At 46.3% G+C, this 70910-nt stretch overlaps 2 protein-coding genes and 1 non-coding gene across 4 annotated transcripts; 1 reads left to right on the forward strand and 2 right to left on the reverse strand.

The window, feature by feature from the left end:
- Positions 1-426: 426 nt before the first annotated feature.
- Positions 427-38502, reverse strand: GPA33 (glycoprotein A33). The gene is made up of 7 exons (XM_077156856.1): positions 37977-38502; positions 21842-21993; positions 17852-18068; positions 9119-9274; positions 3270-3389; positions 2432-2564; positions 427-1960 (listed from the first exon to the last, which is right to left on the reverse strand). Exons 1-7 carry the CDS (start codon positions 38017-38019, stop codon positions 1828-1830), a joined length of 954 nt encoding a protein of 317 aa, XP_077012971.1. The 5' UTR covers positions 38020-38502; the 3' UTR covers positions 427-1827.
- Positions 38503-40576: 2074 nt separating this feature from the next.
- STYXL2 (serine/threonine/tyrosine interacting like 2) lies at positions 40577-70292 on the forward strand. Of its 2 annotated transcripts, none has more exons than XM_077156855.1 (6): positions 40577-41042; positions 42069-42194; positions 54613-54707; positions 59027-59258; positions 61900-62117; positions 67010-70292. In XM_077156855.1, the coding sequence occupies exons 2-6, from the start codon at positions 42085-42087 to the stop codon at positions 69856-69858; spliced, it is 3504 nt and encodes a 1167-aa protein (XP_077012970.1). In that variant the 5' UTR covers positions 40577-41042; positions 42069-42084; the 3' UTR covers positions 69859-70292. The 2 variants fall into 2 exon arrangements, with proteins under 2 accessions (XP_077012970.1, XP_077012969.1); XM_077156854.1 differs by having other exon boundaries at positions 40577-41035.
- LOC143681908 (U6 spliceosomal RNA) lies at positions 57754-57857 on the reverse strand. The gene has a single exon (XR_013174953.1). It is a non-coding gene; the product is annotated as a U6 spliceosomal RNA (small nuclear RNA).
- Positions 70293-70910: the final 618 nt, after the last annotated feature.

Below are 70910 nucleotides of genomic sequence, written 5' to 3' on the forward strand. Positions count from 1 at the left end.
AGTATCAGGGCTGAGACTCCTTAGAAGGGCCATGCCCCTTTGGGAGAGGAAGAATTACAAATTCTCTTCCTCACCCTTCTTAGGAGGGGCACCATTTTGGGCATCACTTGTAAAAGCATCTCCATCATCTTCCTTGAGACACCAGAGCTGACACTCCAGTGCACCATGGCCTTCCTGCCTCTGGATATACCCGGAGGCACGGGGAATACACCGCCAACCCCAGGCAGGGCTCTGCCGCGTCCCAGGATCCACTACAGGCAATGTCTGGTGCGACTGTGCCCTCTACCAACGTCACCTGCAGGATTATGACCCTCATGCGCTCTCACGCAACTCCATCATCTCACCTCTCCCAGGAAGCAGAAGAGGCCTAAGACACGCAGCTCTAGGGGTTCAGCTGGACAAAGACCATGTCTAAAGAAAGCAGTAAGAATCTCCACAGAAAAGTTTATTATAACCGAAAGCATTTTCAATGAAGCATGGAATTTAAGAAAATATATATTTAAAATATATATTTTTTAAATCACAAGTGGATAAATATATAGAATTGCTTTTCTGATCATCCAGAAAAAGAACTGAATATCTATTTAATAGTAAACTGCCTTGGGGTGAGAGTAGCCACTGGGTGAGGAGCCCCAAGCAGCCATAACACTGCCTGAGCTCTTCCGGGTAGGAAAAAATGCTCTGAAAAGTGGAGAAAGGCTGTGGGCCAGGCAGCAAGACGGCCCTGCCAGCAAAACAGGACCAGCAGCAGAGCCAGGGGCAGGAGCCTTCAGGGAGAGGGGACAGCTGGGAGAACAGGACTGGGAGGCAGGATGGACATGTCGGTGATTCTGGCCAGAAGAGGAGCTTCCTTGCTGTGGCGACCCAGGCTACCCACAGTCCAGCTACTGGGTGGCACGGACACGTGCTCATTTTAAATCAACTCATATTTCATTCTCTCAACTGAAAAATTGGGTTTGGGCGGGAGTTGTCCACATGTCCACAATCGCAGCAGGGAGACCAGAGAGGGCAGGCAAAAGCTCTCAAAGCAGTTTCCCAAATTAAGCTTGACTAGATGCCCTCCGGGCGGCTGTCTGCTGGGATGGAAGCGCCCCTCGGAGGTAATGATGCTGTGGCTGGGGGCGGGACACAGACTGCTCCCATGTCTGTGGGGATCAGGAAAGCTGAGCCAAATAGCAGTAATTTGAGATGGGCCTTGGGGGACAGGTAGAATTTTGACAGGCAGAGAGGAAAGTGCGTGGGCATTCCAGGCAGAGGGGGGAGAACAAAAGCCCCACGAGGGGGGGGGGGTGTGATGTGAGCAGGGAGTCCTGGAGGAAGTGTCTGGAACATTCAGGAAGTTGTGGGAGTCTGGAAAGGGAGCTTGAGGCCATGCCACCTGCCAAAGCAAGGGGTCTGCACCTGAATTAGAGGGATGATAGGACGTCCTTCATGTACTCGTTCATTTGTTCAACAAAAACGTTTGCAGCGCAAACCATGTCTCAGGTGCCCCCTGGGCGCTGCGCCCCCTCTGGAGGCTGGCGTGGCGTCCACGGAGGGTTCCCGGGCACTGCCCGAGCTGCGGCTCCTCCCTCAGCTGCAGGACGTGGAGGCCGCCTGGTCCAGGCCAAGGGGACGCGCGTCTTCACAGCAGAAGGCAGCGGCCAGGCGCGGCCGTGAGCGAGATGCCTGGAGTTAGGGCAAGGCCGCCGGCAGCGGGCTCCGGAGAAGCAGTTTCCCCGTCAGTGTCCCGCAGCAGGAACGGGGAAACGGGGGGTGGGGAGGAGCAGGGAGGCCGGAGAAGGAACCCCTCAGCCTTCTCCACCCTGACCCCTCGGCGGGCCCCAGTCACCGGCCACGGTGGTCAGGGGACTCGCGGCCCGAGCTCTTCTCGTCGCGGGGTCTGCGGCCGCCGTCCTCGGCCCGGTCCGGGGAGAGCTCCCGCAGCTGCTCGGGCGGCGGTCGGTAGGCCTCCCGGTGCCTGCGGGGCAGCGAGCACGCGCGGGAAGGGTGCGCCCGCACTCCGGCCCCCACGCCCGCGGGGCCTACAGCCCTCGTGGGAGGAGCAGCCACCGGGCCCGCCACCCTCACCCCACCAGCTGCAAAGGGCCACGGCACTGAGTGGACAGCAAAGTGCCCCCAATCGTTCCACTGTTGAACAGAGGGCGTTAAGGGAACGGGCTGGCGGCCTGGACAAGCAAGGATGGGCCCCGGGACAGGGGCTCCACCCCACCCTTGGCCTGGGAGCAGACGCTGGAAAAACACAGGCCTTGGAGTCCAGTGTCAGGGTTGCACTGCAGGCTATATGACTTGGGTGAGTCAACAAATGGGCGTGAGAACGAGAACGCCTATTGCCCCCGGGGTGTCGCGAGTGGAAAAGGCTGTGAGAAGCAGGGATGCATCTCCTCCATCTGCTCAGGCCCTTGCCACCAGGCTACCCGCCCAGACTTACGGCCGCGCGTCCTCCTTGTCCTCATCCGCGTCGCTCCCCCGGCAGCAGCAGCAGTAGACGGCGATGCCAATGAGGATGAGCGCCGCAACCACGCCCCCCGCGATGCCCGCGTACAGGGCCACGTTCATGGAGGCTGCGAGAGGGCAGAGCAGCGACAGCACCTGAGCCGCCAGCCAAAGGCTCCTGATGTGACCCCTCCCCAGGCATCAGAGGAGGCATCAGAGGAGAGGGCCAGGGCTGGGGATGAGAAGCCACAGCAGCTGTGCCAGATGGTGGGAAGCTGTTCTCTCCCAGCCCGTGGAGCGGCAGCTGTGGCTTCCGTTAGCACTCTAGGGAAAGGCATGTCCTTGTAGGCTTGTGACCAGAGAAGATGGGGAACTACTCTTTCAGTAGGTACAGACAAGGACACCCAGACCGATGGCTTTGCCTCCCAGCACTCACTGGGCTGCTCTGGCCCAGAGAAATTTCCCTAGCATCAGCCATACCAGATTCCCTGAGCTGGTTGTGGGTGTCTCATTGTAAAAGGAGGGCCTCCAGGCACTGCCCTCATGCTCAGTGAATGGCCCTATGTGCAGGCAGAACTGAGCAGGTCTCCAGAGTCCAGCCTAGACTCTGCTTCCAAGGAACCAATGCAACTGGATGGATCTCGAGGTGAAGGGAGGCTGGGGCGGGAGCCATCCTGCATAGATCATCCCAGCCGCCCACCTTGCCTAGGGGACCCTAAAGGGGCTCCCAACCCACCTCCACACTGTCTCAACAGACTCTGTGGAATCCCAGCCAGTCATCTTTTGGCCTCTGCCCCCTTCCCTCCCTCCCATCCTACCCAAAGCGCTCTTACGAGGTCTGACGGCCAAAGTGATATTGCAGGACTTGGTCTCCAGCTTGTTGCTGGAGAAGCAGATGTAGTACCCCGACATGTCTGTGGAGATGTTCTTCAGGGAGAAGGTCTGTCCCGTGACTGGGAAAAAGAAAAAGGGTGAGAGAATGGGGACTGCAGACGAGCCCCAGGCCGGTGTCCAAGACAGGATAAAAGAGCAGTTGTGCCTCAGAGTCTGAGAGACCTGGATTTGAAAACCGGGGACCCCATTATCCAGCTGTATGACCGTAGGAAAGTCAGCTGATCTCCCAGAGCCTCAGTAAACTCCTTTGTAAAATGGAGTAATGAACTCTACCTCATAAGGTTATTGCAGGTGTTAAAGGAGATACTAGTTGTAAAGTTCTTAGCAGAACACTTGGAACTTCAGATTTTAGGCATGGATGTCATTTTTAAATCAAAGCCTGTGACAGGTGGGACCTTTGGGGAAAGTTAAAGAGTTATCTACGCCTATCACCATCAGTAGCACCTATTCAAACCCCTTCCTTCAACACACACATACACCACTACCCAAGGACACCAAAGAAGAGTACAAAAAGCTAGGATTCCTAGGTGGGTGTGAGTTCTACCACTGAGCCTCAGACTCCTCTGTAACACGGAGAAGTCATCCACCTCTAAGGCTGCAGACCCACAAGCCAGGCGGGGTGCACAAGCCTGAAGGGCTTGGAGTTCACTCGGGCACCCCGGGTTTGAAACCTGGTTCTGCCACTTACTAATTTTGTGGCTTTGGGCAAGTATATTAGCTTTATGCTTAGACATATTTTATATGTCTTACCCTCAAAGACCCTTCATCATAATGCTTTGTTTTGATTTAGAGACCCGCTGTCCTCCAGTTTAGGGGCAGAGCCAGTCTTGCTGTCAACTCTGCTGCCACCAAGTGGAGACAGCCTACACCGCAAAACGGGTCCTGTCACTGCCCTGATTAGACGTATCCTGGATACAGTCAGTTACAGATCTGTCCCTGGCCGTCGCTCCTGCTCTGTCTTTTGCCAGCTGTCGTTGGTGACACATGGACAAACCAAGCGAGCCGCAACTCCCTCCCCTTGCAAGATTGTACCTCGGTGTGATTTTTTGTTGTCTGGATATACTACTCAGTACACTTCATCAAATATTATGTCCTTTGATCCTTCCAACAACCTTGTGTGCTAGGTGGAACTAATATTTCAAGCTCTATTTTCACAGCGGTAACTCAAGAGTAGTTAAATGACTTGCCCAAGGTCATAAAGTTAAGAAATGTCAAAGCTGGAACCAAAGCCCAGTTTTAAGTCTAGAACTCCCTGGAGCAGTTGACAACTTTCAAAAAGAAACTTAGAGTATAAAAGCAATGGATGTTCATCAGAAAAAATTATATATGACATAAAATTATTTTAATTCAATTCAATCCAGAAAAATCTTTAAATGTTGATCACAGCTATAAATAAGATAAAGGAGGCCCTTGTCCTCTTGGAGTTTACAGTCTACAAGTGAAGACAGACATGAAACAATGTGGTTGCAAGGGTCATTAGAGTTCAAAACTGATAGTGCTAGCTGAGCTTATAGCAAGGGAATTTAATCAAGTCCAACGGGTCAAGAAAGGCCTCTATAGAGAGAAAAAAACAAAAATCATCCCTAATCTTACCACCCAGAAAAAGAAAGCACTTGATTTGGGGTGATTTTCTTCCAATCTTTTCATATATATTTTCATCAAACTCTTCCCATGAAACCCAGGGCACCGCTGCCTGGCTGCTCGCTCTCTGTATATTGCTCTCCCTTCCATTTTAGAATTCCATAAGTCAGTGTTTTTCTGGACAATCGTTTACATGTAATATTAATATATGTTACTGAAAAGGGGATGTACAATCAAAGCAAGTGTGGAACTCTTTGAGTTGGGCTTAAGTAAGTTTTAAATGGCAGAATTCTCAGAGCTTCTAACATTCTCATAGGTACTGTGAATCTCAAACAGGGCTTATCAACCTAGTCTCATTTTCTATGCTAATTGGACCACAAGATTTTTTTTTTAAAGAGGCATCTTAAAGGAACACACTTTGGGAAAATGCTGCTTTAACTCTACGACCCTATGCCCAGAGGACCTTCCACTTTTTCAGAATCCCACTACTTGAGAGGAAAATTAAGCAGATGGGTTAGGTTCACGTAGAACCTTGCTGAGAGAGCCAGGAAAGAAGACTTGGGATTGCCTCCAGAACCTTCTCAGGTATTACAGCCCAGCTTTGAGCTCTAGGCCTTGTTTTGGGGGCAGGGAGGACACGTGGTTGCCTAATCAAATGAATGAGACCATTCTTCTCCAGTTCCTGTAGCAAACAGTGGACACTAGAGGTTGCTCTAGGATGAACTGGTGCATATCTTGGGCCACAGGACCGGCTCAAATCTGGCTAAAATGAATGTTACTGCTGCAGTGGTGACACCTTGTGGTCAAGGAGGGGAACACACAAGACAGTCATCTGCAGCCCTACTTCCCTCCGCTCCAGCTTGGAAGAGATTTCCCTCCAGAGACGCCCTGACCTCCCTAAGACACTGTGTCGAAGTGACAAGATTTAACTTTTCCTTCCTTACACCTGATCCATGGCTCCTCATCAAACTCAAGCTGCCTCCTCTTTCTCGGAGTCCACACACACTTTCCAGCTACTCCAAACAGGGCCCATCCCCACCTTATAGAATCTTCTTCCCTAAGTGCTCCAGCCCCCAGAATTACCCAACCATCCTTTCCTGATATCCAAATTCCTATTGCTTCAGTGTATGAAACTTAACTGATCGGGACACAGTTTACAAGGTATGTTCAGAACTATCACATATGTCATCTCAAGTTATCTATCCTCTTCCCAGCCTGGTGATATTATCATCATCTCAGTTTTTCAGATGAGGATACTAAGGGTCAGAGAGGCTCAGTGACTTGTAACTAGAGAGTTGAAAGGTCAAGACTCAAATTCTTATTCAGTGACTCCAGATTATCTGTACTTTTCACTACTAGTTTACGATTACTAAATCAAAGGAAAAAAATCTCTAATATTAGAAATTCTGTCTTCAAATTATGAGGGTGAAGAAACTCACCTGTCCAAATCATCCACTGTGGACTGTTTCAAAAGTCAGAAACGTGTTTGGACTGACCTACAGAGGGAGAGTACCTTGACAGATTTTCTAGGGCTCATGAGGCAAGGTGGAGACAAAAGGCCTTGAGAAACCCACCCAGTGCCCACCAGAGGCAAAGTTTTGTTATTACCATTAACCACCATTCTTTCCTGCCACCTCACCGCCCTGTCCAAATTCTGACCCTCAGCAATCTTAACTTGAGGCAGGACAAAGCTTTTCCAAAGTAAATCTCTCTTGAATTCTTTTTTATGTCCTCAGGATTCATGCCCTTTTGGATCATTGAAGAATTAAGTCTTAGCTTCTAACAACAGAGGAGGCATTCCTGATGGAGAGAGGGCGTAACCAAGGTGCCCATTTGTGCCGCTCCTGCTGTGGAAGCCCAGGAAAGGCCCAGCTCCCTACGAAGTGCAGGCCCTCTGTGATCTCTCATCACTGCTTTCCGCACCCACTGTATCTCCCAGCTTTCCTGCAGGGGACCCTGCTCCTCAGTCTCACCAAATACTTGTGATTCCTGGGCTGCTCTCCATGCCCGGTCTACTGCTCCTTAAGGACCCAATTCAAATAACAGCTGATAACATCTCGCATTTATTGAGTGCTTACTACATACCAGGCACTGGTTTCAATGCTTTCCATGTGCTTTTATTAAACCCTCACAACAACCCTATAATGTAAATACTAGTACAGTATTATGCTCTTTTTTTTTAAACAGATGCAGACACTAAGGCACAGAGAATTTAAGTAACATGCCAAGAACCCACAGCTAACAAAGATTTGAGTCCGTGCCATGTTCTTAGCCTTCACGCTGTACTGCCAGCTCAAAGGCCCCTCCTCTGAGAAACCTTCCTTAATCTGCTCCAACATCCTCTTTATCATAACCTCACTGGGTATAAAATTATTGTAGCATTTACCGCCTTGTAACCTCCAGCTTTGGGTCCCTGCATATTAGCTTTGCTGGAAGGAAGTTCAGACACAATCAGTGTCCTTGGTGGACCATCTGTGACTACCGACAGAGTCACTGGGTATTCACAGGCCAGTGAGCGGCAGACCACAGAGTCCAAAGAAAGCTGCCAGTGGTTTTAACAAAAATTCCAGACACACTCAATAAAAATTTGTCAGTCCAAAATAAGTAAACAAAACTAAAAGCTTGTTGAAAGCCACATTACATCTTCTACTTTATAGTAGATCTAGTGGGTTTTATTAATTCTTTTCAATTTTTAGGAAATTCTTGTTTTGCCCCCAAATGAATGAAGGGAACTGACGGTGAACCCCATTTAACTGATTCCCCTACCTCCGAGTCCGTGCGTCTGTCTGGCGGAGCTTGCCCATAACGTGCCCTCACATCCCATCTTCCCGGAACAGCCATTTCCACCCACTGCCTCCACTTTTCCCCTCCCACTTCCTTTTCCATGGTGAACTGAAAGGCCTTCCAGAAGCATCCCATGGGTGCCCTCTAGACCCTGTCTTTCTTGATTTCCAGGAGCACTGGATGCAGATGGCCAGGTGGCCGGCAGGCTCCGGGGCCCTAGGGGTTTCTCCAAAAATTCCCACACTACTTGGCTCCAAGGTAATGACAGTAGGAGATTTATACGGCTCTTTTTGTTTCCTGCCTGAAAGGTCAAATACCAAGCTGCCCAGTGCAAAACCAGTCTCCTGGCAACCGCAGCCAAACCTCCCATCTCCTTCCCCAAGAATGTGGGTCCCTCACAGCAGAGGGCTGCATAACTGGGTGGGGCCATGGGGGGCGGCGGCATGCGTGGGGAGGAGGAGGGCCCTGGAATCTGAGCTGGCCTGGCCTGGGCAGGGAATAGGAGCAGGAAATTCCCTGCCCTCGGATGTAGCCACAGGACACACTCACAATCAAAACGGAAACCCCAATCAGTGCCTTGGACACAGCGGTTATCAATCTAGGCCTATTCAAGAGAACAGAGTTACAGAGAATCACCAAAACAACAGTGACATTTATTAAGTGCTTCCTATATTTTATGGACTGTGCTTTACAGGAAATGTTTTTATTTCTCACAATTTATGAGGTATTATTATTGTGGTGGTTAGGTTCAGGTGACAACTTGGCCAGATGATGGGGCCTAGTTCTGTTGCTGTGGATTTGAATCATTAGCTTGTGAAACTCATCTATGGCTGATGACACCTGCAGTCTCTAAGGCGAGCGCCTTCCACAATGAGTGATGCTTAATTTAATTCATGGGAAGCTTAAAGGAGAGAGCTCAACACGGCATAGCCCAAGCAGCTCAGCATACCTCATCTCAGCACCTGCAGCTCAGCCCAGGCCTTTAGAGATATGAAAGGAATCACCGGGGGGAAAGTTGTTAGAACCCAGAAGCCTGGAGAGAAGGCCAGCAGCGATTGCCCGGTGCCTTCCGGTGTAAGAAAGAACCTCAGATGGAAGTTAGCTGCCTTTCCTCTGAAGAACTACACATTTTTAATTAAATAAATCCCCTTTTATTAAAAGCCAGTCCATCTCTGGGATGTTGCCTTCTGGCAGCTTTGGCAGACTAGAACAATAATTATCAATCCCTTTCTACAAATAAGAAAAACTTGCTTAGAGATGGCCCAAGATCTCACTGTGGAAACTGTTGGGGTGGAGGAAGCAGCAGGGCAGTCTGCAGGGGGACGGACTGCACAGCCCCCAGGGTCTCCCAGGGCAGCCTTGGTTAGTCAGCTGCCCCTTGCTCCTGGATGTGGGGAGCCCCTGTCCCCCTTTCCCCCCTCACCTGGGAAGGCCAGAGGTCGCTCTTCATTCCGGATGTTGTAGCTTTTCCAGCTGTACTGAGGTGCCGGGGAGCCCTCCTTGGAACTGCAGGTCAGCTTTATGTCGCTTCCAATCACAGCCTCTCCCTCGATGGCACAGTCTGGCGTGGAGGGTGGCACTGTGCAGGGGAGGGGACAAAGAGAAGGCAGGCATCAGGTGGGACCTGAACACAGCCACCTCCCTCCAAAACACACACTGACACTGCTGTGTTTGCTCATAGGCAGAGAAATGGAGAGCTGAGTGGTGAGCTGTGAAGCTATAAGACTGATCCACCCCAAAATATCTCCCCAGTGGCCTATACCCAGAAGCAGCAGTCCACGGGAAGCATCGTGGACTGGCGATAGCTTCACCAGGCATGGTTGCAAGTGTGCCCAAGGTTTGGGGTCGTGGGATTTTGAAGACACTCTGACATCTCCATTATAAAAATGGGGATACTGAGGCCCAGAGAGGACACTTGCTCAAGGGTCCTGGCAGAGCTCACACTAGAACCTAGATCTTCTGACTCTAGAACCAGAGCTCTTGCCACCAACCCGGATTGGCTCCCTGCTATTGATTTATCTTTGCCCTTTTAGGTAAATCCTTCAATCCCACGGCCTCAGTGTTTCCATACATAAAAGGAGGGCACAACAAACCCTTCCTGTAGAGAGCCAGACAGTAAACCTTTAGGCTTTGCAGGCCACAAAGTCTCTGTGATTCTTTCTTCTGTTGCTGCTGCTGCTTTTTCAAATAACCCTCTTAGCTCATAGGACATACAAAAGCAGACTGTGGGCTGAAGTTTGCCTGCTGGGTTAAATGATCTCTAAAGCCCTCCAACTCCAACTTCTTAGGAATGCTGCCGTTGAGTTAAGCATTATCCCCTTCCCATGCTTTGCTGATAAAATGCACTTGCCAGAAGTGACTGGGCGACAGGAGGGACCCCAGATGTGCAGCAGGGCTGTGTGCCAGGTGGAGGGTAAGGATCAAAGGGATGGGAGGGGGCAGAGATAAGGAAAGGGAAACCCACAGAAAGGAAGTAACAGAAATCTACAGCTTACCCTCAGTTCACATTCTTAACCTGTTCTCCCAGAATTTCAGCCTTCTTAACTTTCCATTTCACAGAGTAGTTCATTCTACAAACCTTACTGAGCATGTGCTGTATGCCTGACGTTGCTGGGCACTGGGCTGGCATACTGAGAGAGACCTTATGTTCAAGGAATCCAGTGGAGGCAAAAGACAAGTCACTGGGCCGAGACCAGGTAGGAGGCAGGGCTGCTGGTGCAGGGAGGGCCCGTATGCGGGGCATTGGCCTACTCACAGCAGCAGCTGTGACCTGAATAAAGAGTGACAGTAAACGAGGCCAACGGTGCAAGGAGTAGCAAGGGAGTCAGGCAGAAAGCACAACATATGCAAAGGCTCAGAGGTGAGAGGAAGCATGGCATGTGCCTGAGTCTTCAGCTGATGTGCTTGGGGGGGTGGGGGTGGGACAGGGGAGGACACATCACGGGGAGGGTTATTTCTGAAATCCCTGTGTTGCAGGCCTGTCCCCTCCACTTCTTTATGTGCCCCCTTAAGTGGCTTGATTGCCCCAGTGACAGTGCTCCCCATGTTACACTCCAGACGCACAGGTGCATGCACAGTCACTGAACATCAAGAGTGAACAACAATCCCTGCTTGGCCCCACCTGGAAATGGCAGGTGGGAGCTGAAAGTGAGAAAAGGAGCTGCCCTATCCAGGATGCACTCTCTCCCCCAGACCAGCAGCCCACAGATTTTCCCATCAGAAACAGGTAGGCGGTTGTTGGATGTGGCTGAAATCTGCTGCCTCGGTGAGGGCCAGCGAGGTGTGGGGCCAGTATGGGGCAAACGAGAGGTATTCTCTATATGCAACTGCCGAGTGAACAGGCCTGCAACCAGAGGCCCAGAGTTCAGGCAAGACTGAAGCAGCCTAGGGAGGGACGCGCCTGCAAGCAAGCAGCCCCCCGACCCATCCTGCTGGCCCAGCAAGCAGACACCTGAGGGACAAAAGAAGGTGAACACGGCTTCCAGGAAGAGCCCCCTCGAGGACAGAGCTGGTGAGCCAGCCACGCTCGACCTCCCGACCTCTCTAGAGCTTCAAGAACTTCCCTCTTCCCCATTGAAACCATTCACCCTTCTCTCCCACCTATGGAGACAGAGTTTTCATTCCATATTAGAGAGCTGGCCTAAAATCTAAGTGCAACCTGAGGAGTCCCGCACCAACCCAAATTCAGGCTAAGTTAGTGCCTGACAGTCAAGCTTTCTAGGGCCAGGTTTCTCTGGGATATGGGATGAGAAGGGGAGGGAAGTGACTGTGGGGCCACTGAGCATCCAGGGAAGCATAAAAAAGCAAGCTATACACATCCAAAGATGTGGTTACCTTCTTCCACACATTTGTTAATTCACCCCAGAGCCAGGAAGCACACAAAGGCCCGCCACATACCCAAGGAACCGCTGTGAACTTGGCCGGCCCTTATGGAGGAATGCATTGGGTTCTTGGTCCCCAGACCTTTCACCTCAGCCCTGAAACTCCCTTTGCACCTCCCCCCACCCCAGGCACCGCCCCCCCCCCCCCCCCCCCCCCGCGGTTCAGATCCCTCTCTGAAGGTGTCTCTCCTCAGCCCCCCACCTTGATTCAGACACATCTAGTTACACTAGTTATTAAGCCCACAGCGGGGCTGTGAGAGTTCGGGGACTCTCAAAGTGCCCTGATTCTCATTGCCTCTTCTTACACACACACACACACACACACACACACACACACACACACACACACGCAGATGCTACCTGAGTATTTACTTAGGGAGGGGCAGGAAAGGTGGAGGTGGATGGGCTCTAAGGCTTTCCGATGTCTGCCCGGGATACTGTGCTCCCGCCCGCGGACACCAGGGGGCGCCAGAGGCCGGAGAGTCGCAGGATCCCTCCCGCGGCGCCCGCCTCCCGGCTGCCAGCTCGCTGCTCACCCGGCTTTACCTTGAGGTCACCCGGTCCGAGTGGGCCGGCCCCGTGTAATTAAAGCCCTTCTGCCTAAAAATAGCCCTGCTGCAAAGTCATTTGGAAAAAAAAAAACTTAAAGATTTCTATTGGATTTCTTAACATTTTGGGCAAAATAATTTTTGTAAGCAAAACGCTTTGGCCGGATTCCATAATCCCGGATTAAATTTGTGTTCCCCCTTCGGGTTAGCTGGCTCCTCTCTTACAATGCAACTGGCCCTGAGAGGGGCGGGGGATCGGGCTTTCCCACTGAAGTGGGATCCTCGCGCCGTCGCCCCAAGCCGCAGAAGAAATGGCAGCTATTTAAGGGATGCCAGAAGGAGGCAGAATCGGCCAGAGAAAGGCCGGGGAAGAGAGCAGCGGAGGGCTCAGCTGGGGGCCAACTGAGGCAAGGAGAGAGGGGGAAGAGGGCAGCAAGAGAAACAAGATAAACATCTCATACCCTTGGCTTGGTATTACTCTCCTGGGGTGTATTCCAAGGAACCAATGCAATTAAAAATTAAAACCTATGCACACAAAAATGTTGTTGCAGACTTATTAAAAAGAATGTTTATTTATATCATTGTTAACTGGAAATAGCTTTGACTGGAAACAGCCTGAGTGTCCAGTCCAGAGATAGGAAACTCGGCATCCACATGATATAGGGGTACGTAGCCTAAAGAACAAAAAATATTAAAAGGGCAGGGAAATGCCTGCCATGCAGAGTGAAAAAAGAAAAGTACCAACTCCTCAGACTACAAATTCAGTTATGTCCACAAATCAACATGTAGAGAGGCACTGGATGAAAAAAATGCTGGAGAAATGTTAAATGTAGGAAGGGAGTAGGGCATATGGTTGAATGTCATTCTTTTTTTAGTTTCTTATTTAAAATATATATTTTTAATATATATATTTAAATACTATAAAAATACATTTTACAAATACATTTCTAAATATTTTAATGTATACTTTAAATAAGAATATAAAGTATATATTTTTCTAAATAAGTGTTTTATTTGGCGGTCCAAAAGGTCTCTGTGCACCACACACAACAATTTGTTTGTGTTGAGACTGAGGGCTGCTCTTCCCCAGAACAGGAGAGCAGAGCTGAAATTGGGTTCATTTGAACAGGCTCCCGGGCATGCGAAATGCAGCCCTCTCCAGACAGCAGCCCCTGATTCAATGGCACAGAGTAGAAACAGGACTTCCAGCCCTGCCTGCCCTGCGGGGACTAAAACAAAGCTGTTAAAATGCCATGAAAGGACAAAGTGTAATGGTGACAGCCGTGCCCCTGAAAGGAGAGGGGGGCGGAACCGTTCCCAAAGCTTCAGGACCACGGGAACTCGCCACCGAAATCCTGAAGGAAGGAGCCTCACATTCGCAGGGCGACGGGGCTTCAGTCTCCCAGATGCCTGGTGACCTTGGGCGCAGAGGAGCAGTCATAAAATCCTCAATTACCCACGAGTCATGGAGCCAAGATGAGGGTGTTCTGAGATAACAGGGAACATCCAGGGCTGGCATTGTTCGGCCCCTCCAGTTTACTGTGCATATGGGTGCAGGACGGGCAGAAAATCAGCTAATGCCATGACAAGACAAAACATAATGCACAAGCTCACGTCTGCTGTGGGGTGAATGAGAAGGTCCATTCTAAAGCGAAGTAAATCTAAAAGAGTTCGGGGATCATCCCGAATTGGAATGATTGCTCCTTGGCAGCAGCAGGGTTAGCCGAAGGCACGCTCCAGGCTTTAATTTAGACGGAACTGTTCCCTTCCAGCCTGGACATTTTCTAGTGGTCATTTAACCCTATCAGCCTCAATGTTCTCTTAGTAGATGCAAGTATTTATCACTACCCACTTTTACAGATTTATTGCAAAGATTAAATGAGATAATTTGGATAAAGCACTTAATATGTGACTCATAGTCAACCCTCAGTAAATACAAGCTGTTGTGATTATTTATGATCTGCAAGAACTCTCAGACAGGCAAAGGTAATTTGGCAATTTACCTCCAATTAATATAGATCATCTGCTCAGCTTGCCACTGGCTCTGCTCCGGGAGGATGCAGAGAGAATAAAGGTTACATGGCTACCTGGGAGGAGCCGAGGGTTCAAGGGGGTGCCCTGCCCTCCCCCATAAGCAAAACAGCTCCTCATTCATCCTCGGGAGCTCTGGAATTCTATGATTAGAAATTCCTTGTTATTGAAGTCCATAAAATAAACTCTGATGTACCATTTTCCTAAATAGGAGGTCTGCATATTGTTTAAAAGTCATTCCTTTACAAATCAATATGTAAATTGACTGGAATTTCACGCAACCTTTTTTTTAGTTAGGCAAAGTGATTTTAAAGTTAACACGGCAGATTAAATATGTAAAAATGGCCCAAAACTTTTTGAAAAAAACTTAGGAAGGGAACATATTTTATAGTACCAGATATTAAAACCAACTATACAAACACTGATATCTCAAGGAAAAAAATAACAATAAATGTCAAAACTGACTATAAATATACTGTAATCAAAACCACATGATACTGGCATAGGAATAATCAAAACGATAAATGGAACAAAATAAGGAGTAGACAAGCACAGCCAAGTACATGCATGGACTGAAAATGTTGTAACGCTGGCATTCCAGTAAAAAATAATTGTTTCTTTGGTATAGTAAACAATGCTGATGGAATTGATCATCCATTTGGAAGAGAAAGTCTGAATCCTAGCATCCAATGCACAAAATAAATTCCAGACGAAATAAAGGTCTAAAGGTAATAAGTAAAACTTTTTGGACACATGAAAAGAACGTTAATTTCATTTTTATAATCCCAAGAGTGGTGGTAAGAGACCTTCTTGGGTAAGACAAGAAACACAGAATGCATAAAGGAAAACAGCAGATTTGACTATACAATAGGATATGGAATAGGACTTTTCCTGTTGTCTCAGAGTTTAAAACCTCCAAATTGAGGACAATAGCTGATAAGTCTCCTCAGTACTAAAGAGGGGCGTGGACAAGAACCCAGCAGGCCTTACTGAGAGCAAGTCTTCTGATTATCAATCAGCCACGCTCCTCCAGCCTATCTAAGACAAATCTAGAGACTCATTAGAGAGAAATTTCTTTGAAGGGGATTCTCAGGAATGGAGAGCCATGAGTGTCTCCCCTCCTCTCAGGGAAAGGAAGGAAGGTAGCTCCCCCTTCTCCCCTCAACCCCCACCCCATTTCAGACCAAGCCAGGGAGACACCAAGGCAATCTCATGTAGAAACGGGTTTTCTACCCTTGGGAGGCTGGCACTCCCGCTCTCTGGCTAAATTCTTGCCTGGTGGTAGAAACCCAGAGCATCTCTCAGGGTATCACTCCTAGAATGTGATGGTGAAAGGACTTGACAGATGTCCCTAAGTGTCTGGGGGGCCTACCCAAGGGCAGACCCTGGTACCTGTCCTTGGCCAGAGGAACCTGAATGCAAGAGGCTGGCTGGAGCAGCCTGGAAAGGCAGGGTGAGAGGAGAGTTCAGCCAGAAAAGGCCTGTCATCTTGGGTGCAGGCTTTGGCAGTGTGATGGTTAAGGTCACGTGCCAACTTGACCAAGTGATGGTGTCCAGTTTGGTCAAGCAAGCAATGGCCTGATAGTAACTTTGAGGCTCTTTTGTAGATTTAAATCATTAGTCGGTTGATTGCATGTATGGCTGATGACATCTACAATCAACAAGGGAGATTGCCTTCAGCAATGAGATAGTCTCATTTAATCAGCTGTAGGTTTTAAGGGGAGACCCGATAATCACTGCAGTCAGAGAGAGTTTCTATCTTTACTTCAGCCAGCCAGCTTCTCTTGGGGAATTCATGGAAAACCTTCATCAGGGTTCCCAACTTGCAGTCCACCCTAAGGAATTTAGGATGCCTGATCCTGGTGGTCACGTGAAACAATTTCTATAATAAATCTGATAGTATTTACATAAATATGTGTCAGTTCTGTTTCTTTGGAGAACCCTGACTAACACAAGCAGGGCAGGATGTGGGTTCAACTCATGTCGTACTGGGGACTCCGTGCCGGCATGCTGCCTGCTGGGCCAAAGGGGATGTGGAGTGGACCAGAGAGAGCCCAGAGAGCCCAGTGCAGCAGTGAAGGCGCAGAAGAGGATAGAGGATGTGAGATTTCAGCCACAGCACATGCCATCTATATCTGGAAAGGACGCAAGGTGAAGGGTCCTAGGTAGCTCTGAAAAATGCACTAATGTACCCCCATAGAAGAGCCAGTGGTGGGATGTCTGCTGTGATAGGGTTATGTGGTAGTTAAGAGAAAACCACAAATGGTCTAACTAGATGAACTAAACAGACAAATGGCCTGTTTTCCTTTAACCCTCTCTCCCTCAGCCATAACCTTAGAGAAGTAAGAAATAGGTGTGGGAGCAAGTGGATTAAGGAGAGTGAAGAAATAAATCCCTGCTCTCATTTCTGCCGGTCCCCAAGCTTTAATGGGTCAAAGCCCAAGCTAGGAAAGGTATTAAGCTTATTGGGTATTAAATTAAAATTGTATTTAGATTACACTGGATTGAACTTTCTTTCTTTTTTTTAGGAAAGTTGTGGGTTTACAGAACAATCATGCATAAAATACAGACTGAACGTTTTAATACCTGAAAGCAACCAGAAATTTATCAACTACTCCTGTGATGCTGCGGGAAGGTAGAGAAGGTAGAGCCAGCACAGTTTGCTTGAAGGCAGTGGAAGGAAAACAAAACAAAACACAGCCTATTTCCTGATTGCTATATGTGACCAAATTTTTATTATTCAATGAATTAGCTATAATTAAAGTAAATTAAAATTTTCTGTATGGCAAAGAACACTATAAATACGACCACAAGAAAATAAATTGGTAATACGTAGGACAAAGAGTTGATACTTTTAACATACAATGGGCTCCTAGAAATTAATAAGGAAAACTACTCAGTAGAAAACAAGCAAACTAGCCTCGAAACCATGAGCCAAAAATTCTCATTGTTTTAGCCAATCCACTGTATGGTGCTTGTTTAAGCAACTAGAAAACTAGGACACTGTCTGACTGTGCCTCAGTTGCTGCCTTTCTCAGAGCCTTGTCTGCAAAACAAGGATATTAAACTAGATGATCTTTCAGAAGATTCCCAAATTATAAATTACAATAATAAGCGCCATTTGTATGAAAAGAATGACCTTGGGTCATATTTCAAAGGCAGCAGAGCCTGATGAATGGTGTGTTTGTGGGGAGCAAGGGGTGGTACGAAAGGCAGCTTCAATAGGTAGCTTCATTTATGAGAAGGAAAAACAGTGCCTATAAGAGAGTCATGATTTGGCCCTTGAAGTATCAAATCAAGGCACAGTGAGAGCCTATACAACAGGGTTTAGGATTTCCTTTTTTTCTTCTCCTTAATAAGTTTGTAGGAAAGATAGAAGGGTGTGATGGGAAAAGCGCTGGACAGAGCATGGGACAGAACGGTCAAGGCTGAATCCCAGGGACTATGGCCAATGGGCCTTCTTCTCTGCTCTCAGGAGCTGTCTGCTATTCTCTGAGAATTCAGAAGAATTCTGAATTCCAAAGGGAGGAATGGGGCGTCTGCCCTGAGACAGACTGGATGAATGGGCGAGTCTTAGCTCCTCACCACCTAGTGCCACCTCAGGCTTTATCTCACCACCAGGGTGCTTCTCCTTGTCCTTCCACCCCTCTGCTCAGCCACCCTAGGAAAGAGGCAGACGGAGATGGAGACACTCACCGAGGACCAAGAGTCGGATGCGTGACCTGGAGATGCCACCCAGGTCCGACAGCAGGGTGACCGAGCACTCATAGGTGCCGTTGTCATTGACGGTCAGCTGGCTGATGGTGACGGAGGCGTCGGACTGCTCAGCATTGCTCGATATGCTGACGCGGGTCCTGTAAAGGTCGGTGTGGATGTAGTCTTTGTCCTGAAATGTCCAGGTGACCACTGTTTCCTGGAGAGAAGAAGAAATGCTGCTTGGACTTCACCTATGGCTTCACAGGGCTTCCAGCCTGTCCTGACCTCCTCACCCACATTTCCCAGAGCTTAGAGAAGCACTGACACACCCACCCCTCAGAACACACCAACAACCCTATACCTCCTGCTACCCATTGGAGGATGCCTTTTAATGTGTGTGTGTGGTTTTTTCCCCAGTGAAAATACTAAAAGACTAGGCCAGCTGTACAGTTCATACCACAGGAGCCTGTGTGGATAAATGGGGCTGACTCAGATCCCAGCATTTTCACCTCTTGTACCCTGTGGCATGTCTCTCACCAATCTCCTTTCAGTCCATTGTCTAGTTTCACTCATTAGTCAACTGATATTTATTATTTATAACCAACATGTATTATTATTAAGCGTCTATCTACTGTGTGCCAGACATTGTGTTAGGCACCCACCCTTGGCTTTATTTCCATAACTCTTGCCTTTGGAACTTATTATTCATCGATACACTCATTGTTTATCAAACAGCATGTGGTGGTGTTTAAGGTCACAGACTTTCGAGCCAGGGAGCCTCAGTTCAAATTCCAACTATCCCACTTACTAGTTGTACAGTCTGGGGCAAAATGCTTAATTTGTCTATGACCTCTCTTTGACTCTGTTTTCTCTTCTACAAAAAAGGAGTGAGGGATCCATCAGTCAATAAATAACTTTAGCATCCCTCTTAGCACCCACAAAGATGCCTGGCTTAGACTGAGACCTTTGGTCTGGTTTACCAAATACCAGATATGATGGTGAAAGAAGGTGTCCTTCGGTTTCTTCAAGCAAAAGGCAGTAGCTTCCCTCCCTTGGTTTTACCCCAGGGATACTGGGACCAGCCAGGACAGGTGCTGTGGCCCAGTCAGGGTCCTTTGGGTGATGGACACCAGGGCATGTCAGGCTGATGCTTGCTTTCCTTCCCCTCAGTCTGGCCACCTAAGGCTCGGATGTTCTGAGACCATACCTTCTCTCCTTCCAGGGAAGAAGCTAAATTCTTTCACTCAGAGTGGCTGGGGACTCAATATGTATCTCTGTTAGATATGTTTGTATTTAAAAAGGAGAGCTCGCTTTCAGAGACTTACGAATTAGATGCTCCACTTCTCTTACAATTAAAGAAAAGTGAATCTGACCAATAATGAGATTCCATTTTTCACTTATCAAATTGGCAAATGTCTGACAATTTGAGAATATTCTGTATTGGCATAGATTCGAAAAATAGATGCTCTCTCACTGTTCTGTTGTTGGTGAAAGTGTAGATTGGTGTGACATCTACATAAAGGCAATTTGACACTACTTATCAAAATAATTGACAACATTTATCAAAAGTCACGTATCCTTTGACCCAGCAGTTCCAATATTTTATCGTATGGGGATATATATTTATACATACATATTCAAAGACACACATATAAGGGTTTATTGTAGTATTTCAAATGTCCATCAGTAGTACCTATGGTACATTTATATAATGGGATGCTCCATGCAGCTGTTATAAAAAGAGAATGAGAGAGATATAAATGTACTGATGCAGAGAAAGAGCTCTGAGATTCATGGCTTAAGAGTGCAAAAGCCAAGTGCAGAATTAAGTGTATGTAGTATGTATAAACATACATATTCATATACATATACGTGTATATATAAATATGTATCTATGTTAGTACATGCTTGAAAATCCATGGAAGGCTACTAAGAGTGCCTTAGATGAGGGGATTAGGAGGCCGGAAGCCTAGGGGGTGAGGTTGACGCCTTTTCACTCTGTGCACTTTTGTACTGCTTGAATTTTTTGCCTTATGCATGGGTTACTTAGACAGCAAACACCACACAAATGCGACTGTAGGGGAAAAGGCACTCTCTTACATTGCTTGTGGGAGGACAAAATGTTTCCCTAGAGAAGGCAACTTGGTAATCTCTATAAAAATTAGAAAACCATTTGCTCTTTGTGGGAATGAATCCTATAGTGATAAATGCACAGGCAAAGTAACATATACAGGGTTAACCTTGGTATTCTTGATAATAAGAGAAGATTGGAGGCAAGCAAGTACCCATCATTAGAGGACTGATTGAATGGCAACAGTGCATCTAAAAAGAATGAAGAAATGCTTTCTTTACTGGTGTAGAGAGAGCTCCAGGACTTACAATAAATGAAAAATGCAAGGGGCCTAACAGTGCCTAGAATGTGCTACCTTTTGTGTAAAAAGAGGGAGAAATAGAATACACACACACACACACACACACACACACAAAATACTGTAGTATAGTAAAAAACTTGGCTGGTCTTTGTCCTCAGTTTCCAGGAAAGTGTTGAATCTTTGGAATTCCCTGTGATAGGAGTGCTTTCTGTTCTGGGTGGGCCCAGGACCACAACTCATTGTTCACACACTAATGAGATGGACAGGGTGGGACCAGCCACAATCTTAGGGTGGGGGCTGGCCCCACCTGGAAGACTAGCCATGTAATTAGGGGATGGGGGCTTCAGATCCTATCAGTCCCATCTCTCTGACCTCTGGGAGGAAAGGGGGTGCAGACTGAGCTCAACCACATGGTTACTGATTCCATCACTCATACCTATGTTATGAGACTCCCCTACGAACTTGAGACCCTCCAAAGCCAAGATGAGCTTCCACGACTGAGAAAATGCATTGCTGCTGTGCAGGAAGAGGGACACCTTCTGACTCCACAAGGAGAGGACACAGAAGTTTGTGGTTCACACCCCTCAGACCTCTCCCCATGAATCATTTCTTTTAGCTCTTCTTTGTGTATCCCCTTGCTATATTAAAACTAAAATTGCAAATATAGCACTTTCATCGAGTCCTGTGTCATTCTAGCAAATTGTTGAACCTGAGGGGGTAGTGGAAACAACCGAATTTGTAGTCAGTTGGTCAGAGGTGTGGGTGTCCTGGGCCCCCAAACTTGTGACTGGTGCCTGAAGGACAATCTTGTTAGAAGATTGTGCCCTTAACCTTAACCTCTGGGGTCTGGCCTGATTCCAGGTAGAGTCAGAATTGAATTAAGTTACTGCGGCATTTGCAGACGGTCAGAAGCAGTTGTAGAGGTTGCTCTTAAAGTATCTCATAACCTTCTCAAGCATGTATATATGTATATATAGTCACTTTTTTTTGTATTTGCATAAAGGATCACTGGAAGAATACACACACAAAAATCAAAGTTCATTATTTTAGCCTCAAGTGATATTCAAAATACTTAACTTTTATAGCAGAGATACCAATCAGAATAGACACTGGCCCAAAGCGACCAGTATCAAGGAAATGAGTCAGGGCTGGCAATGAGATTTTCCAATGTATACCTTGTAGGATATTTAACATTTGAACCATGGGATTAGATTATCAATTCAAAAAATAGACTAGAAAACAAAATCTCTGTATCCCTTAAAAGAACCCAAACAATTAAAAACAAACAAAAAAATATTACTCTTCCAAGTAGATTTGGCCTCAGGGAAAGAGATACCTAATCAAAAGGAATGACTGGCTCCAATGGTGCAACTTAGGACATTCGAGACTGGAAAACAGGAAGATAATTTTACGGCAGGTGACTGTCTCAAAATAAAGGTGTCATAACCCAGCCTTCCCTGGGTCCCTCCAGACCCACCCACCCGAGCCTGGATTTATTCTCTGGAACGTTTACTGAAAGCTTTTGTAGCCCATGCCTTCCAAGAGGTGTTAACAATTGCCAAGATGCCCCTTGGGGGACTGGCTGGCCTCGCCCCCATAAGCGGTGAATTCTCCTCACCGAGTGACTCCGTAGAAGCTTGTCCCACCGGATGAAGCCCTGCCGGTCGGTGGCGGCGGTGCGGTAGGTGCATGGGAGCGTGACACTCTCGCCCCGGGCAGCGCTGATGGTCTCAGGGGTTTCCACCGAGATGGCCCCGGCCCTTGCCCAGACTGGAAAGAAAGAGGGAGGGAGAGGGAGGGCGGGGTAACTGCTGCGGGTGCCTGCTCACAGTGGCCCTCGGAACTTCTCAGCACAAGGCCGGGATGCGCCCGCTCCTGCCACCGCGGCTAGACCCGCTTGCTCAGGAAGTGACACCCCAGCCGGTCCGCTCCCAGGCTGCGCAGCGCACAAGCCTGTGCCCCTGGGGGGCGAGCCCAGCTGTCAGCCGCTGCCCTACCTCCTACCAGCTGGGTGGACTTCCTCAGCCTCAGTTTCTCATCTGTAAAATGGGAACACGAATACTCCCAAAGTCGTTGAGAGACTTAAATGAGATACTATGTTGCTTTAGGTAGCGCCTGGTACACAGAACGTTATCAGTAAATAGTACCTGCCATCTTTCCTCTCCTGATGATCATTTATTCAGTTATGTAACAGGTATTTATGGAACACTTACTATCTGGTGAGAAATTCTAGGAATAACATTAAATCAAGGTAAAGAGATAGAGGGTATCCCGGGGGGGGTATTTTATATAAGGTTATCAGGACAGGCCTCTCCCATTAAGGGGACAGAGAACTGAAAAAGGTGAGAAAAAGAGTGTGGTCACACCGTTTCTCCCATCACGCAGAGTCTTCTGACAGTGTGACACTGACAGCCCTCCATCTAGAGGCAGGGGCCCATGTTTTCCTCCCCTCGAATCTCAGTGTCGCTTTCTGAGGCTAACTCAGAAAAGGCTATCTGCTGCTGCCCGGTCCCCTTGGGATGCTCTCCCTGGGGACCCAGCATTTTATGAGGAAGCTAAGAACCCACGTGGAAAGGCCACACGCGGGTGTCCCAGACACAGTCCCAGCAAAGCTCCCTTCCCACAGCCAGCACCAGCTTCTAGGCTTGGGGCAGGGAGTACAGCTGTCGGGCTCTCCCAGCTGACCCTAAAGGGAGCAGAGATGAGCAATCCCTGCTGAGCCCTGCCCTAACTGAAGATCTGTAGAGTATATATAATTGTTGTAAGCCATGAAGTTCTGAGGTGGTTTGCTATGCAGCTGCAGATCGTTAGAACAAAAGAGTCTTCTGGGCATCTTGTAGGGAGAACTCCCCAAGCACAGGCCCAGCAAGGGCAAGACCCTGAGACACGGTGGTACATCGGGCCCTTCCGAGAATTAGCAGGAAGCCAGTGTGGTGGGAGGGGAGTGAGTGAGGAGGAGGGAGAAGGCAGAGACGTCAAGGGGTCTCAGGTGACTTTGGGCCGTGGAAGCTCTATTTAGGACTTTGTATTTTACTCCGAATGAGCGGGAAGCCATTGAAGGGATTTAAACAGAGGTAACATGTGTGACAAACGTTTCTAAAAGATCGTCTGGCTGAAGTGAGGTGACTAGACAGGAGGTGGCGGGGGAAGAGGGTAGAGGCCGGGAGACTGTGCAGGAGGCGCTTTCGGTGTCCAGGTGAGCACCAATGGTGGCTTCGCCTCAGGTGGCGGCAGTGAAGGTAGTGGGCCGGACGTGTCCCATTTAGAATGTTTTTAGAAAGCAGAGTCAAAGAGATTTGAGTACAGATTAAATTTGGCAGGTTAGAGAAAAAGAGGAGTCAAGCATGAGCACAAGAATGTGGCCTGAGCAACTGGAAGGATGGACTTTTCATTTACCGGGATGAGGAAGGCTGGTGGATGGGCGGGTGTCAGGGAGGAGCTCGGGAGTTTGTGGGTTTGTGAGGTTTGTGATCCGGGTGGTGCTATTGGAAGAGGAGGTTACGAAAGCCTTGGGGAGGTCTGGGATAGAGATTGGCTCTAGATGGTTTGTAAGGCCAGTGGGTGGAGAGGGTCACCAGAGATGTTGCACACGGTTGGGGAAGACATTTGGGCGCTGAGCCCTGTGGCATGCCAGTGCTAGGGGGTGGGGAAGATGGGGAGGAACCAGAAGGCAGACAGGGAAGAACTGGCTGGGGAGATGGGAAGAGAACTGAGAGAAAGGCCAAGCGAGAAAAGTGTTTCCTGAAAGCAGAGAGGGTCAGCCACTCAAATTCCGCTGACCTGGCAGACCAGCGAGCTGAGGACTAAGAGGTGACCCCTGGGGGTAGCAGTGCGGATGGGGTGATGGGCATGAACAGAGGCAGCGGAGTGGTGGGGAGGAGGTCAGAGTGCAGCAGATTCAAGGGCAAATGCATCCAGGGGAAGTGGACAGCTGGAAAGAGAGAGAAGAGGGATGATAGTAGCTAAAGGAGGCTGCAAGGTCAAGAGAGGTTTGTGGGTTGTTGTTTTTTTTTAATATGTGTTTAGTGATTTAAAAACTATTTTTGGCATTGTGTTTGATGATGATGGGTATGAACAAAGAGTGAATGGGGACAGGAGTGATGTCCCTGCAGGATGAGAGGGCCCGTGGCCTATAAGGGGAGGGCAGACCTTCGAGAGGCTCCGGAGCCATCCATCCATCTGCTGGAACAGGAGGTGGCTAATAATGCAGGTGGGTTGGTATTTTGGTAGTAGGAGTGTGAGCAAGTTCTTTCTGAGGGTTCTTTTTTTGGGGGGGCGGGGGGGGGGGGGGGTGCATGGTCCGGGAATTGAACCCGGGTCTCCTGCATGGAAGGCGAGCATTCTACCACGGAACCACCATGCACTCCAAGTTCTCTCGGAGGGTTTCTATGATGAGGTTATGGTACCAAGAAGGAAAACGTCCTACTGAAGGGCCCCCTCCCTTCACCCATCTCTGAAGACCCCACAGGCCAATCAAAGTTTCCACTGGATTAACAAGCTTCTCTTAAAGCACAAACAGCTCCAAGGGAGCTGTTGGAGCGCTCGAGGTGTTCATAATTGAGCATAAAGCACTTTGTAATAAGTGTTCATAAAGCCCAAATCAGCGACCCTTCCAGAACAGTCATCGTGCAGGTTCTGTGAGAGCAATGTGAGCTTGTGGGGTGGTTTATAAAGCCAGAGAGGATTGGGTATTTGAGGACAGGGGAAGGAAGTTGCTAAGCACTAATTTCCCTTCCCTGGCGTTTGCATGGATTCACCGTGGTGACACCCGGCACCAGGTGCCCTGGAAATTGGTTCAAATGACGGCTTACCGAGCAGCCAGGACCTGCCCCAGAGGTGCCTCCCGTGTGGCCAAGGTTTACCAAATGCCCCTCAGTGTTGCCAAAGGCTCCCATCTTCCCCTTTATCTGTCCCAAAACACATTCACTACACTGACAAGTTACTCCATGTCTGAAGTTTGTTTGCTTTAACTGCATCCTCTGATGCCATCTTCCCAGCCCACAGCTGAGCTCTCTGCCCCTGTGCAGAGAGTCTGTCTGTATCTCGTCCCCAGTTCTCTCGGCTGTAAGCAGGACTTTACCTCATTTCCCTACCCTGCCCGAACCAGCACATTTCCTGGGTCCCGCCTCTCCCTGCCCTGCGGGTTCCCAGCTCCTTCTTGTCCATCATTCCAGAAGCTGCTGCTGGCTGAGCCCAGCTGGCTTGTGCGCTGTTACCCCCCCCTACACATACATTCACACACCACTGCACATTCTATCTGCTGCTATTAATCCTCACTATCAAATCCAAGAGAACCAACTAAAGTCATTTCTTTAGACAACGTGTCTAGTTACATGCTCACCTGGGATAGAAAGAATATTAAGCCAACGGTCAAAGGAAGGAAAACGAGTCAACACAGAGTCAGTATTTCTTCATTTCTATTCAGTCTTGTGTTATATGAATTACAACTTGATGTTACAGGCACCATATTCCCCTTAATGGCAGGCATTTTTGTTATTTCTGTTTTATAAATGAAGAAGTTGAGGTTCAGCGAAGTAAAGCACTTGGCTCTGTTTAGATGGATACAAGAAGTGGCCGACAGCACAGCTGACGCTCACGTGCAGTCTGAAAGCACACATCCCAGCCGGAAGGAGTGGCCGGTCCAGGACGCCCCAGAGAGGCCAGGTGCTGCGGGCTGCTGCTCGGCCGCCGCGGGCAAAGCGCGAGGCTCTGCTGGGCTGTGGGGGGAGGCAGGAAGGGGCTGTCCTGGCTGCCTACAAAATCCACTTCCTATCTTATTACTTCGACCAAATCATACTCCTCCTCCAACCCCTTCCCTACAAAAACTCTTACATGCTTTCTTCAGCCCGACAAGCATTTATTATGCACCTACTGTGTTGAACCACCTCTGTGCTCTGTTTGGAGAGATAATCTGCACTCATAAACTCACCTTCTTACCTGGGCAGAATTTATGGACATACACTGAACTCAAACGCACAGTTGAGTCCTCTTAACTGGACTCACAGAAAAGAAAGCAATGCGGACTTCACTTAGAACTAGAGCTAAGTAACTACAACACCCTACTTTTGCCAGCACCTCACTGTTTTCAGGTGATTCACATCCTACTTGGAGGTTTCATTTGGTCTCTGCCAAATGACATGGGCTGGCTTGGCTGGTTGCTGGTCTCTGAATGTCACCTTCCCCCGAGGGCTGTTGTCCGATCAGCCACTCCCACCACCTGTTCTTTTCCTATGCCAGCTCTCCCTGTCCTCCAATTCAAAAATGGTCCTTTGCTACTTTAAACCCAGGTGTCTTCCACTCCATGCTGTGTACAACTTCCCTATTGTCGTTTCAGGAAGTAGCATAGCATAGGGTTTAACCATGCAGGCCTTGGAGCCAGAATGCCTGGGCTGGAATTTATTTACTAAATAACCTTGAATAATTTACTTACACTCTCTGTGCCACAGATTCCTGAGATGAAAATGGATCGTGTGAGGATTAAATGGCATGAAATGTGTAATTTGTTTAGAATAAGAAGTGCTCGATGAATTACAGTTTCTACGATACATATTTTTCTATAGGTGCCTGTTGAGGCGCATCCTTCGTAGAAGTTTATCACAAAAGACAACCACCCACCATCACGATGTGTGAGCTGTGAAAAGGGATGGTAATGGCTAATGATTGTAGTTAAAGAATGGATCACTTTTAGAGATCCTTATAATCATGCATTAGAATCATCTTATGTTAATGGATTTATGAGGGAAGAGATTGAAATGAATGGATGAGAAAAAAACAACCTTGCACGAACTTAGAGCACCATTTAGATGTTATTTGTAAACCTGAGGATGATCTTAAAAGGCTGATCCCGTGCTCTGAGGAACACTTACATTTTCCATAATCTTAAATGAGAATTTATCCGGCGTTTAAGGATTTCATGCCAGCAGGCATTATCGGGAATGATAAGGAGCGAACCTAAATCGTTCCTGCTGCCTCAGTCAGGATCCTCTTGTTCCAACCTTACTGGTAACAGAGACATCTGGCTTGACATCCTAATAATTTTCCATTGTGTACTCCGAGGCGTCTGATGGGGTAATCACCAGGCTTCTCACCTCTATCTAGCCCCTTTCCGCTCTTTCCATAGACTTCATATTTATTAGCTCTGCAGTCCTTGTTTTCCTTTCTCAGGGATCTTAGTATCCCCATGCAGTGAACGAGGCAAAAACCCCAGGTGAGATTTGAATCAGTAATTGGAAAACTGGAATGTGAAGTTCATTTCTAGAGCCTTCCACCCACCTCTCTTTCTCCTTCTTTGCATGGGTCAGCATGAGGTGTCATCTCTCTAGTGGCCCAGAAACTACCCTCCTCATAGCTGCAGCTCACCCATACTGTGGCTTCCTTTGTGCCGCATCCCTCGTGCCCCAGGAGTATTCTTTCTTCCCTCCTCACTCCCCTACGCTTCTCTCTTCTCAAGGCTGAGGTCTCAGCATCTGCCTTGAGAGAAAAGCATCCATCTGTAAACTAATTCACCTTAAGGGGCTAATAACTAATAACTGATTGATGTGCTAACCCTCACAGGGGTATACAAGTTGGAAGAGCAAGTGATTTGCCCTGCAAAGAAGGAATTATAAACTCTCCTGGCAACACAGTAGTATGCTGAAAAAGATGATACAGTAGTCTGCTAGGGAGGACATTTTGAGCACGTACATTGCCCTAGAGAAAATGTTTTAACTCTCCCAAGCAGAGCTGATTACTTTATCCTATGTGCCACCCAATATCCCATGAGCAACGGCCTCCTAGCACCCTCTCTTGTGAAATGTTATTACATAAAATGGCAAAATGGTCAAGAACATAGACTCCCGAGCCAAACTCTCCAGGGCTGGATCCTCGTTCTTCCTTTTACTAGCTGTATAACTTTGGGTAGCTTAATGACCATCACTGTGCCTCAGTTTCCTCAACTGTAAAATGATGATAATAAATATTAACTGACTCAGGGTAGTTTTGAGTGTTGAATGACTTAATGTATTTCAGTGCATACAACAGTCCCTGGCAAGATCTGTGCAAACCTTCCGTATTGCCATGCCTTTCTCCTCTGTGATGCCATGCTTTCTTTGTCTTCATATCCCCGGGACCCAGCAAAACATCCAGCACACAGGAGGTGCTGGAGTAAGTGCTCTTACATAGAGTAAATGGATGAGTTATAGGGAATTCAAGCTTAAAGGATGGGTGGATTTATAACCAGAGAAACTTGGTGGAAGGACCTATTCCCCAGACTGTGAAAAATTGCTGAAAAAGCAAATAAAGTGCCAAAGGAACCCCTGAGAGGGGAAGCCAAGCCCGCAAGGTACCCCAGATGTAAGCATGAGCTCGTTTAACCTTGCCGAGGGGGTGGGGTGTGGAGACCCAGTTTGAGGTCAGGATGATTGCTTGTAAATAATTAAGGTTTGTTAAGAAGATAATAAACTGTCTCTTGGGAGCTAAAAGGAAAGTAATATATCCAAGGAGGATAATGAAATGCCTGATGGAACTGGCTGCCCGAGGTAGACACAGCACATTATGGGAACCCTTGGGAAACCGGCAATAATGCTTCCACTTAGGGAAATCCATTTGCTCAGAGAAACCACATTCCTAGGGAGGAGGTGCTGGAGGCCAGAACAGCCCAGCCTGCCTCAGAACTAGATAGCAAGCTCTGGCGTTGAGGAAGTGCTGGTCTCTAAGGAGAGCAAGGCAGTTCACAAAGACAGGTCAGTTTGTCCTGCCTTCTGAGGTGGGGATGGACCGGCCATGCAGGGATATAATTTGGCAGCTGAGGGAGGAGGGATGGAGAGGCAAAGGGGTTGGTGTCAGAACTCAATGAGTATTTGTTGTGCCATTTATTCAACAACATGGCTCATTGGAAATCTATAGATTTGAATTAATTCAGTGAACTTTGCCTGGAGCTGATTAAAGACCTTCCTTAGTGTGGGCAGTGGAGAACTTGATCAGGGGCATGTTTATGAGCCACCTCCTCCAGGAGCCCACCCTGACCACCAGCCCTCATGGCTCACTCACTTTTCTAAATCATTTCAGGCAGTGTTTACACCACACACATTTAATTCTCATGTTGAGGTTGGTCTAGGTATGTAGATCTTCTCTCCTCACTGGAGGAAATTATCTTGAGAACAGGCTCTGTGTCTCAGACTGCTCTTGTCCTGCACTAGCCCCCATCCCTGCCCCCAAGGTGTCCACCTAGATCTGAGTGCTAATAAGACCTCTTCAATTGAGTAGTTAGTGGCCTGGTCCCTCCTGCTCAGGGAGCAGATGGGGTCATTGTAAGCCAGTGTCCTTCCTAAGGGAGCTTCATTAAATGCTAATAAAGGTTTGGGGAGGGGGGTTGGGATTTAAGTTGGCCCCTGAGGGATTCAATTCACTATGCTGAACCTGTGTATATAAAGAATAAAGCAGGATGAAAAATTAGATAGACAGCAGTATCCCAATTCCGTACAAACAATCACTCAGAGAGAATAAATTCTAGGAGAAAATATACCAGAATATTAATATATCAATAATAGTTATTTCTGAATTCTGGGATCGTAGGGCAATTTGGAGCTTTCATTTTGCAAATGTTCTGGAGCAAACACACAGCACTCTTGTAACTGTAAAGCTGTGGAAGATTTCCATAAGGCCAGGTGGAAGGTGAGGAAGTAGAGACGGTGAGAGTAGCCTGTATTTTCAAGGAAACTGAAAATACTCAGCAATCTGAAGCCAGATGGAGTACAATCGATTTGAGAAAGTTTCTTTTCTCCCTTCTGTGATTGAAGATGGGAAAGACATGAGTGGGCTTGTACAGTACAGGGAAGAAGCAGAGACTGAAAATAGAGGGGAGCGGGGACCCCAGATGAGGCAAGGATCAGGCTTACTCATGGCAAGAGCCACCTGCTGCCGTCCGTGCAGGTGGAGCTAAGCTGGTGGGCACGCATGGGGGGCAAGCCCTGGAGAGTGGAGGGAGGCCCTGTCCCTGCACACTTTATGCTCCTCTCCAATGAACTTTGTGACAGTCCTGATGGCAGAGTCTCTCTGAAGCATAGTAGTGTTTGGGGAATCCTGACTCACCAGGAAGTAGCCCAAAGGTCACTGGGGAGCAGAGGAGAAGGAGGTACCTGGGAAGGGGGTGGGTTCCAAGTGTGATAGTTGGTGACCCCATCAGAGAGGGGGCTCCAGGGTGATCCAGGAGCAGAGAAGAGCTAGGATGAAACCTGAGTGCTGCCAGCACGGGGCAGAGGTAGGGGGTGGTTTGAGGGGCAACTAAACTTCATCTCAAGTCAAATTGAGACCCACCAGCTGTCTCAATGCTGAAGTTCCCACCACTAGAAATTCCTTTGAGTCAAGGTACAGATCTGCTAAACTGCGACTGATAGCTGGGAGGAGACAGGACACACGGGGATACTCTCTTCACTTAACCCCGCAAAACAAATCCATGTCCCTGATTAGTCCCTCTTATGCCTCAAACCCTGGAAAAGGACTTGGGACAGGCAAGTTTTGAAAAAAAAAAAGTGTTAGGATAGGGGCTTGGAGAGAAGCAGGGGCAGCCTAGGGAAAGAGGGAAGAGAAGAAATGCAGGATGGGAGACCCAGTTCCTTCACAATTCTGCGCCAGGCAGCCTTGCAGTCCTGCCAAGATGCAGTAAAATGTACCCATGTACTAACATCCACCCAACAAACAGCTTCTGAGCCCCGTGTTCCAGGCACTGTGGCAGAGTTTGGGGATAAGAGGGCCAGAGACAAAGACACAGTCCCTACCCTCATGGCGTTCCTTCCTCTGGGTGTAATAAATAATCAGACTGTAACAAATAATCTCAGAAATAAGTGTAACCCCCCACGGCCACAGGTGTACATATCTGAGGAGTGGATGTAACAGGGAGCTGACCTGCACGTGGGGAGGAGGGAGGCCGTCCTAGGGAAGGGCCTGGAGGCCTGAGTTGGAGGCTTAGCAGGAATGAACCATGAGAAAATGGGAGGAGAGGTGGGGTGGGGAGAGAAGCGAACTGTACAGAGGTCATGAGATGGGAGAGGTTGGGGCTTGTTCCAGAAACTAAAACTAACCCAGTGTGTAGCACTGGCACCAAGGCGGTGGCTTGGGGTCCATTCATCCACAACTCTCCCTGGTATGATATCCTTTTGCCTTCCTCTATCACTCCAAATAAACATATTGCAGAGGCTTGAGTTATGTCCCTCAAAGTTAGACGTGTTCTTGAGCTTAATCTGCATTCCTATGAACGTTGACCCATTGTAAATAGGATTGCTTGAAGCTGTCATGTTTAGTTAAGGTGTGGCCTGATGGAATGAGGTCGGGTCTAAATCCGGACTACTGGAGTACTTTATAAACAGAAGAAATTCAGAAGTACTGAAAGAAAGCCATGGGGCAGGGGAGGAGCCAAAGTCCTCCTGAAAGAGAAAGAGAAAGAAGACATCACCATGGGATGGGGAAGACAGGAACCCAAGGATTGCTGGCCAGCCAGAATGTTACCAGTCCTGGGAGAAAGCAAGCATTCTAGCCTCTGAAACTCTGGGCCAATAAATTCTTGCTGTTTAAACCAGTCCATCATGTGGTCTTTGTCATAACGACTGGGTAAATTGCACATATAGTAAAAGTAAAAACAGTGTACTTGTTCTATCAGGGCAGTTTAGGACAAATCCCACTATCTTCCCTATTACAGCCACACTGCCTCCCCTAAGGACCTCCTATAATGAAATCCTGGATTTGCATCCATACCATAGACCATGAAAACCATCTGAGTCTTAATCCTAATAGCATGGGACATTACTGAAGGACTTTGATGTGGTCTTTATTTTATTTTATTTTTTGTATGCTATATGTCTGGGGTCACATTTCATTCTTTTCCCATGTGGGTATCCTGTTATTGCAGCACCATTTGTTGAATTTTTTTGTTTGTTTGTTTTTTCTCTCTCTGTTGCTTGTTTGTTTGTTTTGCAGAAGTACATGGGCCGGAAATAGAACCCGGCTCTCCCACATGGCAGGCAAGAATTCTACCACTGAGCTACCTTTACACCACCCCTCCCCTACCCCATTATTTTATTTTAAAAGGTCGTTCTTGCTCCAGGGCAGAGAACAGATAGAAGGGGCAAAACAGGCTAACAAGACTAGGCAGTAGTGGGTTTGTGAAGTGACAGAAGAAATAGAGACAAATGAACAGATTCAAGAGACGTTTAAGAGCTAAAGTCATCAGGGCGTAGTGATGAGTTATTTTGGTGGATAAAGGAAAAGAAGGTATAAGGGTGATGTGGCCGTTTTAAAATATGGTCCCCTAATTCTTTGATATTCCTCTTATCAAGAGATAGAGTTCATGTCCCTCCAGTTTCTGTGATTGCTTAACGAATAGAATATGGCAGGAAATGATACCGGACCAGTTTCTGGAGTCATGCCTTAAGAAACTGACATTTCTACTTCTTGCCTCTTGGGATTTCTGCTCTTAGAATCCAGCGTGCTGTGAAGAAGCCCAAACTTCCCTGTGGAAGTTCTCTCACATAGTGGGGAACCAAAAGTCAGCACCAATTTGCCACCAAGAGAGTGCACCATCTTGGAATTGGGTCTTCTAGCTAATGCTAGAAGTCATTCCAGCTAATGCTGCATGGAGCAGAGATAAGCTGTGTCTGTAAATCCCATGCAATTGCAGATTTGTGAGCAAAATTAATTATTATTATAGTTTTTAAGTCACTAAATTTTGATGTGGTTTATATATGGCAATAGAAAACCATAACAAATGACTCATGGGTTAGTGGCTTTCATTCCTGGATGGCTAAGGTTCCATTTATTGAGTTAGATATCAACGAAAAGGAATCAGGCTTGGGGTCATGAGTTGGGTCTTCAGCTTTTGAGTTTGACCTGCTTATGAGTCAGATAAGTTGAGAAGTCCAGTGGGCTGTTGGATTTGTGGGTTTATCACCCACAAGAAGAGAGGTCAGGTTTGGGGACAAATCTGTGAGTCAACTGGAATGGGCGGTAACTGAAGCTTTGGATGTGATATGAGTATGGAGTGGATAAAAGAAGAAGGTCTAGGACTGAGGGTGCCCAGGGCAAAGGGGCATGAGGCTGGCAAGGAGATGTGAAAGGTTCAGGCTAGGAATGTAGGAGGAGAACCAGGGGAGAATGTATTGTGGGAGCCAATAGAAGAGAGAGTCTCAGGAAGGAGAGAGATAGAAACAGGGTCAAATACTGCTAGGAGGACAAGCCTGTTCTGAGCCAGGCCTACCTGACCCTGGTCTCCTGGTGACCAATGGCATAATAAGCAATATGTCTGTGTATGAAACTCCCAGATGGGACTCTGGAAGACAAAAGCAAGATGAGGCTCACACCTGTGCTACTGAAGCAATTGTTCCCTAGAGCTTTGTTTCTCAAACTGTGGTCCCTGGACAAGCAGCGTCACTTCCAGGCACCTTGATAGAAATGCAGACTCTCAGGCCATACCTGGCCCTGCTGAATCAGTCTGCCTCTGAACAAGAACCCAAGGTGATCTGTATTCATATTAAGGTGTGAGAATGTGTGCAACTGGACCCCTTGAGTTGAGACATCAAAATAGAGGTTTGGCCGTAACTCAGGGAGGCAGTCAGATAGTACAAAACTGAGCTGAGTCACACACAGACGATTAGCCCCAGTTCAGAGTCGACTGTTCATTAAATCTACTTTCCCTCAAGCTACAGTATTCAACTTTAAACCCAGACTGCACATCATAATCACCTGGGGAACTTTTTAAAAATCAGAGAGAAATGCCCAGATCCTGTTCTCAAAAGTTCTGGGGGTGCCCTTTCCCCTTTAATGGTGAGACTGAAATTCATTCTAATTCTGATCCTATCTCCAAGGACACAGTGGGATTCATTCCAGGCCTGCCCTGCACGTGAGCCCTTCCTCTGACCACTGCCATCTGGTGCAGGTGGTGCCCAGGCCCCAGGTGGAAGCCAGGCCCTGGGAGTAGGGTGGCAAGAGGTCCTCTGACCACTGCCATCTGGTGCAGGTGGTGCCCAGGCCCCAGGTGGAAGCCAGGCCCTGGGAGTAGGGTGGCACGGCTGCAGAGCAGATGGAGGGTCCAATGAGCTTCTGAGGCCTATTCTCATCAGCTGAATGTTTTCCTGCCCAGATCCTCAGCAGAATCAAAGTAGTTGCTGAGCAATTTCAGAACTGATAAGCCCCTCAGATGGAAAAAGGAAGAAGAGAAAGGGCCAGTAGTTTTCTGGAACCCAATTCAAGCTCTGCATGCTCCAGGAAGCCTTCCCTAAATTCCCTGCTCCTACCTCTGCCCCCTAGGTATGCAAAAAAAGAGGTGGTGTCCTCTCATATCATTGCAATTGCAGGCTGACACTGTCTTAGCTATGGCCTGCATACCACCTTCTGGGGTTCAGAATTAACTGGGCACAAGGCCATCTCTTATCTGATTCTTATCACATGTGCATGTCTGAGGCTGAGCCCCAAAGACCACGCAAACCAGCTTAGAGGTGCAGGGTGATGCTGGGCTCTGACAAGGCAGACCCCAGGTTGCTCCGTGAGCCTGTGTGATGAGCACTAATGTGACACTTCAGAGTGGGTGAGTGTAAGGAACACATACATATAAGGGAAATCATTCCTGCTGGAGATGCCCAGGGAAGGATTCTAAAATGGCAGCCTCAAGAGTTCATGTCTCTGGCATGGGAGGCGAGAAGGGACTTTTTAAAATATGTGTTTTTTTAAATTAAGTTTTCAAAGATTTTTGTGGTTTTGGGCAAAGTTGCTTTGGGACATATATATATATATTTTTTTTTCTTGGTGGGTTCTTTTGCTACACCTGTTTTCCTATAGCTGTACCTTCTATCACATCAAATCTTTCATGGAGTCCAGTGGCTGAAAAAATTCCCAAAGAGGAAAAGTCTTGATTTTGCACATAAGTTGTAGCATTTTCTCTAGCAGCCTTTGGGAGAGACCCAAGACACTGTGGCTTTTTAGTGATAACTTAGGGCTCAGAGCATCTTGACTTCTGACTCCCTTTTTTGGCACATGTCTGCCAGAAGAACAATCTACTCACAGGTGATTATTCACCAAAGTCTAGCGAATTTGATGCACCTTACACTTGTCCATGCTAATAACAGCAAGAATAATAACTGACATTTATTGAGTACTTATGGGCCAGGTACTGTTCCAAGACCTTACATCCATAAACTTATTTAATATCCAGAACAATTCTAGGGGAGGTACAATTGGCATCTCCATTTCAGAGTGCAGGGACGTGGGGTTTAGCACTTTGCCTTCTCTAAACAGTCGGGAAGGAACAGGAGCTGAATTTTGGCCCCTCACTCCAGTGTATGAGGTGGCAGGGGAGTGCCAAGGTGGAAGGGGTAATCTGCCCCGGCAGGGAAGAATATTTTGTCACTGAGGTTTAGATTTGCCAGCACATTGTAATAATAAAAAGCAGACTGACTTTTATGTCAGCTTTATTTTTGTTTTATATTCTCTATCAAAATGTACTACCTTATGGCTGCAAACCCTTGGTTTGGCCATATGTGACATCTTCTGCTTCCCCAAAGGCTGATGGGGCCTATTCTCTTCATCTCAGTGTCTCCTGTCCAGGTTACCAGCAGAATCAAAGTTGTTGGCAGGTTCAGGGCTGATAAGCCTCTCCGATGGAGAAAGGAAGAAGGGACAAGGCCAATAGATCCTCTGAAACCCAACTCAAGCTCCACCTCCTCCAAGAAGCCTTCTCTCAATTTCCCTGCCCCTACCTCTGCCTTCCATGTAGGCAAAGGAGGAGGTGGTGTCCTCTCATGAGGCACGGTGGAGGGGAGAGAGGAGGGGAGGTGGAACACCTGGTTGTTTTTAGGTTTGCTCTTTGAAGACCTTCCTTGCTCAGCTGCAGCTGACAATGGCTATTTTACCACCAAATGTTTCCACTTGGAAAACTCTTCCCACATGCCATGTGCTGCACACTGGGACCTGCTTCCCCTGCCCCACCACTCCAGCCCCTTCCTTCATGTCAGTAAGGCATGCAGGAAAAGGTGGTGGCTACTCCACTCCGGGGTAGGCTGACTCCGGGGGTGAAGTGAAGGGGTGGGGGCAGAAGAGACACTTCACCAGAAAAGACACTTTCCCTCTGAGGCTGGAAGGAAAACTTGTCCAAGAACTGGTTCCACTAGATAAGTTCACCTGGAGGTCACATGCCTTCTCAGGGACAAATCAACATGTTTCGCCCCAGGCAATTCAGCGTTAAGGCTACTTTTTATTCAAAGTTGGGTGAGCATTTGGATTTTCTCTTATGCCAAATTCACTTTTTAAAATTCATGCATGGGGTCGCATGTAGGAATATATATGGAGGTGAAGTGGGGAATTGATGGGGCTTAGAGGAGGCCTCTGGCTCAGCAGGAGAGGATCAAAGAACCATTGGCCCCACCAGACCCAGGATGATCATATCCTCCCAGCCTCAGGACTTGAAGCACCCTCCCTGTCTGGATATGATGGCTGAGACAGACTCCCTCAGGACTGGGATGATTCCAGATCCCTCACTCCTGTGACGCTACCCAAAGCACGTGCCCAGTAAAGCACTGTTTGGATGAATGAACCAACCAAGCAGGCCATTCAGATGGACCTCTGGCAGGGGTTGAGCCAGCCTGAACTAACTCATCTCTCCCAGGTCTACCTCTCAGCCCTTTGACCCAGCCCTTTCCCAGCACCTTCGCTCAAGGAGAGAAAGCCGGTGGGCTTGGAGAAATGAGCAGGGCTGGTGGATCCGGGGTACTGGGGCATATCTGCATTGTCAGGAAAACAAGCTCTAGCACACAGCCTCCTCGGTTCCACCTTCCTGGGGAGTTCAGAGGCTCCTAAGTTTCCAGGCATGGCTTTTTAACTCCTCCATTCTTGGCAGCACCTCAAAGCCCACAACAATTTCTGAACTGTAAGCTGGTGGGGTTTCTCAGCATGGTCAATTACGCTCAATCAAACAAAAATGTTCCTAAAATTCCCCAAACTTCCAAATTCCCAGCTTCCCTCTCTCAATTCTGTTCCCTTCCTGTGCTCAGGCACTCTTAACACCAAGGCTTCCATCCTGACTTTTAGATGTACCGTGGGGCCCCCTCACAACTACTTTGCAATTTAGCACTTGATTTGGATTCAATCATTATATCAAAGAATGTCTGATTGCTATTTTTTCTTGGGTTTTCCCCTTCTTTAGAATTTTCAGTGACAAGAGTCTCAGAAGGACCAAGGGCCTTTTTTCTAATTGTATTTTTTAGGGGCTGGCTCTTCTGCTCTGTGACTAATACTGGGTAAGCTGCATCTTCTCTCTGTGCCTTAGCTTCCCTGTATGTGATGCAGATGTTACCACTCTTACCATTGTCCCTTTCTTGAGGTTTAAGGCAATAGGAAAGTCCTAGATAGTGGCCATATCTAGACCCACACATTCTGGATTTTCTGGAACAGCCCTGCTTTCAAATACTTTGTCCCAATTATCAGATCTTGGGCCTGACCCTATGGTATGATTTGGAAACTTCAGAGTATTATAAATTCTTCATTCTAGAATTGGACTGGAATTTTATTTACAAGTAAATACAAATAAAAAGCATTCTGATTCTAGGCACTTAAATCAGTGATCTGGCCTGGAATCTGCTGCTTGAACAGTAGAATTAATAATTCTGAACAAGAGGAACACAACCGTGTCACTGGAGGCCCTTCCCCTGGAGGCTCCAGGAGACCCATACCCCCCCAGCCCCAGCCCCCGTGGCCTGCCCACCCCAGGAGCACCGGTGCGGAAGGGGCCTACTCACGTGCACACAGCAGCCACATCACAGAGCTCATCTTCCCCACCATGGTCTTGCTGACTCTCTGCCCCAAATACAGCCTGACACTGGTGGGTACCGGACAGGCCTGGGCTGACAGGCTAGGCTACAGCAGCCTCTGGTTACTGTGGATCTCCTCTTCCTGCCCACCTCTGCTCAGCCCAGCCCGCATGCCCCGCCCTTGCTGGACTGTCAGGTGAGCTCAACTATAGGACTGGGCTCAGGCCCCGCCTCATCCATCAGAGGCCCCAGCAGGAACCTCCTTTCCCCACCTTCTCTTTGAACCAGTCACTTCCCTTGCCTTCCCCCTACTTAGCAGGTGTTCAAAGTCCTGGGCCTCTTAAGGTGTGGGCTTCTCCTATAACTGAGAGCAATTTACTGCCTCGTAATAAAAAGGGAAATGATCTCAGAGGAAAAGGGTTCTGAAACCAGTAAAAGAAGGGTGTTACTGCCTTCGTTGAAACACATCATGGCATCCCTTCTTTTTTCCAACCTTACCCCCTCCCCATGCTGGAGACAAAGTCACAAAGAAAACAGGGATTCCCTGCCCTTGGAGAGTTTATAATCTGGTCAGGGAGATAGATAGGTACACAAAGAATGGAGAAGATAATCTTAGAAATGGCATGACCAACTCATTTCAGTTTGCCTGGGACTCTCCAGATTTTTTTAAACCAAAAGCCCCATGTCCCAGGAAGCCCCTCAGTCCCAGGCAAACTGGGATGGTGCTAACCCAATTTAAAGACTGCTAAGTGCTACAGGGAACATGACCAGGAAGACGGTACAGAAAATGAAGTTGGGACAGGAGAAAGGGATTCACTTTAGACTAGGTAGTTAGAACACATTTGGGACATGAGTATTAGGATTCTGCATTTTGCAAACAAGAATCTGGCTCTCAAAGAAGTTGAGTGACTTCCCCAGGGTCACAAAGCTAGTAAATGGTTTTCTGATTCTGAGTCCACCACTCCAGTGGCCCAAAGGTCACCTTTGCTGAGTCCAGGTATGGTGACTGGAGCTATAGAAAGGAAGGTCCTCTGTCCCCTCTCCTCCTGTGTGGTACCGTCCTTATCTGCTGTCTTTCTCAGTGTGCCCCTTCCACATTTTCCCTCTATCTTCCCACTCTTCCCCTCCCATACAAGGGAAGTGTCATCTTCAGCCTTGCCCTGCCTGATGCCACCCTTAAGCCCTTCTCTGCCCCATTTCTACCCCTACCCCCCATCCTTCCTCATCTCATCCACTGCTGTTTTCATTTAACTTGTTCTTTAAGAACCAGCTCATCTATTACCATCCTATGAAGCCTCTCCCGATTTCTTCTGGCAGAAGGACTCTCTTCCTCTTTTGAACTTACGCAGCATTCTCTTCGGACACTGATTACATTCTGCCGTATGTTAGAGTTATTTTGGGTCCATGTCTCACCCCTCCTAATAGAATGTGAGCTCACTCATTTAGTCGGTCCATTTTAATGATACTATGTACCAGGCATTATCGTAGGTACTGTGTACACAGCCATGAACAAGACAGATCTCGAACCTTCAGACAACGAAGCTTTCTACCTAGCCAGGAAGAAAGGCAATTTTAGGCATGTAATTATGTCTCCCTCCAACTTTGGTCAAGTACAGTGCCTACACATAGCAGGTAATCAACAAATACTTGTAAATGGGAAGACGAACGGACAGTTGGATGGGTGGAGGGGTAAGAAGGGAATGCAAGTGAGGAAGAGGGGTGGCCTGTTGAGCTATTGGGCTTGGCTTTGGTTATAGCGGTGATGGGGGTGGGGACGCAGTGGGGAAGGGAGTTACATTATGAGTTTATCTGAGGTCCATGCGGCTCAAGTCCTTTTTATAGCCATCATTTAGGATTGTGAGTGTGTGTGTTCAGGGAAGGGGGAGCCCACCTGATCAGCTTACTGTCCAGAGATATAGAGACTGTCAAAAAACAAAAGCAAACCACATAACCCTGGTCACCAGCTGTGGCAAATTATTTGGAATTGGCGCCAAACAGTACTTAAAAATTTTTTAGCTTTATTCTTCTTACTTGCTGTCCTCTCCCCCTCTTGTCGTAGACCGCCCATTTCCGTAGCCCACCACAAAACCACAAACCTTTCCTGTTATGTTCAAACTCTATCCCTAACCTAACTTCTGCCCAAAGCCTAGTAACTGCTTCTGAACTTGTGTGATTGGTTACCCTCCCCTGGAGTCCGCGTCCCAACTCCATCCTCTCTCAAACTGTATATAATCCGGGGCTCACCGAGCCTCGGGGTCCTTTTAGCACTTGAGCAGCTATGGCCTAAGCTTAACCATTACAATAAAACAAGCTTTGTGCTACAATTAGTCTCTGCCTCAAGTCTTTGGGTCCCTCAGTGACTTCGGTCCTGAGCGCGGCGTTTCCTCCGACCCCTCAGTTAGAGCTCTAGCCTTAAGCCTGAGCAGAAGTGTCAGTCTCTAGCCGTCACCTCCGGGGACGCCAACCAGCAATGACTGCTCTTCAGCCCCACCCACTGCTCTCCCATCACCTATCCCAGGACCAGCTGTCCCCCCGCCCCCCATATTCTATATATGTATATGTGTTGTTTGTTGTTGCTTCCAGGCCCTTCTAAGCTGACAGGGGGCTGAGGTAAAGCTTGTCTAATGCTTCTAGAGCCCATCTTCTGGAAGGAGTTTAAATAAGCAACCCCAGGCAGGAGGGTATGGGGAAACAGCCCACAGAAAACCTTTTCTTTAGGCCTCTTCTTCTAAAAAGTGTGAACTTCTTCCAGCTCTGCCACTAAATGCCAGTGTCCAAGGAAATCAGCCAGGAGGGAAAGAGTTAAGTGAACCTTGCTTAAGGGTCTGGGTCCTTAGTAAGAATTCCTGCCTCCCAGCGATCTGCCAGCCAGTGAGGCTAGGGGCTAAATTTAGAGGGTAGCTAAGGTTTCCTGTTAACAGCCGCCCTGCTCTTGGAGAAGAAGCATTGAAGAGAGGCGACGTTGGTTCCTCTTTCTGGTCAGAGCTTCTGGCCATTTCATCTGGGTCCCTTGGCCCAAGCGTCTGCCCCTTGGAGTGGAGATACAGGTCAGTGGTGAGTGTGCTTCTCCCCTCACTCTGTCCTGTGAGCCTGGGACTTAAGAGCAAAGGGGCAGCAGCTCTGCCTGGGCCCAGCCGTGCACTCTTGACGTCCGGGACCAGCTGCCAGGGGATTTCGTGTCCCTTAATAGGCTGCGGGCAGGAGCCTGAGCCAAAGGCCCCACTCCCAAAGGCCAGCTGCACTTCCCCAAAGACAGAAGAAAGGTGTGTGCTTGAGTGCTATGTATGCACGCGCATGAGCACAAGTGTGTGTGTATGTGTGTGTTTTGTCTGTGTAAGAGAAAGAGAAGGAGAATTGGGGTGGGGAGCTATTATATATGTGTGTGAGCATGTACACGCATACAGCTGGGTGAGACAGACAGTGTGGGCACGTGTGTGACTGAATTGCCCGCACACAGGACTCTCAGAAAGACCCTTCTGGTTTAACCACCTCTCCTGGGGAATTCATTGTTCTTTTTTCTTTTTTTTTTTAACATGGGCAGGCACGGGGAAACAAACCCGGGTCCTCTGGCATCGCAGGCAATCATTCCTGCCTGCTGAGCCACCGTGGCCCTTCATTGTTCTTTGACCTCTTTAGTTTCAGTTGAGACAAATTTCTGGTTCACCTCTTGCTTCCACAGTGGCATCTGAGGAAGGAGCCAAGTTGCCACTTCTTAAATGCCGTGACCCCAGGTGGGCAGTGGACACAGCCGGGGTGTTTTGTAGGCATTCTGACAAAAATTGCTGGACCGAGTCTGATTGGGTTTTCCCACTGAGTCCTTTACCCACCAGGGCTAAGTCCCTTTGCCTGTTTTACCAAAGTCACACTTTTCCTGTTTTACCAATTCTGGCAGATGGCGCAGCAATGTCATCCGCAGACTGTCTTGTGTTGTGATAGTCACATGAATTCACACCCAAAGTTGCACTATTAGTAAGTGGCAGCCTTCCTGTCCCTGGTCCCACTGAGGAGACATGACCCACACTCCTCTTAAAGCCTCTGGAACCTGCTTCCCTAACTGCCTTTTACCTGCCACACTTACAGAGAGAGGCTGACTGTCATGGCGACGAGTGGGGAGCCAGAGGAGGAGCAGGTAGTCCCAAGTGAAGAGGACGAGGCCAACGTGAGGGCGGTGCAGGCCCGGTACCTCCGGAGCCCCTCCCCCAGCCAGTAAGTGAACAGGTGCTGAGCTCCAGGGCTCTGCCACAGCGGGAGGGCCTCAGGGAGGATGATGAGGTAGACCCCAGGGAACACGCAGCCACCCCCTTAAGTCCACTCATTCAACAAACGGTATCGGGTACTTATTATGCGCCATACTTTCTGGAGGTGGCACACATGCGAACAGACTGGGTTGCAATGGGGCCTGGCAAATGCTAGATATTAGTATGTAGGGTCTAGGGTGTGATGGCCCAGGGAATGGGACAGTTGCACTTCGAAGGGTTGCAGAGGGCTTCTTGGAGGAGATGATGCTGGACCTGAGCCTTAAGGGATAAGTAGGAGTCTGGCAGGTCTGCTGGAGTAAACCTGGTGGGTTCGGTGCTTGATTCACCAGGACTGAGGTTGCACAGTGACAGACCATAGATTGTAAGAGGAAACATCAGGACCCTAGTATGGAAATAATGTTGCATCCATGATCGAGCTGCGTCTTTCAAACTGGAATATGTGCAGGACCACGGACAAGTGGCCGTGTGCCAGGGGATGGGTAAATATGATGTGGCTCCCTAAAGAGCCACATAAATAAAATATGTAAATAAAACAAATTAAAAAGACACCTTTATTTTAGGACCTGTAGCTTGAGACTTTTTTTTTTTTTACATTAAATCCATTGAGAACCTATCATAATATAGAATGGGCAATTTACAATATTTTAAAAGAAAATCATAGTTTTATTTATTTTTATAAATAAATATTTTATTTTAGGACATGTAACTTGAGACTCTTTTTTTGAGATTTTTTTACATTAAATTCATTGAATTCATTGAGAACCTATTATGATCCAAAATGGACAATTTACAGTACTTTAAGAGAAAAACCATAGTTGTTAATGCCATAGGACATCAAAGAAAGTTTATGCTTAATTGCCTGCTGAAGCCACAGTGGCTGTGTGTCCATTTTCTTCTCCCACAAAGGACAGAGGGAGACCTCCTCCATCACCAAATTGCTGTGAAGAATTACTTAAGTTCTTAAGCCTGTGTTCCCTTACCTACAAAAAGGGAAGGAAAGGCATAACTATGTCTAGACAAGGTTTACCTGGAAGGACTGTGACTCTCCTGAGGACCTCCTGGCCCACTGCCTCTGCACTGCTTGTGAACCAGCTAAGCACACTCTCAATCAATTGAGATTGATTCTCTGTATGAAGGAATTGACCTCTATATCTTCATGACTGGTGCTCGATTTGAAGAACTGAATGCTGACCTGTTCTGTAGCACTTTGGATCCGTGGAGAAAGCCCTCTGGGATACCAAGCTAGACAAGTCACAGATCCATGATATTGTCCTGGTGCATGGTTCTACTCATATTCCTCAAATTCAGAAACTTCTCCAGGACTTCTTCAGTGGAAAAGAATTGTACAACAGCATCAGGCCTGATGAGATGTTGCTTATAGTGCAGCTGTCCAGGCAGCCATCTTATCCGGAGACACATCTGAAAACATTCAAGGTTTGCTACTCTTGGATGTCACTCCTCTTTCCCTTGGTATTGACACTGCTGGTGGAGTCATGACTATCCTCATCAAGGGCAAAACCACCATTCCCACCAAGCAGATGAGACATTCACTCCCTACTCTGATAACCAGTCCTGTGTGTTCATTCAGTTTTATGAAAGGGGGCATGCCATGACCAAGGATAAACCTGCTTGGCAAGTCTGAACTCACTGAGATACCTCCTGCCCCCCATGGTATGCCTCAAATCAAAGTCATTTTGACATGTGATGCCAACGGCATCCTCAACATCTCTGCTGTGGATAAGGGCACGGGAGAAGAGAACAAGATCACTATCACCAAAGACAAGGGTCATTTGAGCAAAGAAGGCATTGAGCACATAGTCCAGGAAGCGGAAGAATACAACGCTGAAGATGAGAAGCAAAGGGACAAGGTATCCTCCAAGAATTCACTTGAATCATATGCATTTAACATGAAAGCAACAGTTCAGGATGAGAAGCTTCAAGGCAAGATCATTGATGAGGACAAACAGAAGATTCTTGACAAATGTAATGAAATCATCAACAGGCTCGATAAGACTCAGACTGCAGAGAAGTAAGAATTTGAACATCAGCAGATGTAGCTGGAGAAAGTCTGCACCCCCACCATCACCAAGTACCAGAGTGCAGGAGGCATGCCAGAAGGAATGCCCCGGGGGCTTCCCTGGTGGTAGAGCACCTCCTTCTGGTGGTGCCTCTTCTGGACCCACTATTGAAGAGGTTGATTAAATCAGTCGGCAAACACACCTTAGCATTGTTCCACAGTAAAAAAAATTGAAGGATTTAAATTTGCAGCACATTCTGGGGCAGTTCAGCTGCTATACAAAATTTCTGAGCATTCTTAACACTTGACTATGGAATATGTGCACAGGAAAAGGGCATAACATTGCACTTTATTAGTTCTGTATCATAAGTGGAAAATGCAATTTTAAATAAAACTATTTAAAATTGGCACAAAAAAAAAAAAACTACAAAAACGCAACTTACTAAGTTTCTGATCTACTTGGACTAGGCAATTCCATATCAGGAACCACACCCAAAGTCCTTGGTCTAGATATACTTTTCAAGCCTGATTTATTTCCTTACTTTCTTGTCTACATGCCTCATTCTCTCAGTTTAATGACAGCTATCATGAGTGGTTATCTGAAACTGTAAATGTGAGTGGGAAATCCAGGATGCATGCTGTAATTTTTAGTGTATCTGTTAAAATTTCATAATGGAATGCGTAACTAAAAAGATAATGGGGGAGTGTACAGTAATAAAAAAGTAATCCAGACAGAAGAGAAAAATAATATAGAAACGGCATAATATATAATAAGAAAATAAATTGATAGGTTTAAAGCCTGATGTATAAAATATTACATTAAACATAGATACTAAATACTATAGCTAAAAGACAAAGATTGGCAGACCCAAATTTTAAAAAGCCTATACCCTATATATAAGAGACATACCCACCTTAAATATAAGGACATAGAAAGGTTAACAAAGGCTGAAAAACTTATCCTGCACTGTTGCAGCTGCTTATAGCAAACTACCCCAAACCTTAGTAGTATAAAACAATCATTTTATTATGCTCATAGTCAGGTAATTGGACAAAGCCTCATAGGCTTGTCTCGTCTCTGCTCCAAGATGCCTGGAACCTCAGCTGGAAGGTTCAAAGTCTGGGGAAGAATTGAAAACTGGGAGTGACTCAACAGCTAGGGCTGGTATCATCAAGGCATCGTCACATGTTGGCCGTTCCTGTTGGCAGGTCGGCTAAGCTGTTGACCAGAACCAAATGCGCTCTTTTCGCATGAGTTCTCCATGTGAGTCACTCTGGGTTTTCTCACAGCAGAGTGGCTAAATTCCAAGAGGAAGTATCCCACATAAAGCAGCCATATTTTCATAATACAGCCTCAGAAGTCACCTGGCACCACTTCTACTGCACTCAGCAAAACTCCACAGAGGTTCAGAGAGAGGAAATATAGGCTTCACCATTGACTGGAAGGGTAACAAGGCCACACTCTAAGAATACCACACAGGATGGGAAATATTGTCATGGCTGTCTTTGGAAAATACAAATACCATAATCCTAAACACTAACCAAGTAAAAGCTGATGAAGCTATATTGATATCGGACAAATAAACTTAAGGTAAGCATTATCAGAGACAAACAGAGACATTTCATAATGATAAAAGGCTCAGTTCATCAGGAAGATATATTAACTTTAACTTTCTATAACTTAATAATATAGCCCCAAAATATATAAAGCAAAAAAAATGACAGAACTAAAGATAAAAATATAAGTCGATAATCTTGGTTAAATGTATATATATTTCAAGAAACTATCTCAGCAACTGAATCATTAAGTATGTAGGAAGTTTGAAAACAACAATAAAAATAACCTAATTAGCTTTTAGAAGGCATGCACCCAAGATCTGTAGGATAATATATTCTTATCATGTACACAGGGAACTTTTACCAGAGTAGATCATATACTTGGATCATACACATATCAACAAGTTTTTAACTACTGAAAGCATACAGAGCAGGCTCTCTGGCCACAGAATTAAGTTTAAAATCAATAACAACAAAAAAATAAATGATAGAAATTCAAATCAAAACCAGAATTTAATACTATTACACACTCACCAGAATGGCTAAATTTAAAAACTGACAACACCAAATCTTAGTGAGGATATGAAGCAATCTGAACTCCCCTTCATTGCTGGTGGGAGTGTAAGTTATTCCAACTGTTTTGGAAAATGATTTCACAGTATCTTCCAAAGGTAAACATGTGCCTGTCCCATGACCCAGCAGACTCACTCCTGATATGTGACAGAAGTATGTATGTTATGTGGACCAGAAGATAAGTACTAGAATGTTTTAGCAGCAATCATTAAGGATATAGAATGTTTAAACAAAATGATGAATTGTCCAATTAGCAGTAGGCTAGATAAATAAACTCTGGTATATATTTTTAAAATACTGTCCTAGGGAACAGGCATTTTATTAAAAGCCTATCACTTTGGCGTGATTGAGCTTCACAGATTATTTTCGTCAAGACAGTTGGGAAAGGCAACTACTGAGTACCAGGGGCAAAGTGGTGGGGAGGGTGGGTCACTGAAAGGAGAGGCAGGAGGCAAGGAAGACCAAATCTGCTGGTTTCACGGTCTCACATACAGTAAGCCTGCCACGGGACAAAAACATGTATTGATTGGGAAGTTCTAACAGCATTTCATCCTTAGCCTTTGCAGCAGCCAGCCTCTCATAAGCAAAAACAGGTAAGAGCTCAGCCTGAAAGACCCACTTATATGTGGAATGGGCTGTGCTTTTGTGAAATTGCATGAGCTGTCCCTTCTCACATAAAATCATAAAATATGAGGCATAAGCTATTACAACTGGATTGGTTTTTGCCGTATTATCCAATCAATTCTACTGGCTTACTCTGAACTAGGCAGACCAGATGAATGAGTCTACAGTGTCTTTAAAAGATGAAAAGACTATTGATATACTGGGAAAAAAACAGTTGCAAGTCACATACCTGATAATAAACTTGTAGCTGGAATATTTTATAACTCTCAAAACCAAAGAATAAGAAAACAACCTAATTTAAAAATGGGCAAGAAATTTGAGCAGATACTTTACCAAAGAAGATATGTGAATGGCAAATATTCTTGGTCATTAGGGAAATGCAATTTAAAACCACAATGAGATGCCACTGTACACCTATTAAAATATGTCTAAAATTTAAAAGATGGGCTATATCAAAGGTTGGCAAGAATTTGGAGCACCTGGAACAATCATACCCGACTGGTAGGAATGTAAAATGGTACAGCCACTTTAGAAAAAAGTTTCTTAAAAAGTTGAACACATACCTACATAAACATATACCTACACCTGTATAATCCTGACATTCTACTCCTTAGTAATTACCCAAGAGAAATAAAAGCCTATGTTCACACAAAGACTGGGATACAAATGTTTCATAGCAGCTTTATTTTTAATTGCCAAGAAAGTAGAAACAACCCAAATGGCCCTCGAGAAATGAATTAATAAACACATTGTGGCATATTTATACACAGGATTACTATACAGAAAAGTAATGAACTACTGATTCATGCAACATGGATGAATCTTAAAATAATTATGCTGTATGAAAGCAGTCAAACAAAAAAGACTACATACTATAAGCTTCCATTTACATAAAATTGTAGAAAATGCAAACTAATCTCTATAGTGAGGGAAAGCAGGTCAGTGGCTGTCTGGGGAGCAGGCAGCAGGGAATGGGGAGAGGGAGAGCTTACAATAAGGCACTAGGAAACTTTTGGGGGTGATGGACAAGTTCACAGTCTTAATTTTGGTGATCATTTCACAGTTGTATATATATATATATGTATATATATACATATATATATATATGTAAAGCCTTATCAAACTGTACATTTTAAATATGTGCAGTTTGCAAATCAATTATACTTCAATAAGGTTGATTTTTTTTTTTAAGCCATAAAAGAGGGAAAACTTTCTGCTGGAAGACAGCCTGGTGCTATGGAATGAAATTAAGTGGTGAAATTGAAGCCAGCATTGAGGTCAAATATGCTCTCCCACTGTTAGCCAGGAGAGTGTGCATACATTGCATAATCCTGACGTGGGAATACCATTTTACCCAGAAGGAGAGATTAAATAAGATAATATACATAAAGGCATATTTAATAAATAGTGGTTCTCTTCCCTTTTCTCTCCAGAGAAAGATACCTGACAGCCACTGCCTTTCAGTAACTCATGATGTCAAGAAAATTTTATTTACCCAGAGTCCCACATAAACTGCTTAAAGCTTCATGTTTCTCTAATTCTGCCATAAGCAAATATTCTAAGCAACTGATCATCGTCTAGTACTCCTGGTCCCTGGCCCCAACAGTCCTTCTTGTACTTGATCAGTGCCTGAAATTCCATCTTTCTTGTTGCATCTCTTTGGCTAAAGGCAGGAGTCTTTTTTTTTTTTTCTTTTACAGCTCAAAATTTTAATGCATAGCAAACGTACATGCTTGAGGGAAGATGGGTGCAGGCATTCTCCAAAGGAGGAGAAGTCAGGGCAGGAATCTTTTTATAGTTAAATCATGCACTGAGTCAGCAAAGACCCCACAAGCTAACTCTCAGTCATATATCCTGCCCTGGCGATGGAAGGGAACTCTTTACTGTGGAGGTGTGCCGGGGCCTTGCAAAACTCCACCCAGGTCTCTAAACAGCCGCCACCACACAATCAGAGTTAGTTCAAGGATGCAGCCTGCTTGCTGTGCTGCCAGGGACTCTTAACATTTCAAGCCTCACCTGTAAATCACATCCTAGTGTGAATTAAATAACCTGAAAGAGTGGGGAGTTATTGCTTAATGGGTACAGAGTTTCTGTTTGGGGTTATATTGATGATTGGGTGGTGATGGTAGCACAACATTGTAAAAGCAATTAATGCCACCGAATTGTATATTTACAAATGGTTAAAATAACAAATTTATATATATATATATATATATATATATATATATATATAAAACCACAATGAAATATGAAAAAAAAAACCGAAAAAAGGAGTGTAGACAATGGAGCGTAGAGAGTTAAACTATTTCAAATCTTCATTTTTTTGTGAGTTGGGCTCTGACCTCAAACACCTGAAATTCAAATCCAGCCACCCTAACTCACCCTCTCTGGAAGAAAATCTGCGGCTAGAGAATCATCCATCTCCTAGCTAAGTGTCTTAGGCCAAATTTCCCAAGTAATTCATAAGTGGGCACTAACATTTTTAAAACCCTGTCTTGTAGTGGCTCCAAGGAGCAGCTTGATGGGAGCGTCTCCCTTACCCATCATTGGGTCTGCAGACCCTCCCACAATCTAAGAAATCAGTATGCTTGCAGTGCAAAGCAACCCTGAGACAGGCCCTCCCCCTTGCTTTCCAAGGTGCCAGCTGCCCCCACCCTCTCCGTATGAAACCTCTGGAGCCCGCCACTACTTCTGTCTCGTCCTTGCGAGCTGCTGTTACCGGTTTTCTCTTCCTTTCTAACTAAAGGAGCGACTCCTTTTTCCTTCTCTTGCCTCTGATTTAAAAGATGTTTTTCCATTTCCTTTTATGTCTTTCCTAGTCAAAGTCCATTTCTTGCTTTGGCTTTTCAGGTCTGAATTTGTCATCCTTTGCAGTTTATAGAGCTCCTCCTTGGTGATCTGGTCAGGCTTTCTTTCACAGTGGCATTTTTCCTCTCAGTTGTCAGTGCAGTCCCACAGCTGTGCTTCCTTTCCCTTTCCAACAGCCAGCGTCCTTGTGCTTGGTGGTGGGTGGAGTAGGGGATGGGGGGCCTGGAGTGTGATTTGTGTGTTCCTACCGCATTTCCTCAGGAACTGACTCCTCTCTACCCTTTCTCTTTTCTATTTCTTTGTGTGTGAAAATGTTTCTCTCTTGGCGCTTTCACTAAGTCTGCTGAAAGCAGCTTGCTAAAATTCCATTTTCTTTAGTTTACTGACTTCTCTCCTTCCTTGGATCCTAAACCCTGCCTGCATGGGGTCACTTGCCCTGAAGTGACTCTGAACAATCAGAGGTGGCTCAGAAACCTGTTACTTTTTCACAAAAGTCAGACCAAGACAGACACCCCGTCCTGGGTCTCTGTGCCTACCTCGTTTCTAAGGGAGTCCACTGGAAGTGGGCAGCTTGTCGGAGGTTCTGGGTAGAAGAACCCTCAATTCCACTCCATGCTGTACCTTGCCAGCCTGGCAAACTGGTTTAAAGCTGTGGCTTTTAAACTTCGCTGAATGTCATCCGCAGTAGACGTATCATTTACATCTGTGTATAAATAAAAAGAGTTTCACAAAACTGTACTTAACCTTATGATGGAAGGTGCTATTCTATTTCTTTCCTTTTTTCCAAACGCAGGGCACAACTTAGTGAATTGATTTTCTGATACACTAATGGGTCACAGCCGGCAATTTTGAAAAACACAGGTTTAAAGAAAGCTATTCTAGTCCCCTGCTCTTGCTTACCGAGTCTATCAAGCTCCTCTTTATTATTTTTCTTTCAATTCGTCCTCGAGGCCTTTCAGCTGCTGCTTCCTGATCCTATGATGAGGTGTGTATCGATCCCAGATCCTCTTTCTCCCTGCCTGTCTGTCTTGAACGACCAGCCCTTGCCGCTTTCTAATCAGGGCATGAGTGTCATCTCACTTCATCTCAGCTCTACCAGTTGGGGCACAGAAGCGGTCATAAATCAAAACCTTCAGGGCTGCCATCTCACTGACCTTGCAAATGCAAACAAGGTCAGTTATTCAGGTCTCTCCCTCCTTCCTCCATTCTTTCTCGGCAATTCTGCTTCTCCGTGGAAACTGAGGGAGCAGCTCCTCCACGCCCGAACATTGCTCTCCAGGCCAGTCCTTCTCTCTCCCCACACCCTTCTTTATTAGACTCAATAAGCCATGTTGGTGGCAAAACAGCTTTATGACTCTCAGGTTGTCATCTCCCCTGATAGCAGCCGACGCATTAAAAAATACTTGTGCTCTCCATCCTACTGGAGAAGGTTGAGCTTAGGTTACTGTTATTCACATTTGGGCACCAGCTGCCAAGGACAGAAACACTGTGGGGTCAAGGTGGAGCGGTCTGCTCTTACCCACCTCTTTTCTGGACCTTGATACCACCCGCTTCCCAAAACTGTGCCTGGGGAGGGTGTACCATGTGTGTTCTCAGGGTCCCAGACTCGTTAGCCTGGGTTCCGTCTTTTCCACCACAAGGAGGAGGTTTCCCAGTAATTTCTGTTCTCACGTTTTAATATCAGATTTTCCCACAGCCTCAGGACGTAGGGGTATTTATTTAGGGCAGATTGTCAGTCCTAAGCATTTGTCACATAAAACCAAATCCATACAAGCTGAACTCGACTATGTTGAGGGAAGGTGGCGGGACAAAGGGCCCTGGACGGACTCTTCCCGGGCAGGACCCAGCCGCTCCCCCTGCTGAGCTCCTCCCGGGGCCTCTCCACTCCTGACGGGTGTGGGCTCCTCTCCAGGCTCTTTGCAGCGTGTGTCAGTGGCTTGGAATACTGATTACAGATGTGAGAAAACCTCCCTGGAATGCTGAGCTCTGAATGCCCACAGACAAACAAAGAAAAATGACCTTAAGGAGAAATGAGGGACTGTGTGAGGAGGTGGGCCTTATAAGTACCAGAGGCAGACAAGAGTTCTCAGCTAATTACCCTCTCATGGCATAGTGGGGTCTTGCCCCCAAATCTCATTTTAAATAAACTGACTCAAAAAAATTATTTTATTAATATTCTATGCCAATGTATTATTAATTAACATATAAAATAATTTTTAAGTTCCTTAATAGATATTGGTAAAATTGCTAAACTTCATGTAAAATTTAAGGCTCTGACTTTTGTTCCATGAAACATAGATACTAGGAAACCAACTGCCCTGAACCCTGGGCTCAGCGTGCTCGGGGTCTAGCATTCTGGACTTTGGTATGGGGGCGGGACTTGCTCTCCCATATTGGTGTTATATTGTTGTTACTTCCCAATCTCTACAAGTTTGGGCCAATCACTGATATTTATTAGGTTCTTTATTACTATTAGGGAAAAGTTCCCCAGAATTTGCCTAAGTCTTATGTCTTAGCACTTGGCAGAGCACTGTTCCCATTATCTATTGATGCTTAACAAATTACCCCCAAACTTAATGACTGAAGACTATTTTATTTTGCTCCCCTTTTGGTGGGTCAGGCATTTGGACAGGACTTAACTGGGGAGCTTGTCCCTAATTCATGTGGCATCAGCTGGGGTTTGACAGGTTGGAGGATCCACATCTAAGAGAGTTCATTTACATGGTTGGTAAGTTAGTGCTGGTTGTTGGCTAGGAGCTCCACAGGGACTGCTGACCCATGGCCTGTCCAGCTTGGTGGTCTTAGGGTAGTCAGACTTCTTATATATGATAGCCCAGAGAGAGGCCACTAAGAGCCAGGGAAGAAATCTGTTTTGAAATGGCAGTGTCACTTTCCCCATCTTCTCTTGGTCAAAGCAGTCACAGAGACCACTCATCCAGATTCCAGGGGAGGGCAACATGAACCCAACCTCTCTATGAGAGCAGGCCCAGATCTGTGGCCATCTTTAATGTGCCTTAAGAAAAAATTTCTGGTTGTCAACATAGGCCTCTGAGATTGTGCATATCTTGGCCAGAGAGAGTGTACATGGACAGACTAAAGCTAGGGCCATCGTTTTGTCTGGGCTTGCTACTGGTGTTCCCGTAAAATGATGAGCATGTAACAAGTAATTGATAATACATATTGCTGATTTTTGTTGTAAATGCCACATTCCCCTAAATATGGTACTAGTGATACAAATTCCATCAGTGAATCCAATGTAAGTACTTAGTCTTTAACAGACATTGGACGAACAGCAAAAAATCCAACCATGCTTCCTGCCCTCACAGAAGGTATAGTCTCATACAGGAGACAGATGTTTATCAAAGATCTTATAAATAAATGTAAAATTGCAGCTGATAGAAGTACCAGAATGAATAGGTGTACAATGCAACGAGAGGCAGAGGTCAGTGAAGAGAGATGTGGGGTATGGAGAGAATGGTGGCAGCCTACCCAGCCCACCAGCCCAGCAGTAGCCTGGTAGAGGCACAGTCAGGGACATCCTACAGTATCAGGACCCCAGAAGAACAGCAGACACGAGAAAAATGAGCAGCAGGATATCCAAGGGTGGGAACATAGGAGAGAAAATGAGGCCATATCAAGGGGAATTTCTCCTAACCACAAGCATACCCTCTTCCCTCCACAATCTAGAGGATCGTGCCATCAAACAGCAACTTACATCCCATGGACGCCAACGTGGTCTGAAAATAATGGGCACGGATGAATAAACAAACTGTAGGAAATCCATTCAGTGGAAAACATTATTTAGTGATTTAAAAAGAAAAAAACTACAGAGATAGTGAAAATATCAGTGTTGCCAGGAGTTTGGGGGTGGGGGAGGATGAATAGGTGGAGCACAGAGCCTTTTTTAGGGTAGCAAAGCTATTCTATACGATACCATAAAAGTGAATATACAGCATGATGCATTTGTCCAAACCCGTAGAACTGCACATTGCAAAGAATGGACCTTAATGTAAACTATGAACTTTAGTTACTAATAATGTAATTAATATTGGTTCATCAATTTTTACAAATGCACCACACTAATGATGCAAGATGTTAATAAAAGAAACTGTCCGTAGGGGGGAAAGGGCAGAGGAAAGGGGGTATATGGGGAAATTCTTTGTACTTTCTGTGCAATTTTTTCTTTAAACCTAAAACTACTATTAAAAATCTCTCAAAATATGGAGGCACAGAACTCAGGCCTAGGGCTGGGGAGAAACAATGGACAAAAAGCAGTATCGTTCTGCCCATGGTTTCTGCATAAAACTTAAAGCAAAAAGCTGGACTGAGCTGTTGTACCACAGCAGCTGCCAAGCCACACAGAGATGACATGAAATCCAGGGTGTGGAAACCCCCCTCTTGCATCAACTGGGAAAGACATTTGCCTGAATTAATGAAAATCCTGATTTAATGCCGTGTTTAAAAAATGAAAGATTATCACTTTATTCAAGATATGTTAGTGGAACAATGACCTACAAATAAGCCCTAGAAATGAAAATGAGGCAATACTGAAAATAAATAGTGAGGTTCATAGTAATGTCACACACACATAAAATAGTTGGGCAAATGAGCCACAGAATGCCCAGTGTTCCCTACCCTTGGGTTCCCCAAACTTAGGAAGGTTTTCCTTTTATCTCTCCACATTTACTACTTCTGGTTCTAATCAGATCCAGATTTCTCCTCTAAAAAGAATGCCTTCCATTCAGACACTGTGGGGTCAACTCATGTGAACACTCTCTTTTCTTAGGTACTCAATGGTTTCAGAAGCAGAAACAGAAAGCATTTTCATGGAGCCAATTCACCTCTCCTCAGCTGTTGCAGCCAAACAGATCATCAAGGAAGGTAATACATTCAGAAGCTGAGTGGGAGCAAGGAGAGTCCAAGGGCCTGGAGACCATCGGAGGGAGCCTACTGGAAGGTGTAAATGTGCTTCTTATCACCTTAAGAGAGTAGATCCTAAGCCTTAAAGGCAATTCTGCCAGGTCCTCCTTATCAACCATCCTGGGACAGGGTGGAAATTTTGTGTCAATGTGAACACTTTTCTAGTCCACAGACAAAGAGACAGCTCCGTGTGAGAACCTGCCCTAGCGGTTCTCCCACCCAGTTTTCCGGTTAACACAGGGTCCTAGCGCAACTACTGCTAAAGGCTCAGTCCTTAGGGCCCAAGAAATGACTAGGAGCATCCAAAGAGTTCTGTTCTTGAGTTAGGTTTGCATACTGGAGTATGCATGGAGAGGAGGGAGGAAGTGGTGGGGTGGAGAGAGATGCTGCTATTGACAGTAGATTTCGGAGCAGATAATCTGCAATATATTCAACCCAATTGGATGGAATTTTTTTCTCTTGTCAATTTTAGGCAAACAATCTCCAATTTCTTTCCTCCTCTTTTTCCTCCCTTTTCCCTGGTGACCTCTGGGTATTTCTCATGAGGTACAGTCGAGTGGGGGTAGAGGCAGCACTGCTGAGGAAACAGGGCCCAGCTGGCCTTTGAGCTTTCTCTGCACTCGCTACCAGGGGCTCTGATCCCTCCCTCACCCTTGGGGTCCCCACCAGTGGCCCTGGAGAACATCTGGAGCTCCTGAACTGCCGGTGGGAAACCATGAATTCTACCTGCTTTTGCTGGCTGCCTTCGGCACTCTGGGAGGCACCACCTGTATGAAGCCCCTCTGCTTTTGGCTCTTTTCTCTCTTTTTTTCTCAGCTACCTGCGGTCTCTGTTACCTTGTTCCAAGCCAGGCTATGGCCCCAGGATTGAGCAGTGTTTTCACTCTGGTCCAGCTCTCTCCGAATTGCAACCAGCACCACTCTAGCTTTGGAATGGTCCTTTTTCCTCTGTGCGCTTGGGAATTTCCCTTGCCTTCCATCCTGCATCATTCTCTGCTCTGCGATTCATCTTTGCTCCACCCTCCAGGCTTGGGTTCTTGATCAGTAAAATGCCAGCCTTAGGGATTGTGAGAAAAACATTTCTTCTCTTTGAAAGCATCACTTTTGAGGATTATTGAATGCTATGGATATTCAAAATCTAGTTTGAACCTGAAATCCAGGCAATTTCTTCCTTATTCTGGATTTTAGCTGCCTCCCCTTCTCTGGGGAGCTAAGCTTCAGTTTCGTTAGTCTTAGTAACTGAAGGGGAAGAAAAAGATGGTATATTACTGAGAAAGAAAAAGGTATCAGGTGCTATTTCAAAACATACCCTGCTCATTAGTGATCACAGGGGTAAAATCATATGTTGAGGAACCCTCGGTTTTTAGGAAAGTCTGCATATGCCATGCATCTGAGAAAGCAGAGAGAAGGAGAAATTGGAGGGCTTTACTTCCTTCTAAATAAACCTCAAGTAGTAGAAATATGTGGGAATGATTGTTAGAGGGAGGTGGATTCTAAACAGTCTGAGGTGTGAACAAAGAGAAAATTGAAGAGTCCGGTGGGAATAAGGGAGCTGGGACATTTATTTTTGAACTGAAAGGAAAGAAATGAAAACAACCACCTGCTACAGCAAGAGCTGAAGAAGACAATACTGTGTGTTTTCATGAGCTGGGGTGTGTGTGTGGGGAGTTTTATTTTTCACACATAGTAAAGGAAAGATATCAACGTACAAGAGGGAAGGAGAAGGGATTTTATATTTGCTACTTAAGACCCCAGAAGAGTCAAGGGAGAAAACTGGGTAGTGGAGAATATAGGAAGGCTTCTATTTTTAAACAAAGGAACATGGGATTGCAGAGGTTTTCTTCTTTCTGCTTTCAAAGTGGCGCTCAGAGAACATTCAGAGCTGAGACTGGATGTTGGGATGTGGGTGCACCAGACGGTTTAGACAAGGGAAGGGAGCAGAGAGGAGCTTAGGGTCATGGAGTCCTCAGGCCTGGGCAGAACCAGGATCCCCAGAGCACAGTTCTTGAGCAGCGAGCCCTGGGTAAAGCTCACTCCATGAACGGCTGTCATGAGTTCATTTCATGAACAGCTGAGCCAAGTCTCCTGTCCAAACATGTCCATGCTCTTCACCCAACCCTGTCCAGATAGTGGCCATGCAGTACAGAGATGAGACTAGCAAGAAGTCACAGCCAATGCCAAGGACATGCCTTTGTCCTCTTTTCTCCTTCCCTCCTCTTCCTCCTTCTTCTTTCTCTCTGTCCAGTATTTTTTAAGTCTTCTGTGGAAAAAAAGTTTTTTTCCCTATTCCTGACTACCCTCTTAGAGAAGAGAACATCTTACTTTCCCAAAATATTTAAGGAAATATATTCAGAGGCGGAGATAAAGGTTCACCCCAAATGTGAATGAGTCAGAATTTGGGTTCATTTGGAATTTGAGCCTTTCTGACCCATTGTACAGAAATGCCCTGAGACTTGTTTTGAGACTGGCATCAGAGGTTGTGGCAAACTTTGCCATCTGTCTGAAAGCTGGGAGATTTGAGAACTGCAGGTGCTTATATTCTAGTTGGGGTAAGAAGACAATAAACAAATAAATTAAAAGTATGTTAGCAGGTGATATAGTACATAAACATCTGATGAAAATTTTACTTTTCCCAAGTTTTGCTTTTTACATGCTATATATAGAGCTAATTACATAATGAAAGAATATCATTTATTCATTCAGTGAATATTTCTGAGCATCCACTTGGTACTAGGCATATGGGAGTTATGAGCATGAATCAGGCAGCTTGACAGAAAACATGGAAGGGGGTAGAGAATACGTTCCCCTCACTCACGCCTATACATATTGCTGTTGATCCTAACCACAGGCTCCACGACAATGCAGTCCCCAAGTCCCACTAAATACTTTCTGGAGGATCTTGCTGGCATTTCTGCCCGCGGCACCCAGAGTCCAGGCAACAAACTGGCCAACAGCAGCTTCACTAGAGGAGCAGAGAAGTCCATGGGTTCCTGATCTTTTTTTTTTTTTTTTTTATGGAACGGTTCGTCAATTTGCGTGTCATCCTTGCACAGGGGCCACGCTAATCTCTGTATGGTTCCAATTTTAGTATATGTGCTGCCAAAGCGAGCATTCCTGATCCTTTTATTACAAATGTTTTTATGTATTTTTATTGAGATACCTTCACACACCATACAATCTATTCAAAGTATACAGTCAATGTTCACAATATCATCATACAGTTGTGCATTCATGACCAGGATCATTTTTAGAACAACTGCATTACTCTAGAAAATGAAATTAAAAGAAAAAAGAAAACTCCATATACCTCATACCCCTAACCCCTCCCTCTTATGGACCATGAGTATCGCAATCTACCCATTCTTAAAACTTACAATACAGGTAGATTAACTAAGAAGTATAGTATCGTCAGAGACAGATATATAGGTCAGAGGAACAGAACAAATCATCTACAAGTAGATCCATACCAACATGGGCAACTGACTTTTTTTTCACAATATAGTTATACAATCATTATCAAAGATCAGGGCTACTGGATTACAGTTCAACAACTTCAGGTATTTCCTTTGGCCTATCCTAAAACATTAGATACTAAAAAGAAATATCTATGTAATGAGTCTGTATGACTCATTGTTAAATCCTAATCAGTCATTTGTCAAATTCTAATTTCTCAATTATAACTCCTTCCTCTCATTTGATCTTTCTCTCAATCCTCAGGGACACCTCGGCAATGACCATTTTAACTTCATGCTGGAAAGGGGCCTTGACCTTCTGGGGTGGAGGAATGAACCTGGTTGTTATTCTTGGAGAGACTGGTGCCTCTGACTTTCAGGGCTTATCTGGCCCATGCTCAATCTGGAAGCATTAAATTTCTGAGAAAATAAACTTAACTGAGAAAAACTTTTAAAGAGACTTAGATAGAGCCCAGGGCACTCCCTAGTGTTTTCAGGAATATTGTTGGTTGGGGAAGAGCATATTGTGGTAGTTTGAAATCTGGCTAAGGCTTGCATAAAAGTAACCTCCAGAATGACCTCTTGACTCTATTTGAAATCTCTTAGCCACTGAAACTTTATTTTGTTCAATTTCTTTTCCTCCTTCTGGTCATGAAGGCTTTCTCAATTTCATGATGCCAGGGCCAGGCTCATCCCTGGGAATCATGTCCCACATTCCCAGGAAGACATAATCCTGGGAATCATGTCCCATGTAGAGGGGTGGGCAGTGAGTGTGTTTGCAAGGTTGGGTTCCTGATCTTTCAATGAAGATGTTGCCTGTCCCTTTTAGAACTCAAGCCACATGGGGTCAAAGCTGACTCAGAGTGCCCAAGCATGCTGGAGTCCGCTGAGCAGCTGCTGGTGGAAGACCTGTACAACCGGGTCAAGGAGAAGATGGACGACACCAGCCTGTACAATACGCCCTGTGTCCTGGACCTGCAGCGGGCCCTGGTCCAGGATCGCCATGAAGCCCCCTGGAATGAAGTGGATGAGGTTTGGCCCAATGTCTTCATTGCTGAGAAGTGAGTTTGTTTCCTAAGAGTCACAACCCTTTGTCCTATCTTTCTGGTTAGACTCTGAGAGAGACGAAAATCCCTCAACTCTCACCAAAGGCTCCAATAGCTCCATCCAGCAAGCTGACACTGGCTGGCTGGCTGGCTGGCAGTCTGACAATTCGCCCAACCCAGCCGTGAAGAAAGGCACCTGCCCAACGACACACAGAGAAAACCAGGCAAGATGCTGGCATGATTGCTTATCCTCCCACCCTCTCGCTAGGTTCTCTCTCACAGCCATGCCCCTTCAGGTGCTTCTCTGGGCCCAAGTCTAATCAACACATCCTTCCTTGCCCCAGAGTCTAAGCAATGTATCCCCAGCTAACATCACCATCTCATCATATAATGGGACACTCAGAGCCACTGACAGTACTGATTGCTTGCATATTTTCCAACTTATGAAAATTTTCACATAACGTAAGAGGAAAAAGTAGATTACAAAAGAATACCGTATGATGATAATTTAGTAATATATAGATATGTGTGTAGATGCTTTTGCATTGACAACAAACTAGAAAGAAATATGACACAATGTTCATAGTACTTCTCTCCAGGAGCTGTTCTCTGTGTGTGTGTATATGTGTGTGTGTTTTAGGAAGAAATTGTTTATTTGTTTGCCCCTACACAATCTACGTGGGAGAAATATTTGTCTATACACATCAGTGATCTGGCTTATCCCTGTTATACTGATGACAGAGATGTCCTTTCTTAGAAATTAGTGTATGTAATAAAGTTTACATCATTCATATGTTTGAAGTACATGGTCTATATTTCTCTTGATGCATAATTACTTTGGTGCGCAAGAAAAATGAGGTTCTTAGCCCTAATTAAGTAACCTCAAACAAACCAAGAATAATAGTTACATTCTTTTAATCTACTAGGTTGTATACAATAAATATTTTCAGGAACTTTTTAAGTTACATTATTGCGATTTCTTGCAAAGCAGAAAAAAAACAAACATGCTTTTACTCAGAACTAAGTTCAGATGAAAAAAAAGCCCCACCCCCATATTAATGCTTTGCTCTAAGTTTGTTGAACATACAGGCAGATTGAAGCTACCAGGTTTTTTCCCTAGTTATATCAATTTTCAGTGTTTTCCTAGTTATATTAATTTCCTTACTGATAGAAGGTCTCTTACTCAGAATAAACATTTTGGGAAATAAGACAGTAATGAGCATCTTAAGCTACTTACTTTTCTGGATAGGCGCTTTCAGTAACTTCTAAATCCTTGCAGAAGAAAATGCTATCAACAAGATTATGCATTATATTGATTACAGTTCCTTTTTTTTCGAAATACCTAAACCTTTAAGGCTGAAACATTCTGCTGCTTCTAAACAGCAGGACTAAAGGAAACTAGTTCTGTCATCCATACCTCTAAAAATGAACTTGTCTACTTCCAGGGAGGCTATAAAGTCTCAAACTGGGGATCTTTCAATAAAGATAAAAACACAACAAATGCGAACTGACTTATTTCTAGTAGTTGCTTCTGGGAGGTGGTTTTACAAATGACTTTGTCCTCTTTAGAATTTTTTTTGTCTGTACAGTTTTCCTATAATAAATATTTACTATTTTTGTAATCAGGAAAGATGTTACTTTTAAAAAGTTTATCAATGATTTCCAGGACAAAAATAATAACAACTCACACATGTCCTATACTTTTAGGACATGATGTTAATCAGTGAAACTAATTTTTGCTGATGTCCTCCCAATTGCACTGCACATATATTCAGAAGAACAAGAGGGAATTTAGAGTCCCAGGCAGGCAGTAAGGAAAATATCTATGGACACTGTGTCTTGTGCTCCACCAAGAAGGAGCCAGTTATCCAGAACCCATTTCCCAGAGGTGAGCATGGAACTCTAAGTGATCCTTAAACAGATCCAAATGCTCAGGAACATTTACACCCATGTTCACCAGGGACCCAAGGAATTTCAGGGTAAGGACCTCTGTTTCTCAGACAATCCTATCTTTAGGGCTTCTTCAAACTAAGTTCCATCTATTCAGCTGCAGCAAAAAAAGAGCTCTGAGCTAGGAATTGAAGACCTCAGTTCTTGTTCAGAGTCTTTTTATCCTTTCACAATCTTGGAAAGTTACATAAGCTCTCCATGACTCATTTTTATATTCTTTAAATGGGAATAAAAATAGTTTCCTCGTCTACCTCTTCGGTTTATTATTAGGATAAAGTAAATTAATGCATGTGAAAGCAATCTGAAAAATATACCATGCCGTATCAATGTAAATGCACATAAGTTTATGCATTTATTTTTTTGATCTACCACTTGTGCATTTTGCTGAATGTCTGTTCCCAAAGCATAGAATTTTAAACTAGAGATTTCTGGTCCATTTAAAGGTTTCCTTATGCACAGTCTTGTTCTCCCCCTCATCCTGCCCTTCCCTGCCCATCTCCCTCTCTCTGCTCCTCTTGCCACTGCTAAGTCATTCACCTCTTCTTAAAACCATATTTGCAGTGAACCTCAGGCACATCTGGGAGCCAGGAGGAGGCACTCACCCAGCTCTCACCTTTCTGGCCTGACCAAAACAGCCTCCCAATCAGGCGTAATGCACCTTTCCAGCTCTGACCCTGGCAAAGATGTCCTTCCTCTTTCCCCCCAGGAGCGTGGCTGTGAACAAGGGGAGGCTGAAGAGGCTTGGAATCACCCATATCCTGAATGCTGCCCATGGAACTGGCGTTTATACTGGGCCCGAATTCTACACTGGCCTGGAGATCCAGTACCTGGGTGTGGAGGTGGATGACTTCCCTGACGTGGACATCTCCCAGCATTTCCGGAAGGCTGCCGAGTTTCTCGATGAAGCCCTGCTGACCTACAGAGGTGAGGGGGGATCTGCCTGCCCTGGGCTGACAGAATTCCTCAGGGGGAGAAGCAATGTTAGAAGAAAACTTCCTAATTAACTGTCATGTCTGCCATTATGTGTCTTAAGGAGGTGGTTGTCATTCTAAGAAGAGGAGAAAGCAAGGATGATCAGTTATCTAATAAGTTTATACTGAGGGCCAAACATGTGCCAGGCACTGTTCTCAATACTGGGGATACTGTGATGAAAGAGACAAAGTTCCGGCCTTTGAATCTTACACTCTAGTGAGGGGAGAGAAAAATTTAAAAAGGGCACAGAAAATGTCAAAGAATGGTAAGTCCAAGGCAGAGACTGTAGCAAGGATGATGTGTTAGGGTGACTGGCTGGCTCCTTGAGAAAGCTGGTCAAGAAGGCCTCAGAGGAGGGGGTGACTTTGAAGCTGATTGACAAGAAGGCACCTGCCATGGAAAAATGGAAAGAAGAACATTCTTGGCTAAGGGAACTGCTCATGCAAAGATTCTAAGATGAAATAAGCTTAGTGTGTTCAAGGAATCCAAGGGCCAGGGTGGATTAGTAGAGTGGGTGGGGGTCAGCATTGCAGAAGCGTTACAGGAGGTTAAAAGCCAGGTGAAGGAAGTGGAAAGGCGCTTTAGGAAGCCATTGGAGGCACTGATCTGACATGCTTTAGAAAACTCACTCCGTCTGTTGTGGAGAACAGACAATGGGGTTAGTAGGGAGGTGAGAGTGGAAGTGAGGAGAGCAGTGCTGAGGCTATGGTTGTAGCCAGGTAAGACATGATGGAAGCTAGTCTGCAGGGTTTCTAGTTCAGAAGTCTCCATGAGGAGTCTTTAGCCCATGCAGGGGTGATGAGACAGTCTGGAGTTAAGAGTTCAGGAGTTGGTATTAAGAAGCATTGTTTTATGTCCAAGCTTTGCTAAGCTCATGTGACCCTGAGCAATTAATTTCCTTTATCCCTGGAAACCTCTCGGTTTCCTTAAATGTAGAAGAAAGATAAAAACATCTAATCCAAAATAGCTGTGAGAATTAAAATTGAAAACGTATACTAAAAACTTAGCATAGCACCTAGTATATAATAACTGATTAAAAAGTTATAGCCATTACTATAACAAATAGCAATGTTATTGATCCCTGGCCCATCACAGCCAACGGCCAAAATGGGCAACTTCTAATGGGAAGATATACAACGTATATATTTGAAACCGTTTTTCTCCTTTTCAATGCTAAACAAACAAAAATCACTTTTAAAAAAATGTATTGCTCTTGACCAATGTGGAACTGAGTGTGTCTGCCAAATATTTTGTGGGAGGGGGAATTTGTCCCACTCCTTTTTCTCGGGCCCGGGCCGCCCGGTGGATTTCCCCGGCGTACTTCCCCGGTGGGCAGGAAGCGGCCACTGGCGGAGATGTGCGTAGACATGGCCTCGGCCCGGCTGTCCTGCCGCCGCATCCGTACGCAGGCGAGTCAGATCACAGAGGGCGAAACTCCCAGTGTCCTAGGAGCAAGCGTGAGAGCAAACAGCGGGAAGAAAGGGGAGCGAGGAAGCAGATGCCCAAATGGGGAGGCAGGCGCTCCGAGGTTTGAACGAAGGCTGGATCCCACCTGCCAGAAGCGAGCACTACTGCATGCAGGCGAGTGCATTAGCTCCGCCCGGGCCCTGGGACCGCTGATCCGACCGACCGGATGGAGTCCCCGGCACCCGCAGAGGCCGAGCAGCCGTCCAGACGATCGATTTCCTCCTGCCTGCTGTCCATCAACTCCATTCAGCCTCGAATCCATCCACCCCACCCCCACCGCCGCACCCCTGCGCTGCAGGGAAACGACTCTATTGTCACTATGGTTATTGCTTTTTCTACACCACTGCGAAGAAGCTCTCACTATCCCTGGAATTACCTCCTGAGCCTTAATTTCTGTTGCTTCCTCTACTCTAAGATGCTTTATCAGTCCCTAACAACTAGGAGGGAGAACCTCCAACACCAGGTCCCAGGCATTTTGTAGAATAATCATAAGGACCCCAGGAGGTGGATGTTGTTATTTACATTTTACAGACTGGGAAATTGAGAGCCTGAAGGTTACGTGACTTTGCCATGGTCTAATAGTCAAGAGTCTCTTGTTTGCAAGTAAGCAGAAATAATTTCAAACCACTTAACAAGCAGCAAAGGCATTCACTGTAAAGACGGAAAAGGTATATAGGAAGGACAGCAATGGATATCTTTGGAACAAGGACTGGACAACTTCAGACTCTGGGTTTCAATCTTCTCTTTCTACTTCAGGTAGAATATGGCCCTCCACGGGGCTGCCGTTTATAGGCTCATTTCCTGCCTCAGTCCCATTTTCAAATACCCTGCAAAATGTGTTTGGCAAACTCTAGTCCTATGTCTACCCTTAGTTCTATCAACTGAGTCAGTGGGGTATGGTTTCTGGGCAAGTACCCCTGTGTTTTTCTGATTGGGGTAAGGAGGCAAGTTCTGAGGGAAAAAAAGGAGGTAAGAACTGGAGGACATGACACAAGCACCTGCCACATAAAGACGCATGGAAAGTGGTAAGAGAGGATTTGAACCCAGTCTTACTGATGTCCGATGTTCTCATTGCTGTATTCTTCAAAATTTTAAAAAAGAGGAGCACATTTACATGGATAACCACCCCACACCAGATCCACCCCCACACAATTATCTCTGCTGCTAATTTAAAAGGGTGACTCTGCAAATCAGAAGAAGACTTTCTTCCTCAAACTATTTTACTGCCAGAAAACTTTCATCATAGCCCAGCCAATCTGCTTTGACTTAGATGTGCAGGGTGCCCCCTGGAGTTGTGCGGAGCACAATCTGTAGATTCACCCATCACTGGGGACCCTGTGCCTAACAGAGAACACAGAAACTCCTGTCACTGCTCTGGTCTAAGTGGGTGGGAGACCCAGGGTGCAACCCAGGGATGAGGGATCCCTGCATCCCTCAAACTGACCTTAAAGCCCCTTGGAGGTCTCCCAAGGAACAAGGAACGAGCATGGAATATCAAAGTGCCTGACCTGGTCTGTCCCAGACCAAACCTAAGTGGCTGGTCACATCCTGAAATGAGGTGGCCTGGTGATTCCATCCTCAAAGGAAGAGATTGAGATGTTGGTACTACCATTCACAGATTGTGGCCTGGTCAGATGGTTAAAGGGAGGTTCTTGGTAAGAGTTAAGCTCTGAGCTGGAGGTGGGAGGGGATAGAAGGGAATGAATCTGTAGACACTCTTAGCAGCTCTGAGTCTACCTGCAGTGGCTGCTGACTCTTGGCAATAAGACCCTTCAGCATTATAGAGCCTCAGAGCCCCTCAAGCCTTGTCTCTGTCTCTATATTCCCATATAACTAACACCCAGCCTTTACTGATGCAAAGATATAATAATAAAAGGGCAATTTCTCCCTCCTCATATAGTTAGGTAGGACTCTAAAGTGATTTAACAAACATCCCCAAAGACTGTTGGGAAATCAATTGATGAAAATTTGGAGAAAGGTCTCATTCTGCCTCAAATGAAGACTTTGAAGGCATGTCTATTGGGTTTATGAGGGATTAAAAGCAGAGAGGGAAGCTAGGGGAGAGCTGATCCATGGAATGGTAGAGTCAAGACTTGCAAAAGTTTCCATAGGCTACAAGGACAGACTACATTTACCAAAAAAAAAAAGTAAAAGGAATCTGTGATGGTTAAAAATGCTACAAGATAAGACAGAGTAGGCTTACTCGCAGTTTTTATAGAGTTTTATAAGGTTTAGTGACATAATAGATAATGTGAGTTCACACACCCACCCCTGTTGCAAGCTTGATGGTACCGGTGAAGAACCCATGTCCAGAACAAAGGTGACGAGAGGTTCGCTCTACCCTCAGTGGATCAGTCCAAACTATCCTAGACATAAACTCCTATGGAAAAGAGCAATACATTGAAGTTTGAGCTGGAGGAGAGTAGCCAGAATAGTAAAAAAACATGAAATTGTGTTTGAAGAAGGACTGAAAAGACTCGAATAGGCTAGATAAGAAAACAAATCTTTAGGGAAGAATACAATAGTGATCGTCTTAATGAGTTTTGTATAAAAGGCCTGGTTCATATAAGTGTATTCATTATTGACCCCAGAAAACCAGAGTAGAGCACTATATACATGCTATAGAAAGTTGAACTTTGCTCTAACAGGAAAACAAATTTTCAAAAACTTAGAGTGATCCAAATATTGAATGGAGGTGTGTGTATGTGAAAGAGAGAGACAGAAACAGAAAATGCTTTCTTTCACTGGAAATATCCCAGTAGAGAGAGGCTGGATGACACAGCATTACACATGTTGTAAAGAGAATTCCCCAACAGCACAGAAGTTAAGAATGTGGCTTCTGTGGTGCTTTGCAGCACTGAGGTTCTACCTCTTTGTGAGTCATTCACCTTAACCTCTCGTTCCTTTTCTTCTGTCTGCCTTCCCCACCACTCTGTACTTTTCCCTCCCTTTGATGCTCAGTTTGGTGGGGAAGAAACTTTCTGTTTTGAAAGTGGGGACACTGCCTAGGTCCTTGCCCGCGTCCCAAACCCTGCCTATGTTCCGACAATGGTTATGTTTCCGACAGACACCCGGCAGCCTCAACTGCGCTGTTTGACATCTCTATGTCCCCAACTGTAACACTAGGACGGTAGCGCTCACCCCTCATGCAACATGGGCTTGGATGAGCACCAGACGCAAAGCAACACCTCAAGCCCAGTGCATCCACGCAGCTCTTTTATTTTTACCTTAAGGGAGGTCGTGGTAGTTACGGCTTTATCCCCTCTGCCATCTAATTCAGCATAAATGGGCAACAAAGTGGAATGTCTGCAATTCTCTCAGGCCTCAGATCCTGGCATACCTTCAGCAGTGGCTAAATCTGTGTGCTTTCTTTGCAGGGAAAATCCTGGTCAGTAGTGAAATGGGCATCAGCCGGTCGGCGGTGCTGGTGGTGGCCTACCTCATGATCTTCCACAACATGGCCGTGCTGGAGGCCTTGATGACCGTGCGTAAGAAGAGGGCCATCTACCCCAACGACGGCTTCCTGAAGCAGCTCCGGGAGCTCAACGAGGTGCTGATGGAGGAGAGGGAAGAGGACGGCGGCCGGGAGGGCCAAGCCGAGGACGAGGCTGCGGAGGGCGAGGACGCAGGGAGCATGCGCGGGGCCAGGGCGCCCGCCCTCACGGTGGAGGAGGAGGATGACGTCACCAGTCACCTCAGTGGCTCCTCCTTGGGGAAGGCCAGCCGGGCCTCCAAGCCCCTGACCCTCATTGATGAGGATGAGGAGGAGAAACTATACGAGGAATGGAAGAAGGGGCAAGGCCTCCCCACAGGCAAGGCCCCGCACGGCGGAGACGGCCGGCGCTCAGCCTCCTCTGTCGAGGACGAGGAGGAGGAACCAGAGCAGGAGGAGGAGGTGGACAGGATCATCCGAGAGTGGCAGAGCCGAAATGAGAAGTATCAGGCCGAAGGGCGCCAGAGGTGGGGTAGGGAGGAGGAGCAGGTGGAGGAGGAGAACGATGCAGGCTTCCTTGTGGGGAGAAGACGGAGGCACACCCTGAGTGAGAGCAGCACCTCAGAAAGTGTAACCAGCCATGACATACGGGTCCTGAAGCAGCAGCTGGAGATGAGCAGCCAGAACCGAGCTAGGAGACGTCGCTCTGACTCTGTGTCCACCGAGAGCACCTGGGACATGTGGAACCAGAGGTTGATGGAGATTGAGAAGGAAGCCTCCCGGAAGTACCACTCCAGAAACAAGAGTGAGGAGGTGGATGCAAATTCAGAGATGGAGAGCAGGGTGAGAGAGGACGATGAGGAGAGCGTGTCCTCGGAGGCCAGCTCCTTCTATAACTTCTGCAGCAGAAATAAGGATAAACTCACTGCCCTGGAACGGTGGAAGATCAAGAGAATCCAATTTGGATTTCATAAGAAGGACTTGGAGGCAGGAGACAGCTGCAGTGAGCAAGGCACAGAGGAGGCAGAGGGGGAGAAGAAGAACCTCTCTGATGTCAACCTGACAGCCTACCAGGCTTGGAAGCTGAAACACCAGAAGAAGGTGGGCAGTGAAAACAAGGAGGAGGTGGTGGAGCTCAGCAAGACAGAGGACTCAGTCTCGGCCAAGAAGAGGCAACGGAGGCTGGAGCTTCTGGAGAGAAGCAGGCAGACATTGGAGGAGAGCCAGTCCATGGGAAGCTGGGAGGCAGACAGTTCAGCTGACAGCAGAAGCATCCCCTTGTCTGCATTCTGGCCTGCAGCCTCCTCAGTCAGTATTGATGGGGACACAGCATCAGTACTCAGCAACCAAAGCCATCGCTCCCACCTGTCTCAGGCTGCAAGCAACATAGGGGGATGCCCAGTCTCCAACCCCACAACACTGATGCCTAACCTGCCAGTGGGGCCTGGAGACACCATTTCCATTGCCAGCATCCAGAACTGGATCGCCAATGTGGTCAGCGAAACCCTTGCCCAGAAGCAAAATGAAATACTTTTGTTGTCCCGCTCACCATCTGTTGCAAGTATGAAGGCAGCATCCATGGCCAGCTGCCCGGGGGATGACCAAGTCTCCATGCTCAGTGGACAGAGCGGCTCCTCCCTGAGTGGCTGTCTGCTGCCTCAAAGCCAGGCAAGACCCAGCTCTGACACTCAGTCTGTGCTGTCTTCCAACACCATGCTGAGCTCAAGGGCCGAAGGTACAGGGAGCAGAGTGAAGGGGACCAGCAAACCTATTTATAGCCTCTTTGCTGATAATGTAGACCTAAAGGAGCTTGGCCGGAAGGAGAAGGTGATGCAAATGGAGCTGAGGGATAAGATGTCTGAGTACAAAATGGAGAAGCTGGCCTCAGACAACAAACGCAGCTCCCTTTTTAAGAAGAAGAAGGTCAAGGAAGATGAGGATGGTGATGTGAGTGATAGAGATGAGGACACTGACAGTGCCATAGGGAGCTTCCATTATTCTTCCCGCAGTAATTCCCAAAAACCTGAAACAGACACCTCTTCTCTGGCTATCTGTGATCGCTATGGAAGTGACAGCAGAGCTGGCAAAGAGATGGATAGCAGTATTAATAAGTGGCTCAGCAGCCTCAGGACAGAGGAAAAATCTCCTCCCCAAAAATCTCCTCCCCAAAGTGATTGGTCTGGAAGCTCTAGAGGGAAGTTCACCAGATCTTCCATACTCCAGGAGACAGAGTCTAAATCTTCCAGTTACAAGTTCTCCAAGTCCCAGTCGGAGGAACAGGATACCTCCTCCTTCCATGAGGCAAATGGCAACTCTGTAAGAAGCTCATCACGGTTTTCTTCTTCCTCCACCAGAGAGGGCAGAGAGATGCACAAGTTCTCTAGGTCAATGTTCAGTGAGACCTCAAGCTCCCGAGAGGAAAGCCCAGAGCCTTACTTTTTCCGCCGGACCCCTGAGCCCTCTGAAGGGAAAGAGTCCCCAGAACCACAGCATCAGAATTGGGCCAGGCCCAGGGATTGGGAAGATGTGGAAGAGTCATCCAAATCAGACTTTTCAGAGTTTGGAGCCAAGAGGAAGTTCACCCAGAGCTTTATGAGGTCTGAAGAAGAAGGAGAGAAAGAGAGGATGGAAAACAAAGAAGAAGGGAGGTTTGCATCAGGGCGACGGTCCCAGTATCGGAGAAGCACTGACAGAGAGGAAGAGGAGGAAATGGACGATGAAGCCATCATTGCTGCTTGGAGACGCCGGCAAGAAGAAACCAGGACTAAACTGCAGAAAAGGAGAGAGAATTAAGCTGAATAAGGCAGATCTGGGAGAGACTGAAAAAACACGAAGAAGCCATATAGCTTAACACAGGTCTCAGGGCACACCTTGCCTTGACACTTTGTCAAGACCATCAATGTGAGATGCGAATGCTGAACCAACTAAAATAATTTCCCTGCTGCCCAGTGTCCTCTAAGCTTTGGTGCTTCACTTTGAAGTTGATCATTTTCACTGTAGACTATAGAGTTGAAATTGAAAAGGCAATGTAGCTTGTTGGTCGACCCCAGCTCATGTACAGGAAGGCCATGAATGCAGGACACAGTTCTGTTATTTATAATGAGAGGATTTATAATGAGATTGATTACGTCTCCTGTGGTGAGTTTGACCTCTTCTAGCAAATGTTGAGTTTTGGTTGTTTCTTTTTAATGTTTTGGATCCCCATTAAATTAGTATGTTTCCAAATATTTCTATGTTCATTCTGAACACTTTTAACTCTTTGGGTATTAGGGCAAACTCACCTTTAAAAACACAGATGGTTTATCATGAGCCAGCCTCTTATTCATAAAAAGTTGTGTCTTCAGACAATGCCACCATCAGCTCATTATCCAAAATGATAATCAGGTCTTTAGTCTATGACAAAATGCAGTGGGAGAAAAACCTTACTCTCTATTAGAGTAAGAGAGAACCTGTGTTATGTGGTAAGAGTGGCAAAATATAAGGTAGAGAGAGGGTTCCTCTGGAATAGCAGGAAAACAAAAGCAGACCATGGGGGAGAGAAGAAAAGAAGCCTGATACAAGCCCAATATTTTTATGAAATTTAGTGGTTGTGCTTGCTTTTCATTTCCTTGGAGCATCTTTGGATAACGCAGTGGGTAGTCCATTTGATCCTTCCCAGCACTCTGAATGAACTGGGTTAGTGACAATTCCTTACCCTTTTTCCCAAGGCATTTCTGCCCTCCCAAAATGCAGATTGGATTGCAGAAGCAAGCAGACATTTTTTGGGCTTCTTACAACAATCATTAGTGGATTTGTCTCATAGTTCCTTTCAAGCCTGCAGCACCTTGCAAGATTCAAAAAGTGTC

The sequence above is a fragment of the Tamandua tetradactyla genome, chromosome 4, assembly GCF_023851605.1.
Source record: "Tamandua tetradactyla isolate mTamTet1 chromosome 4, mTamTet1.pri, whole genome shotgun sequence".
Lineage (NCBI taxonomy): Eukaryota > Metazoa > Chordata > Mammalia > Pilosa > Myrmecophagidae > Tamandua > Tamandua tetradactyla.

What these genes read in the sequence shown, in the direction of transcription:
- GPA33 (XM_077156856.1), bottom strand. Translation starts at nt 38,019, where the DNA reads ATGGTGGGGAAGATGAGCTCTGTGATGTGGCTGCTGTGTGCAC. An exon ending in CATCCGACTCTTGGTCCTCG is followed by an intron (nt 9,275 to 17,851) that starts GTGAGTGTCTCC and finishes TCCCCTGCACAG; the next exon opens with TGCCACCCTCCACGCCAGAC. An exon ending in GACAAGGAGGACGCGCGGCC is followed by an intron (nt 1,961 to 2,431) that starts GTAAGTCTGGGC and finishes GCTGCCCCGCAG; the next exon opens with GCACCGGGAGGCCTACCGAC.
- STYXL2 (XM_077156855.1), top strand. Translation starts at nt 42,085, where the DNA reads ATGGCGACGAGTGGGGAGCCAGAGGAGGAGCAGGTAGTCCCAAGTGAA. An exon ending in CGGAGCCCCTCCCCCAGCCA is followed by an intron (nt 42,195 to 54,612) that starts GTAAGTGAACAG and finishes CTCTTTTCTTAG; the next exon opens with GTACTCAATGGTTTCAGAAG. An exon ending in AGCCCTGCTGACCTACAGAG is followed by an intron (nt 62,118 to 67,009) that starts GTGAGGGGGGAT and finishes CTTTCTTTGCAG; the next exon opens with GGAAAATCCTGGTCAGTAGT.